This window comes from Carassius auratus, unplaced genomic scaffold (assembly GCF_003368295.1).
Source record: "Carassius auratus strain Wakin unplaced genomic scaffold, ASM336829v1 scaf_tig00031547, whole genome shotgun sequence".
NCBI classification, from domain to species: domain Eukaryota; kingdom Metazoa; phylum Chordata; class Actinopteri; order Cypriniformes; family Cyprinidae; genus Carassius; species Carassius auratus.
In genome coordinates this window covers 268,177-340,265 of record NW_020525932.1, presented here as the reverse complement: position 1 = coordinate 340,265, position 72,089 = coordinate 268,177, and the positions used below count along the sequence as shown (strand labels likewise).

At 38.2% G+C, this 72,089-nt stretch overlaps 4 protein-coding genes and 1 pseudogene across 4 annotated transcripts; 3 read left to right on the top strand and 2 right to left on the bottom strand.

Moving 5' to 3' along the window:
• Positions 1–7,379: 7,379 nt before the first annotated feature.
• On the bottom strand, positions 7,380–10,981 carry LOC113080532 (H-2 class I histocompatibility antigen, Q10 alpha chain-like; the record flags this gene model as incomplete). The annotated part of the gene is made up of 4 exons (XM_026252685.1): positions 10,977–10,981; positions 8,118–8,416; positions 7,743–8,030; positions 7,380–7,668 (listed from the first exon to the last, which is right to left on the bottom strand). Coding segments are annotated over exons 1-4 (881 nt in total), but the record flags the coding sequence as incomplete, so codon positions are not given.
• Positions 10,982–24,297: 13,316 nt separating this feature from the next.
• LOC113080537 (coiled-coil domain-containing protein 134-like) lies at positions 24,298–30,211 on the top strand. Its single transcript, XM_026252691.1, has 7 exons — positions 24,298–24,452; positions 25,325–25,429; positions 25,512–25,633; positions 26,483–26,567; positions 28,063–28,244; positions 28,326–28,397; positions 29,358–30,211. The coding sequence occupies exons 2-7, from the start codon at positions 25,330–25,332 to the stop codon at positions 29,481–29,483; spliced, it is 687 nt and encodes a 228-aa protein (XP_026108476.1). The 5' UTR covers positions 24,298–24,452; positions 25,325–25,329; the 3' UTR covers positions 29,484–30,211.
• A 1,660-nt stretch (positions 30,212–31,871) lies between these two features.
• LOC113080524 (zinc-binding protein A33-like) lies at positions 31,872–36,183 on the top strand (annotated as a pseudogene).
• Positions 36,184–39,215: 3,032 nt separating this feature from the next.
• LOC113080525 (nuclear factor 7, brain-like) lies at positions 39,216–47,863 on the top strand. The gene is made up of 6 exons (XM_026252678.1): positions 39,216–39,748; positions 42,434–42,529; positions 42,763–42,993; positions 43,068–43,090; positions 43,161–43,282; positions 45,247–47,863. Exons 1-6 carry the CDS (start codon positions 39,350–39,352, stop codon positions 45,729–45,731), a joined length of 1,356 nt encoding a protein of 451 aa, XP_026108463.1. The 5' UTR covers positions 39,216–39,349; the 3' UTR covers positions 45,732–47,863.
• A 3,633-nt stretch (positions 47,864–51,496) lies between these two features.
• On the bottom strand, positions 51,497–58,969 carry LOC113080526 (clotting factor B-like). Its single transcript, XM_026252680.1, has 3 exons — positions 58,779–58,969; positions 52,212–52,431; positions 51,497–52,181 (listed from the first exon to the last, which is right to left on the bottom strand). The coding sequence occupies exons 1-3, from the start codon at positions 58,953–58,955 to the stop codon at positions 52,054–52,056; spliced, it is 525 nt and encodes a 174-aa protein (XP_026108465.1). The 5' UTR covers positions 58,956–58,969; the 3' UTR covers positions 51,497–52,053.
• Between the last annotated feature and the right edge of the window lie 13,120 nt (positions 58,970–72,089).

Sequence of the window (72,089 nt, the reverse complement as noted above, 5' to 3'; positions counted from 1 at the left end):
AGTGATTTTAAAACATAGAAAATGGTAGATATTCCAAACCTTCAATCAATCTAGAATAGTTTGGGATCCAAAAGCTAAAATGAAGGGTCTTTTAGGTGGTCACCTAAACGTAAGAAGTATTCAATTGAAAAGTGATCAAGTTCATCATCTCTTACTAAACTCAAATTTAGATTTCCTTTGTTTTTATCAGAAACTTGGCTTCACGAAAATTTTTCTACTGCAGTAGTTCAGGTGCTTGGTTTTAATGTTTTTAGAAAGGATAGAGAAGGTTCCAAGGGTGGTGGAGTAATGATATATGTAAATGATAATATTCAATGTAAAGAAATAGAGTGGGTGAATAGCCATTAATTGGAATGCATTGGTTTAAACATTGTCTTATCACCACAAATGTTGTTTACTCTCATGGCAATTTATAGTACTCCTTCTTCTAACTGTAGTTTCTATGAAAATTTTGAGACTCTATTGAAAGAATGTAATTTTCACAAGGAGGTAATTATCATGGGTGATATTAACAGTAATTGGGAAGATAAATCTTATAGGAAAAATCTTAAGCATATGAACTGATAGTTAGTGGACCTACTCAAACTGATTCTACAAAAATGCAAATTTACCTAATATTTACTAATAGACCTAAGCAAATTTTGAAATCCTGTAATATGTTAACTGGCCTGCCTGACCATAATAGGATTCTGGTTACTAGGCAGCTAACTAAGAAGAGGTTTAGCTCACTTGTTAAGAAATGTGAATCCTTTGGGATACCAAAGAATAAACAAGACAATTTTAAAGGTGCCATTCAGCAGATAGAATGGGATAATGTATTATTGGGTATTGACTATAAGGAAGATAATGACATTTTTACAAAAAGATTAGAAAATATTATTACTGATTATACCTGTAAATTGAATCATAGAAAGAAAAAAATATGGTCCCATAGATAAAGGTAGATATTCTGAATTTGATGAAAAAAGGTATTATGCTTTAAAAATCTCACTGAAATCTAAATTGAATAATGATGGTAAAGATTTTACGAATGCATGAGGCAATCGTAGAATCATTTGTAAACAGTAAAAAAATTAACAGGTAAGAAAATTCGGTCTGGCTTTATATTGTCCTTAATACTTGGTACTTACATAGTAACTAGATGTGTATGTAGTATGTAAGCACAGTGTAAGTACGGATTGGTACATAGTATCGACAGCTGTTATATTAATATTTCTGTAACTACACATACGTAATAACCCTCAGGATGGTTTATGTAAGTACAAATGTGTTCCAGTATTCAAAAGTGGAGATCCCCTATCTATTGATAATTATAGGCCAATTCGTATTTTTCCCACTGTTTCTGAGGTTATGGAGAAAATAGTTGCAAAACAGATTAGCAGTTACTTGAGTTGTAGTTCAATTGCATTGCATCCAATGCAGTTTGGTTTTAAAGAAAAAATAATCTTTTTTTAATTTTTCATTACATACAATTAACTGGATAGAGTCACATCTAAAAGATAGATCTCAGTATTTTAGAATACAAAATCACCAATCCAATAACAAGAACATCAACTGGTGTTCAGCAAGGTTCTGTCTTGGGTCCATTGCTTTTTTGCTCTATATGCAGTATAAATTATTTACATATTGTATGTCCTGGCATTCATATACAAATGTATGCAGACGATACAGTAAAATTCTATGGTTAATGTGTCAGCATGGTTAAAAGACAATTGCTTACAACTAAACATGTCCAAAACAGTGTGTGTATGTTTTTCTCCAAGTCTAACAGCATTTATTAAATAGCTGGATGCTTAGGTGTCAGGGGTGAGGCTGTAGGTAGTCCCTCAATATAAATGTCTGTGAATACTTATTTTAAACTTACATTTAAAGCTCATGTTAAAAAGGTTTGTAAGCAGGTTCAATTAAATCTATATAATTCTAAGTTTATTAGCGATTATATGTCATTAGAGGCAGCCTATGGTTACTTCTGGGTAAGTTGGGGGAGTTCCACTAAGTGAAAATAACTGTAGATTTGATTTAAACATTTACATTACATTACATTTACATTTATCCATAGCAGACGCTTTTATCCAAAGCGACTTACAGATGAAGACAGTGGAAGCAATCAAAAACAACAAAAAGAGCAATGATATATAAGTGCTATAACAAGTCTCAGTTAGGTTAACACAGTACACGTAGCATGGGATTTTTTATAATATAATAAATAAAAGAAAACAGATAGATAAAAAAATAAAAGAATAGAGCAAGCTAGTTAGAGGTCTTTACACATACACACACATACATATACAATTGCATAATAAATTAAAAGAAAATAGAATACAAAAAGATTAGAAAGGTAGAAAGATTTTTTAAAGAATAGAATTAGAATAGTGAGTGTTAAAGTTAGAGGGTCAAATAAAGATGGAAGAGATTCTTGAAGATGGCTAAGGACTCAGCTGCTCGGATTGAGTTGGGGAGTTCATTCCACCAGAAGGAAAAATTTTATTTAAAAGTCCGTAAAAGTGACTTTGTGCTTCTTTGGGATGGCACAATCAAGCGACGTTCACTTGCAGAACGCAAGCTTCTAGAGGGCACATAAGTCTGAAGTAAGAAATTTATGTAAATGGGTGCAGAGCCAGTCGTAGTTTTGTAGGCAAACATCAATGCCTTGAATTTTATGCGAGCAGCTGTTGGAAGCCAGTGCAAATTGATAAACAGAGGTGTGACGTGTATTCTTTTTGGGTCATTAAAAATTAATTTTGCTGCCGCGTTCTATATTAATTGTAAAGGTTTGATAGAATTGGCTGGAAGACCTGCCAAGAGAGCATTGCAATAGTCCAGCTACCGTCGGATCATCAGGATGGAATGAGAGGTAGAGTTGAGTGTCATCACCATAGCAGTGGTATGAAAAGCCATGTTTCTGAATGACAGAACCTAATGATGCCATGTAGACAGAGAAGAGAAGTGGTCCAAGAACTGAGCCCTGAGGCACCCCAGTAGTTAGATGTTGAGACTTGGACACCTCACCTCTCCAAGATACTTTGAAGGACCTATCTGATAGGTAAGATTTAAACCATTGAAGTGTGGTTCCTGAGATGCCATTTGCCAGTAGGGTTGATAGAAGGATCTGGTGATTAACCGTGTCAAAAGCAGCGGACAGATCAAGCAGGATAAGTACTGAAGATTTGGATTCTGCTCTTGCCAGTCTTAGAGCTTCAACAACTGAGAGCAAGGCCGTCTCAGTTGAATGCCCACTTCTGAAGCCAGATTGGTTGCTGTGAAGGAGATTGTTGTGTGTGAGAAATGTAGAGACTTGTTTGAACACAGCTCATTCAAGTGTTTTTGCAATAAAAGGAAGAAGGGAAACTGGTCTGTAGTTCTCTAAAAGAGATGGGTTGAGGTTGGGTTTCTTAAGTAGTGGAGTTATACGTGCCTGTCTAAATGATGAGGAAAAACACCAGTGTGGAGGGAAGTGTTGATGATGTGAGTGAGTGTAGGTACAACTTAAAAACATAAAAACTTTAAACATAGCATGATATTCTTCTTATTGCAATTATTTGCACCTCAGCATTTTAATACATGTCTATTAAAATTTTACTACAAATTATTAAATAGATGCCACCTAGAAAAGGCCTCCCTACACCTACACAATACATTATATTAAACTTTTTAATTATTACCTTCATTTATATTAAAAATAAATGCTTTTCTGATGTGATCTGAAATTTGAAAAGGGAGAAAAAAAGTCACCCAAAAGGCAGATTCAAACCTGGGTCGATCGCCTCAAAAGTAGTATGACAAACACTTTATCATCTGCACCACTGAATCTGATGTCTGTTGATAGTCATTTGTACTCACACATTGGTGGGTGGAGTTTATGTAAATAGCCTAAATAGATACTCTCATTTTTTTTCTTTCTAATTCCCAACAGTTAAACAGTTGGCCACAGAAAAAACAGTTGGCTGCAGCACCCTCAGCACCAATAGGACCGTCTTGAGAGCCAGAGGCTTATGCAGTGCTGATGGTCTCAAACTGATGGCCTGCCAAACCTTCTAGGACAACTTTTAAGTCCCAAAAAGGGATTCATACAGAGCAGAGAGACCTAAGCTGTCTCGAGGAAACCAGGATACCAACGAGGCGAAATCCCTAAACCCTCGATCCACTGAGACGGCCTTATGTGAAGACTTTGCTGCCATAAGACCCAATCTACAGCATAAACATATTAACTAGTTTCTCTGGTTTGAACTGACTCTAACAGTCCTGAAGTGTAGAAACACAGATGTGTCCACATGGTGCGAGACTCTAAATCCACTCCTAGAAGAGTCTTCTGCTGACTCGACAACAATACACTCTTCTTCTGCTCGTACTCCAAGACTCCTCAAATGATCGAGAAGCACGACTCAATGAGAATCTGGACACTCCTTATATACAAAACAAATATCATTTGTTTAACCTGACTTCCAGACACAGCCTTAGATGAAATCAACTGAAGATAAAAGAAATTAAATCTCTCAAGATCTGATTAAACATCTCCACAAACAGCTTCACCAGCTTCACTCATTACTAACCAGACTGACTTTATTTCTGTCAGATGAGAATTACAGAGGTTTAGATGTTGATGAGTTATTGGAAATAATTTTTTTCTTACAGTTTTGAGATAGTTGACAGCCATTCTAGACCTTCATTAGTAAAGTAGTGAATTAATGATAGCAGTTGTGGTGTTTTCAGAGCGGAGATCTCACTGTTTGAGGTTTGGAGACATGTGGGACTCAGTAGAGCAGAGATCATATCTGAACCCAAAATAGACTGATGATGAATTCTCACACATTCAGATGCCGCTTCCTTTTTCTTCTGCTGCATAAATTACCCATATTGCTGATATGGTGACCAGTGAATATGGTTTGGTCAGGCTAGTCTGTGTGGAAACTTTTAAACTGTGTTTCAGCTAAGGAGGTGTTAGGATCTACTCTTATATCTACTAATGTGCTCACATACTGCAGATTCATTTAATCGAAATTTTAATTGAACTGAATTCAAGGGAAGGCTAGAAACTGTAACACTGAAACACAGCAGAAAACATGTGATACCTCCACTCTGAAAACACCACAACTGCGATCATTAATTCACTGCTTTACTAATGAAGGTCTAGAATGGCTCTCATCTCAATATTAGTTGAAATAAAGTCAGTAGTTAGTTAGTAGTTATTCTGGTTAGTAATGAGTGAAGCTGTTTGTGGAGATGTTTAATCAGATCTTGAGAGATTTAATGACTTTTATCTTCAGTTGATTTCATCTAAGGCTGTGTCTGGAAGTCAGGTTAAACAAATGATATTTGTCTTGTATATAAGGAGTGTCGAGATTCCCATGGAGTCGTGCTTCTCGATCATTTGAGGAGTCTTGGAGTACGAGCAGAAGAAGAGTGTATTGTTGTCAAGTCAGCAGAAGACTCTTCTAGGAGTGGATTTAGAGTCTCGCACCATGTGGACACATCTGTGTTTCTACACTTCAGGACTGTTTGAGTCAGTTCAAACCAGAGAAACTAGTTCACACAGGTTTATGCTGTAGATTGGGTCTTATAGCAGCAATGTATTCACATAAGGCCGTCCCAGTCGATTAAGGGTTTAGTTATTTAGCCTCATTGGTATCCTGGTTTCCTGGTTTTTACAGGGAGACAGCTTAGGCCTTCCAAAAGAGGATGATATTCACTTCATCATGCCTGGAGCTGATCCGTGCTGGTCGCCGAGGAAATACATTAACCTGCCGATCGCCGGATCGGCTTTCACTGTGGACGAAGTGGAGTCCAGCTCAGGGTCATCACATGTGGTTACCCGCTGGCCGCACCATTCCCGAGCCGGCCTCCACTCACTTTAGTCCACCGTGTGTGATGCTGTTTAGTTGTGAAAGTGAAACCACTTTGTTTGGTCTTCCAAAAGAGGACTAGAAATCAGTGGTTAAGATGTATTTACAACACTGTTCCAGAATCGTCCAACCCAAATATTAAAATGTGTGCAGTGTATTTTATGGAGGATGAGGAGTTTCCTGATCTGCCTGCGGTTTGTCTGGTCATGCTGGGATACGGCATCACAGTAAGGGGTGTAAGGGTGTAACATTTCCGTCACACGCTTGAGGTACTCGGTCAATCACAATCAGGCTTGGGAGGGTTACTTTTAAAATGTATTCAGTTACAGTTACTAATTACTTCATAAAAAAAGTATTCAGTAACGTAATCCAAGTACCACAATATGAAAGTAATGTAACTGATTACTTTTGGATTACTTCTGGATTACTTCAAGGTCAAATATTATTTTTTAAAAACAACAACATTTATTAATTAAGAATTTCACAGCCCTGAATTAATATATATGTAAAGGACTATACAGACATTTAGTGCATGGTATTGGTATTACAGATTATTTTGTTTTATTTTGAAGAAAATATAATAAGAAATAATTTTAAGGAAATGTTTCTTCAACAGGAAAATAGAGAATATAAATTCATTTTTTCCAAGCAAATATAATAAGAAAAAATTTTAGACAATGGAAAATTTTTCTTCAAAAGCAAAATAGAGAATACAAATATTTTTTTTTTCTCTTTGCAAATATAAAACTAATTTTTATAAGTGCAAATGCTTCTTTAGGTTGGATGTCGAATCCTTCGATGAAGAAAGTGTTTTCTTTGCTGGAAGGCACAGTTTGCACTGTACAATGTTGTTTGCATTTTCTTCTTTTTAAACAAAATAGCAGCGGAATTTCCAGGAAATGAACACGTTTTTGCCCTCGGGCAGCATATCGTTTAGCAGTAGTGATTCAATCCGCATCTGAGGAGATTGCAGACAGCTGTTATTTGCGCATGCACCAGGGGTGGCACACGTGACTCGCGTGAGTCATTAATCAAGCTGCGCTTAATATAGTGTTATTATGCCAAAATACTGATTTATTTAGTTTTAAATGAAACCATTGTAATCCTGAAAGTATTAACGGATTACAGTTACTGGATTTTTGTATCCTGATTACGTAACGCCGTTACATGTATTCTGTTACTCCCCAACCCTGATCACAATGCACTGGATAGCTGGCCAATCAGAGCACACCTCACTTTTCAGAACGATGAGATTTGTAGAAATTGACACGTTTCAAAAAGGCAAGCTATACATGAGCCTGTGGCTCAGTGGTAGAGCATTGTGTTAACAGCGCAAAAGGTTGTGGGTTCAATTCCCAGGGCACACACATACTGGTGAAAATATATATATACCCTGAATACACTAGAAGTTGCTTTGGTTAAAAGCGTCTATTAAGTGCATATATGATTTTATTTTTAAACACATTGTATTACACCAAATATACAAAATAATGTTCTTTATAGCAGCATCATATGGCCCCTTTAATTATTTTAGTTTGCCTACCCCATCTGACGATAATTGTTTCTTTGAGGGTTCTGTGACCAACAAGACAATCTAAATCATATTTTTCATCCTCTTGGATAATCACACTCTTCTTCATCTGGAAGGTCCCATCATGGTTTGGTCTGATTCCTGTGGATTCAACCTCATCTTCAGGCAGAGGTGAGCGATATTTTCTGATGGTCAAGAATGTGTCTTTGGGGTAGAAACCGGTGGCCAGACAGGTGAGTCTCCGCTTGGTTTTGTCTCTGAAAGACCTTTTTGCAAACACATGAACATCTGGAGGAGCTGAAAACACAGTAAACTATCAGTAAGTTGCATCTGCAGCAGATCATCAAACAAATACAAACTGATCTACTTACAGACGTTTCTGAGCTCCTCATCGCCATAGTCTCTGAATTTGTTGAGCCAGTCCACACACTCTTTCTCCAGGTATCCTTTGGTGTATTGGTTTAGGATCGGCACACTGTCCCATTTTCTCTTGGTTGGTAGAGCTGCATCAACAGGAGCGACCCACTGAGACTCTTTATCATCAAAAGACAGAAAGTTTACTCCATCATAGCTGTACTCATCAATGCCTCTGGAAAACTTCACTTCATCTCCCTCCTGTTCAACTTCACAACCGTGTCTCCACTGAAGAACATGAAGATCTGAAATGGAGACAGAATGTCTGTGAGATGAATATATAAATGAAATGATAGTGTATCTGCGGGTTAATCTGTGTGAATGTTTCTCACCTGATTCATTGTGTCTCATGCGTTTCATCAGAATATCAACATTCACATTAAACCACTGTTCTTTGCTCTTTCTGGACTGGGTGCCTTTCTCCCAGTAATCCTCCTGCATTTTCTCTTTCATCCAGGTCTGTTTGGGAATCTTCCTCTGTTCTTTACTATTGTAAGAGTCGATCTGTCTGTCATCTAGCAGACCCATAGCACTGAACTGATAGATGCCCGGCAGATCCACAGGTTTGGACAGAGCCGTGTAAATGTAATACAGCGAGTGTTTCTCTGCAAGGAAAAGCAATACAGCTAAACTAAACTACTTTCATGTGTCATGATCTTCACAGTTAAAATTAAACTGTGAAATTAACTAAATCAACACAGATTTACCTCGTTTGAACAATGACACTGCTGTTTTTTAATCTGAAAGGCAATATGAGCTAAAAATAATGTGATTGGTGAAAACCAAAAGCAACTTTTAAGATTTGTTTTTGAAATGGTTTCTTTACAAAAAGTTTCTATTTTTTTCTTTCTTTTTTTTTTTTTAGGTTTGAACATTGCCTTAACTTTCAGTTAATGTTTTCTTGAAGGTTACCCACAACCTCTTCAATGTTAACTAAATATCTACTCTAAATTATGCACTATGGTGTGACCACTACATGGCTGTATAGCAGGTAGTTGCCCCAAACATTTTTTTTAAACATAATTACTTGTATTAGATTCTGCATTTGGTTATATACATTATTTAATTATAAAGACTAATTTTTGTAAAAGTTAACATTTAAAGGTTAATCTGAAGTGTCAGTTTTTGCTTTATTATTGCGGCCAAATTTGAACATAGGGAACATATTTTGTAACTCATACTAGCTACATATAATAATTTGAATAGTTATATGAAAATAATCTGAATAAATATTGACTCGTGACCATGGAGATATTCCAAAATATATTACTGAGTGTTCACCTAGCTACCATAAATGAACATAGTGGTCTGTGGTCTGTGGTGGATTCATTTGAAAAACTTCACATTGCTGTCATCTATTAATAGATACAGATTCTATTAGCTTTAATTGCATGGTAAAAATGATTTACATTGCTATAGCAATGGTAGCGCTCTAACCCTGTGCTGTTGAGCATTATCACATTTAGAGTCGACAGAGAATCAAGTAGTGTTTAAATAGGTGAGAGTGAGCGAACAAAACCACAATGATTTATGATTTTTGTTTTCGTTTTATACTACAAACCGATTCCAAAAAAGTTGGGACACTGTACAAATTGTGAGTAAAAAAGGAATGGAATAATTTACAAATCTCATAAACTTATATTTTACTCACAAAAGAATATTGAGAAAATATCTAATTGTGAAAGTGAGACATTTTGAAATGTCTTGCCAAATTTTGGCTCATTTTGGATTTCATGAGAGCTACACATTCTAAAAAAGTTGGGACAGGTAGCAATAAGAGGACGCAAAAGTTAAATGTACATATAAGGAACAGCTGGAGGAACAATTTGTAACTTATTAGGTCAATTGGCAACATGATTAGGTATAAAAAGAGCCTCTCAGAGTGGCAGTGTCTATCAGAAGTCAAGATGGGCAGAGGATCACCAATTCCCCAAATACTGCGGCGAAAAATAGTGGAGCAATATCAGAAAGGAGTTTTTCAGAGAAAAATTGCAAAGAGTTTGAAGTTATCATCATCTACAGAGCATAATATCATCCAAAGATTCAGAGAATCTGGAACAATCTCTGTGTGTAAGGGTCAAGGCCGGAAAACTATACTGGATGCCCGTGATCTTCAGGCTCTTAGACAGCACTGCATCACATACAGGAATGATACTGTAATGGAGATCACAACATGGGCTCAGGAATACTTCCAGAAAACATTGTCGGTGAACACAATCCACCGTGCCATTTGCTGTTGCAAGCTAAAACTCTACAGGTCACAAAAGAAGCCATATCTAAACTTGATCCAGAAGCGCAGGCGTTTTCTCTGGGCCAAGGCTCATTTAAAATGGACTGTGGCAAAGAGGAAAACTGTTCTGTGGTCAGACAAATCAAAATTTGAAGTTCTTTTTGGAAAACTGGGATGCCATGTCATCCGGACTAAAGAGGACAAGGATAACCCAAGTTGTTATCAGCGCTCAGTTCAGAAGCCTGTATCTCTGATGGTATGGGGTTATGGGGGTATGGGGTATGTATCTCATGAGTGCCTGTGGCATGGGCAGCTTACATGGGCCATCAATGCTGAAAGGTAAATCCAAGTTCTAGAACAACATATGCTCCCATCCAGACTTCATCTCTTTCAGGCAAGACCTTGCATTTTCCAACATTCTGCATCAATAACAACATCATGACTGCGTAGAAGAAGGATCCGGGTACTGAAGTGACCAGCCTGCAGTCCAGATCTTTCATCCATAGAAAACATTTGCCGCATCGAGGAAGATGCATTCCACATCATTGCATTCTGTTTTTATTCACAATTTGTACAGTGTCCCAACTTTTTTTGGAATCGGGTTTGTACTTAACCTTGTCTTAACAGGCTTTTTTCAGCTATAAAGTTGGATTTATCTGATAATTCTACATTTTATTAAATGCTGTAGGCTTCAACTAATTGCAGAGTTCTGTATAGCTCATTACACACACACACACACACACACACACACAGGGCTGGGGAGCAATGAAATACATCTAACGGTGTTACGTATTTACAGTACCACTGCTCCCTACACGCAGAATACGCAGTCTGCGTAGGGCACCAACTCCCAGGGGGGCACCATCCCAGTTGCTCAAAAAAAACCAACTTTATTTTATGTGTCTGTTAACATATACGTATAGGTTAATTCCCAAAACCGCACGCGCTCGCTCGCTCTCACCTCATGTTTGCGGCTGTCTGCAAATGATCATGGACAACTATGCCAAGGAAAAGACAACAGTAATCTGGTGCCGAGATAAGGAAAAGAAAAAAAGCCCAAGATGAGGTCCGTGCGTCACTTTTAGGTACTTTTATAATCCTGTTAAACTTTTCTGAATTTTGAAAACATTAAATTAATAACTCGTTTTATGTCTGTGATAATATCACTGCCGCATCTGCCATAATATTCTCTGAGTTTCCATGTTCCCTTCCGAAAATTAACCATAATTTTACCAAGGCTCTTGTAGCAATGGTAACTACAAATTAACCATGGCTTTGCTACTTCAAATCACTTAAAATAATAATTTACAAAGTAATCATATAATGTTTTTGTGGTGATAAAAACTAATTTAAGTGAACAACCTTTTAAAATGCCATAAAATGCATTATATAAAAACAACGAGGCAATAATGATTGGTTAATTAAAAATAATTGAATAACACTGTTAAAATACATAATGTAATACAAAATAAACAATTTATGTACATTACATAGGCAATTATTACAAATGCCTTGAAAGGGCGCCAAATGTCTGATAATTGCTTTTGAAACACTTACAGGATAATCAAATCCTTAATTAATATTGACCAAACAATTAATTAAAATATCCACTTAATCTTTCACTTTTGGCCACCTTTTTGCGATAGAAATGTTAGCCTCTATAATTTCTTCAACAAATACATGTGAGCATCACAACCCTTACAAAAACTAATACTTGTTTTTATTGAAGTAATTTTTTTTGTATGTGTGTCATTTCTGAATGCTTGAGACAATCAGACAACTGTATTAGTAAAATCATAAACATAAGGCGACTGTCTAGCTACAATTGTAATTTGTAAATAATGCAATTTCGAGTAAGCAAGGTTTGGGGTTAATCAACCTAAGGTTCGGGGTTTAGTTCACGGTAAATTAACCGCAATACTGTACATCTCTGTTCATTTAGTAACTCTAGTGAGCGTGCATACATTCTCATCATGACACAAACATTCTCCTAGAATTCTCCTAAACTCACACTTTGCATTCAATCAACAGATCCATATGAATCATGCATGAAATAAAAGTTTATAAAGTCAAACGATAGCTAAATGTGCTTAACAGATGAACTTAAAGTCTTAATTAATTTTGAAATGTTCAATAATAGATCATCTTTGACTCTGTAATGCACGTTCAATATCCGATTTGTGTAATTCTTTTGAGTCAGTCTTTTAAAATAATAATTTCTTTGTTTAACGAAACCAGTGCGGAAACCAATGGTTCACAATCTGGACAGATCTGAAGTGCAGGGCTCATAAAATCGCTAGAAATCGTCCCGGGGCTATTGTGTAGGCTATTTCAGTCGGGCTCCAAAATATATCTTCACCCTGCCCGATGGGCTAGCTTGAATAGTGATGTAAGATTCCTAACTTGATTTGCGTTGTTCACTCGCTTAAAGGGTTGAAATGGATCGTAGTTGATAGTTTGCACTTGTTTCTAAATCTTGCCGATTCAAACGTTTTAAACCATTCACGCATTCGAAGCTTGCGTGCACTCATTCAAAGCATGTGCTGAGAGCAGCATTTCAGACAATGTGCTTACACAGAATTGAATCCTCTTTCGCGTATCCTTGCTTCTGAATGAACACATACACACAAAATTATCTAAAAATAATGGTCTCTGCAAGTATTCTCGTAAAAACAGTCGTTTATGTCTTAAGTGAACGTTTACAGTGGAGAAACAAATCTCTTGTGCATTATTATATCGAATCTGTGCACTTGGTCTTAAAGGGACAGTACCCTTTAAATACCTGCTGTCAGAGAGGGACATATGCGTCTCATTCACAAAGGTAAAATCGGACCATTCTGTTTACTTTTTTTTACAATATTAAATTTTTTTAATTATACAATCTAAATATCATGTATTTAACATCTTTTTTGATTAGTAATTAAAATGGTTTCCTCTGATTATTTTTTTTTGTTTAAACTTAAATATTTCTTAGTTTTTGTTTTAAATTGACAAGATATTTGTATTATTTAACATTTCATTTCCACAAACAAGCATTTTTTCTTTTGTCTGATAATAAAAGGACACATATTAATTTATAATTAGTCTTAAATCAAATTTTGTATATAAATAAATAACTTGTAAGAAAATTGTATGGTGTAATCTGTATAGTGAATGTTATTGCATCATAAGTTTATTGAATCGTTACATCCCGGTATGCTACTAGTTTTTGCTAATCATGCTGATTTTTCCACAGTAAAGTTCAGCCAATGTCTTTTTTTTCTTTTTTTTTGGCCTAGTTAAATTCATTTTGGGCTACCAAAACCTGAAGAATGCCTGCCTAATCTAATGTATAACTTGGACAACTGTGCCAGATGTTTGGATACTTGTATTATGTGTTTGGTGTGTCCGGATTCATTTTGAAGCTTTGAGTGCAGCATGAAACAGCACAGAATCCCATTCATTGTAATCAAATTGAATTTATATTGATTGGAAGATTTAAATGACATTACTTGTTTTGTTGTTCATAGAAATTCTGTGGAAATCTGATGTTCATAAAAATAAAAATAAAATGCAAAGAAAACACAAATCATATGGCTGGTATGTCGGAAAGCATAAAAACAAGACATCAGGTTAATATGTTGCTTTGTGGAACAAAGCTTAAGTATTTCAAAAAGTATTCTAAAGTATTTAGATTAAGTTACTAAACCTGAGTAATCTAACGAAATACGTTACTGATTACTTTTTAAAGCTTGTATTTTGTAATCTGTAGTGAAATACATTTTAAAAGTAAAAGAAAGAAAGAAAGAACGGAAAAAAAAAACATCTGCAACGTTTTAATTGGAAGATTCGTTAGCCAGTAACGTTATATTATATATATATAGCATAGCATATAGAGAGAAAAAAAAAAAAACATATATATATATATATATATATATATATATATATATATATATATAAATCCAGCAACTTTAAATCATTTACCTGTTTGAAGTGAAGGTGGAGCCCCATAAAGCAGAAAAACACAAAGCAAAGCAAAGATCTTCGTCGCCACACTCGTTTCCATTACTTAAAGTCTTTAAGTATGTGTATTTTTTCCCCAATTTTTATATCTCTGACAGCAAGAGCTCACAGCAACAGAAAACTATTTACAGAAAATAGCGGTAGATGTTTAAACCAATGAGAAAACAGAACGATGACATCATCCGTATCTGGGGGGAAATGGAGAGGTTTAACAAACGAAGTGTTTTATTCAGTCAGGCATTGTTTAATGAATTAATACATTCTATATATATATATATATATATATATATATATATATATATATATATATATAAATTCTTTCACAGAACGATAATATGGTAGATGCCGGTTTTATAATTTTCTCAAAATGTTCTCAAAGGGGTTAATGTAATCATCAGATAATCATTAGTACAATTAAATCAATATTAGCAGACATTAATTATAATTAATGAGAAACGAAACCAAGCACTTGAGTAATATGATTTTTTTTTAAACAGCCTGTCTTTACAGTAAAATACTCATATTTATTTATGTATTGCTTGTAAAACCGCTTTTCCTGTAAAAAATAAAAATAAAAAATAAAAAATAAAAGTCAATATATACTGGAGAGCACTGAAAAAAATGATTAATTGAATTTACTCAATTTTTGTGTTTAAAATGGTTGCAATCAATTTATTTTATCTACATTGAAATAAACTAATTTTTCTGAAAATTAATCATCTAAATTAGTTTATTTAAATATAGCTAAAATAAATTGATTGCAACTACTTACCATAATTTTTTTTAGTAAATTAAATTAATAATTTTTTGTTATTATTGTTACTTAACTAAAAATAAAAACAAAATTGTTACTTCAGATGAAATATATGTAAGGTGAAATAAAGAATAAGACAAGCTATTTATTTTCTGTTAAATCTATCTTACTATCACTCTCTGTTGTTTAAAGTGATAAAATATAACTTAATTCCCACCATATTTCTGATTTTATACTATCAAGCTAAAATGATTAATTGCATAGTTAGCTTTTATCCTTAAACTGCGAGTACAGTGCATTAGCATTTGTTAGCTAGTTAGCTTGTCATTCACGTTGTAAGTCAGAATCATTCATCAGTCACGGAGACTAATGGCTTCTTCTCCTGCTGTTGTTGTTTGCACCTCTTGCCACATGTACAGTTTATCTATCTCTGTCGGTGATGAGGGATTCACATGTGATAAATAGTTAGGCTGACAGACAAGATTTCAGAATTAGAGACACGCATCCAAACTTTAATTGAGGACAGTAAGAATGTTAGGGCTCTAGATACGGCTTTGGATGCGTCTAGCTCAGGGATTCCTGTACATTGTTCGGTTCCAGCAACAGAGCCCCTGCAGCAGGGCAACTGGGTGACGGTGAGGCAGCGTAGTCGTGGGTCAAAACACCGCTCTTCTGTTCCGATCAAAACATTAAACAGGTTCTCCCCACTCAGTGATGCACCCACTGAGAAACCTGATGAAAGTGCTATAGTTTACTCAATACAGTGGCTAAATTAATGACTTTATGAACTACTTTACTTCTAAAATTGATACTATTAGAGATAAAATTGTAACCATTCAGTCGTCAGATACAGTATCACATCAGACAGTGCGCTATAGGGAAAATGGTATATGTGAGGATTTCCAGTCAGGATTTAGACCGTATCATAGTACTGAGACTGCTCTCCTTAAAGTTACAAATGATCTGCTCTTTTGGAAAGTTGGGAAGTCGTAGCCTAGTGGTTAAAAAGTTTGACTCCTAACCCTAGAGTTGTGGGTTTAAGTCTCGAGCTGACTTAGGTGTCCTTGAGCAAGGCACCGAACCCCCAAACTGCTCCCTGGGCAAAATAATAGCAGTACAATGTGACTAACCAGAATAATCAAGGTTTTTAGTATATTTTTTATTGCTACGTGGCAAACAAGTTACCAGTAGGTTCAGTAGATTCTCAGAAAACAAATGAGACCCAGCATTCATGATATGCACGCTCTTAAGGCTGTGCAATTGGGCAATTAGTTGAATTAGTTGAAAGGGGTGTGTTCAAAAAAATAGCAGTGTGGCATTCAATCACTGAGGTCATCAATTTTGTGAAGAAACAGGTGTGAATCAGGTGGCCCCTATTTAAGGATGAAGCCAACACTTGTTGAACATGCATTTGAAAGCTGAGGAAAATGGGTCGTTCAAGACATTGTTCAGAAGAACAGCGTACTTTGATTAAAAAGTTGATTAGAGAGGGGAAAACCTATAAAGAGGTGCAAAAAATGATAGGCTGTTCAGCTAAAATGATCTCCAATGCCTTAAAATGGAGAGCAAAACCAGAGAGACGTGGAAGAAAACGGAAGACAACCATCAAAATGGATAGAAGAATAACCAGAATGGCAAAGGCTCAGCCAATGATCACCTCCAGGATGATCAAAGACAGTCTGGAGTTACCTGTAAGTACTGTGACAGTTAGAAGACGTCTGTGTGAAGCTAATCTATTTTCAAGAATCCCCCGCAAAGTCCCTCTGTTAAAAAAAAGGCATGTGCAGAAGAGGTTACAATTTGCCAAAGAACACATCAACTGGCCTAAAGAGAAATGGAGGAACATTTTGTGGACTGATGAGAGTAAAATTGTTCTTTTTGGGTCCAAGGGCCACAGGCAGTTTGTGAGACGACCCCCAAACTCTGAATTCAAGCCACAGTACACAGTGAAGACAGTGAAGCATGGAGGTGCAAGCATCATGATATGGGCATGTTTCTCCTACTATGGTGTTGGGCCTATTTATCGCATACCAGGGATCATGGATCAGTTTGCATATGTTAAAATACTTGAAGAGGTCATGTTGCCCTATGCTGAAGAGGACATGCCCTTGAAATGGTTGTTTCAACAAGACAATGACCCAAAACACACTAGTAAACGGGCAAAGTCTTGGTTCCAAACCAACAAATTTAATGTTATGGAGTGGCCAGCCCAATCTCCAGACCTTAATCCAATTGAGAACTTGTGGGGTGATATCAAAAATGCTGTTTCTGAAGCAAAACCAAGAAATGTGAATGAATTGTGGAATGTTGTTAAAGAATCATGGAGTGGAATAACAGCTGAGAGGTGCCACAAGTTGGTTGACTCCATGCCACACAGATGTCAAGGAGTTTTAAAAAACTGTGGTCATACAACTAAATATTAGTTTAGTGATTCACAGGATTGCTAAATCCCAGAAAAAAAATGTTTGTACAAAATAGTTTTGAGTTTGTACAGTCAAAGGTAGACACTGCTATTTTTTTGAACACACCCCTTTCAACTAATTGCCCAATTGCACAGCCTTAAGAGCGTGCATATCATGAATGCTGGGTCTTGTTTGTTTTCTGACAATCTACTGAACCTACTGGTAACTTGTTTGCCACGTAGCAATAAAAAATATACTAAAAACCTTGATTATTCTGGTTAGTCACATTGTACTGCTATTATTTTGAACAAGACTGTAAATGATGAACACTGCTCCTGGTGTGTGTTCACGGTGTGTGTGTGTGTGTGTGTGTGTTCACTGCTCCGTGTGCGTGTTCACAGTGTGTGTGTGTGTTCACTGATCTGTGTGTGTGCACTTTGGATGGGTTAAATGCAGAGCTCGAATTCTGAGTATGGGTCACCATACTTGGCTGAATGTCACATCACTTTTGTCTGATCAACGTTATAATAAAAGGTGTATACATATTGGAAATGTGTTTGAGAGTTGGAGACAGCTTAAAACAGACAAAGGTTTTAAAACATGCCGAATTGGCTGATTTTCTCCTTGCCAGCAAAAGAATTAGATAAAAGCTAGTTAGCTGATGTGTATCCTGAGGTGGTTTATAATTTGCAGACAATACAAATATTGCTAACGTATATGCATTAGCTGATCAACCTACAGTGATTTTTACAACCTACAGGTGTGCTCGTTCCGGTTGGTGTCCTCAATCTGGCAACCGGTGTGTACCAAGCCTGAGGAATCCTACATACAGCAATCCTGTGTCAATCCTACATAGAGGTTTACACGGAGAACCCGAGACCTGAGGATCCGTACAGATTCGGGGCTATATTTTAAATGGTCAGCCGGGTCCGGTTCGGGTCCCAATCCATTACTTCAGGTCCCGGGTCTGTTTAACATTGTGTGAAATATCCAAGTCGATCGGACTCGGAGAACACCCAGCCGTTATCAGTCAGCCAGTGCTGTGCGTGTGTTGTTTTGTAATTTTCAACTTGTAAAATTAAGATAAAAAAGTGTGAGTCAGTAATTTGAAATAAGGTGGGAAATAAAAAACCCCGAAAACAATGCAATTACTTTACCTTTGATGAAAGGAGGTGACAAAAAATGACACAAGTTATTAGGAGACATGTTGTAGACTTTCTGTGATTTACAATGCACAAACAAGAAGCAATAATATCTGCAGAATGGGGAAGGGTTGACCATTCACAAAACACAAATATTTTAATAAGAGTGTTTTACTTCAACTTCAGTCATCAAATGTAACACTGGCTAGGCAAAGCTGTCGGCTATTTGTGAAAATTGGATGTGTTTGCTAGATAACTTGTGCCTGTGATGGTAAAAAGCTAATTCTGGTTGGCCACCTATACTGTATAGAGTACCAACTGGGCGGCAACGTCATCAAAACGCAAAGAATTATGGGTATGTTTGACCAGTTAACATGGTCTGGCATAGGAGGCTAGTGTTGTGGCATGAAAATAATGAAAAATGAGCGTGAAAAACAGAATATAATCCTACAAAATGCAGCGGGCTAAAGAAAACATTGTCGGAGCATACCACCTAAAACTAAATCCTAATTCAAAGATGGGATATGACGAGAAAATAAAGAGAATCAAAGGACTCGATCCTTACGAGCAGAGCGACTGGTCAAGGTAACACCCTCCAGCCCAAAAGAAGGGCATGTGAAAAGGCTGTGTTGTGGTGCTTTTACAGACAGCATGAAGAGCTTGATGACATGTTTGCTTGCGATAATCAAAACTGTCCTATACAACATACACTACCGTTCATTTATATCACTATACAGTGGTTTCGTTTAGACTGCGTGGGACTCAGCAGCACCAGCCAGAGAAGAGTCATGTGTCTGTGACTTATCACCCACAACCTACCTCATACATCTCCAGTTTCTCATCATTTCTATCGACTCTTTATGTGAATGTATTCATCTAAATGTATTTACATGTTAAATATGTGAAGAAACTGAAATTAAGTTGGTTGTTACTACTATTTAAGTTATGTAATTGTGTTTGCAACCAAAGAAACACTGATTTTGCACAATTCTTCCTTAATAAAGATAAAGGAGGCAGAATTACATTCAATCTTTGTGTATTTTATTTACAGACATGGCTAAAAAAAGAGTGTGAGAAGAGACATTACAAAATCTTTTGGAAAACAAAAAAACATTTATATATTAGATGTGAGCATGGAGTATAATTCTAACATGACGCCTTCACAACAATACTTGGACACATATTGGTCAAAGCACAGCACACAACCACAATTATTATCCAGCAAAGTCTTCAGCTCAGTCTCATGACCGGTGTGGACAGTGTCCGGTGATGGGGTGGATTCTCAGGACCTTCCATCTCAGGTGCAGGTGTAGTGTCTGACAGTAACAATATAAAGAAATCGTGTCATATCACAACCTCTATTCCTAAGGAATCCAGATTATCTATACACAGGGGGCAACATACACTACCGTTCAAAAGTTTGGGGTCAGTAAGATTTTTAAATGTTTTTAAAAGAAGCATCTTCTGCTCACCAAGGCTGCATTCATTTGATAAATAATAATAATAATAATAAAAACAGTAATATTGTGAAATATTATGACAATTTAAAATGACTTTTCTATATTTAATATATTTTAAACTAATTTATTCCTGTAATCAAAGCAGGATCACACTCCAACATTTCATAGGCAGGTTTGCCTGCAAACACAGTCACCAAATAAACTGCAATGTAACCCTAGATGTACAACATTTAAAACTGATTAACGTTATGCTTTAGTACATTGGTAACTAGCTCATTTTCTAGCCATGTCATGCTAGTTAACATTTACAGAGAGTTATTGTAACTTACCTTTGTGAAAATGCTTTGAACTCACCATCATGTGTGGTGGAGTGTTATCGAAGGTAATCTTGGCCTCCTTACCGCTGCTATCCATGCCATTCGTCGCCTTTTTGTCATCTCTGAAACATGGCTTGCACTATTATTTTTCCATGCTGGAAAGCAATAAAAGCATATTCCGTTCTTAAGCTTTATGTCACTTCTATCGTGAGAACGACTATTGCAGTTTATAGGTAGACAGCATCTTGAACACTGCGTTCTTCCCTCTATGCAAACAAGTCTGGCGCCTAATGTTTGTGCCGCGGATTCCCAAAATACTTTGCGTTCACCACTGGGAATACGTCATGATGACGACACATTAGTGATCTCTATACAGCACTGTTGTTCTGTGAGGCACATTTCTTTCTTTTGTATGCCCTAACATTTAGCTTAATAACAATTCAACTCACTTGACTTCAAAGAAATACAGATTATATGAACCATGAGGCAGAAATGTTAAGCAAACTCATAAGTTAGATACCTGCTGTATACTACAATGATGAAAACACTAACAGATGTGATTCAGAAATATATTCTTTAGAAATCTATAGAGGAAATAGATATAGATGGAATCGTAAGTAATGAAAGGACTGAAATTGCAAACCAATTTAGTAGATTTTTTATCCAATCAGCTGAGGAATTGGCTGACAATTTTCAACCAGTACAATTAAAACACATACAGAGAGACCAAATAACAACTTTTTGTATAAAAGAGGTAGACCAGAGAGAAACTCCTGTTTTTAGACAGTTACGGCAATCTAAGGGCAATGATAACTTTGGCTTGGATACAGCTTTTATAAAAAAAAAAACACAGTTCTCTCCTCTTAATGCCAGTTGTACATGTAGTAAATTTATCCATAAGATCAAATGAATTCCCTCAGCAATGGAAAACGGCTGTTATAACTCCAGTCTTTAGGTCTGGAGCATTTGACCAGGTCTCGAATTATAGACTGATTTTAATTTTACCTGCACTCAAAGGTTCTTGAAAAAACAGTTGCCAAACAACTTGTCGATTATCTTGAAAGTAATCATCTTCTACATGCCAAACTGTTTGGGTTTAGACCACGGTACTCAACAGAGTTGGCAAACTGTTACCTCACTGAAATGATAAAACAGTCATTAGATGAAGGTAATGTAGTGGGAGCAGTATTTCTGGACTTGAAAAAGCCTTTGATACTGTGAACCACGAAATTATTTTAAATAAATTAGAAAATTGTCACATGATGCAATAACTTGGTTCAGATCATATCCAGAAAACAGGCAGCAGTGTGTTAAAACAAATACCACCCAGTCATCTATTCAAACTTGTCGAATCGGAATACCACAAGGTTCAATCTTAGGCCCTTTACTTTTTAGTTTATATATAAATGATCTTCCAGACAGTTGCAAAAGGGTTAAATGCCAAATGTATGCAAATGACACAATTATATATGTCTCTGCAAAAACCCTTTAGATTGCAGCTGAGATGATTTCAAAAGAACTGGGCCTGGTTCCCCAAAACGTTCTTATCGCTAAGTAGTTCTTAACCTATTCCTTAACCTCTCTCTTAACGTTATGTACGCTAAGTATATCTTCTGTAAGTCACACTTTCGTAAGGTTGGTCTGGACCATTCGTAAGCTCTCTCTTAGCGTTATTTGAGCTCAAGATGCTAGTCACCGCTACTGTGCAGCAGACTTTAGAAATCAGCGCAGTACACGTCAAAATATGGTATGTTGACAATGTTGTAGCTAAACAATGATTTTATGTCATGGACATTTTAAGACTCATAATAAAATCTATTCGCAATGGATACAGGCAAATTTATGAAGTTGACTTTATGTGGTATCAGAACTAATATGGTGGTAATTAGCCTAGGCTATTTCGTAATGTAATTAAAGCGAATTGGCAATCACTTTTGATAATTAAAATCTGGCAAACAATTTGGCTCTAAATGGCTAAGATCTATAAATGGGTAGTCATGGTTGTGTCCAGTTCCAACGTGTCCTTGTATTGAATCAGAGACTGAGCCGGACGCGGAGCCGTTTAGTCCATGTCAATTTTTTTATTCGCCAAAACTTAAGCCCTTCTGACATTTTACCTGACGTGGCTATATAAAAAAAAAATTAGCCTCCCAAGACTAACAATAACGCGGCGAAAATGCTTTAAGCCCTGAAGTCCAGCTGCTTGCAGCACTACGTGTTTTTTTTTTTTTTTTCTTTGCTACAGATAGCTTCATCGAGGTTGAGGCAGAGGGCTACGGCCTAATCAAGACCTCGGTGTGGAGGTGCATCCACACTGTCACCAACGCCCTTCTGCGCCATGCCGGGGATTACATCCTGGTGGATGGCACATATCCCTATCGCCAATTCATCAGTGATTGATCAGGCGTAGGCTACTCATCGCGAAAGGTTATAGTGGACCACAGGGGTGTGATCTCTGACCTGGTGGCAAGGTCCAGCAAAACTTCAAGTTCCTCTGACGAGAAGCTGAGTGCCCTTTTTTACGTTGCTTCCCCAGCATATTCTCTATCTAACTCTCTCTCTCTCTCGCTTCATTGTAGATAGGTTGCTTTTTATTGAAAACATAAACCAATTGCAATCAATATCGCATTAAACAGAAGTAACTGCAGCTGCTTGCCAATCAATTCTGATTGTAAAGTACCTTACCATTAATATAAAATTGTATAACATAATTTTTAGAAGTCGTTAAACCCATGTCAAGAAGCGGCACAACGGGATAAGGAGGGTGGAAGATTAGCGAGGTATACCCGGTTCGTGTGACCATACTGACAATTAGAAAATTAAATTTATAGTCTATATTTTACTGTTAACTTAAACTTTGTTAAAATAAATGTTACTGTAATAATATGAGGAATGTTTCATGTGCATAGAACGTGTTGTCTTTCTTAACGCTGTATTGCACCTTCACGTGAAGTGGAAAATCGATTCCTGAGCAATCGATGCCAACTAATTCAGCACCTTCACTCGGGACAGCGCTCTTGTTACGTCTGACGTAAGAGGCAGCGTGATAAGAAGCTTCCTAAGGGACACTTCGGGGAACACACTTAGGAACATAAACAACTTTGGTAAGATATATCTTTCGAGGACTTCTTAGCGCGCTAAGAATGAGCGTTATCTGGGAACCAGGCCCAGTTTTCATCTGTCAAGTCTAAAGAATATATTGTTTTATTATTTTTTTTTTTATTAAACTTCAAAAAACACAGTCAAAGTACAGTTACAGCAACAATAATACACATGAAAACATAAAACAAAAACAGAATATAAAGAAAGAATAAGCATTCAAAATACACATATAGCCAGGGGGGTGGGCTAAACATTACATAAATATATTAAAGGATTTACAAATGGAAACTGTCTTAATTGCTTTCTTATTACGTGAATAAAAAATCGTCTTCACATTAACAAGAAAATTATTTACTGGGTAATATCTATGTAAAATTTTAAAAGATACTTCCTTTACTTTATTTACCAATAGGTATTTGTTTGGCAAGGTCCAAATGTCCTTTCATATTAAACCTTTAACTAATCTGTTCCAATAAAATATACAGTTAGGAGAAGAAACAATATATTTTTCAAGTAAGGAACGAATAGTTTTGTTAACATTAATATTTCTAGGGCCAAAACAAAGTTTTCCAATATGAGTATCAAATAAATCAAAGGTAGAGGGGGTGTAATACTATTTTGGGTATTAGCTCTGAATAATGCCAAAACTCCTGTCGGAATTGCATCCATGACAATAGAAAACTCCTTTGGTGTTACAGGAATTCCATGGACAGCTAAAAACTCAGAATAAGTGAGTAACATGCCTTCTTGATTTAATAATTGACTGACTCGTATTATGCCTGCTGAAAACCAATTTTCAAAAAATAAAGATTTATTTTTATATAATATATTGTAATTGTTCCAAATCAGGTACCTATGGGGAGAAAAGTTATGCTTAGAAACCAAGCCAGCAACATTTGTTTATGAAAGCAGGATAAGCTTCAAGGAATTTTATAAATTTTGTAACGTCAAATCAAGAGAAATCTAAGACCACCTAGTTTGGAAAAAACAAAATTAGGTATAAAATTCCACAGAGAATTTGGATTCAAGTCTAAAGAGTAATTCTATTGACACTCGATGGCGGTGACGTCAGTGCGCGTGCGTCGCTCTAAGCGCTCCGTGCGGAAACCGGCGGCGCGCGTGGCAGCAGCGGACTGGAGGACACGCGCGGCATGTGAATGACCCGAACCGACGCGCCGCTCGCATCGCCACACGAGAGCTCGCATCCAACGGACGATCGACGCGTTTTCAACCGATGCTCGCGCGACTGACGGTGAAGGTGAGTGAGCGAGCGCTCGAGATCTTTTCATACTCGCTGTTAAATAATAACATCTGGCCTCAGTCTGTTATAGAGAAAGAGATGATAGAACCATACACCAGAGTAATACAAGAGTAACACCCTAGTGTCTGACAGCGCTGACTGAACACCAGACAGATAATAATAATGATGATTATTATATTCCCGTCAGTCACTGAATCACGATCTTCAACCGTTTTCTGTAAATCATATCTGTGATGTCAGATGATGAGGACTGTCAGGACGAACCAGCTGAACGGGTTAACCCACGCAGACAGCAGGAAGTAATGTCTTCAGACCGGAAACCATCTGTAGATGTGTTCAGAGGTGGTTTTGGGCTCTAGATCAGGATGTTCGTCTGGTCCGAGTCTCAGGACCGGAAGTAGAACATCCCTCTGAAGCGGTCATCAAATATGAATCATAAATCTGTCAGATCCCTCAGGGTTTATGATGAGGCTGGAGCTGACTTCATCTATTATTTACATCGGCTCAGTTTGGTCTTTATCAAGTCACATTGAATCTGAACTGAGGCTCTTGTTTTGTGTCTGAAGAGATGTTTATCAGCTGAATTCAGAGCTCATCTTTCACTGATTTTAGTCTGAATTATTAATTCTGCTCCTGTTTTTATAACACACATCGTTTCAGAATCGATTAAAACAGAAGCTGGTTGTAATGTTTTTGTGCTAGAGCATTTAATACTGGTTTGTCAGAAGTGTCTCTTTAATTCAGTCATCAATCCGATATATTTAGTGGAAGCTAAAATTCTGTGATTTATTTGAATGTTCACAAGCAGCCACATGATTGGTCTAATTGTCTTCTTCTTTTCCCTGGTGTGTGTGTGTGTGTGTCTCCAGAGGTCATGTTGAGTGTGTGTGTTCTGCTGCTGCTGGTGGCTCCGGCGGCCCTCGGCTCCGACTCGGACACACAGAGACCCCGACACGACTCCAACCTGGAGATCTGTATCCTCCTCAGACACGAGTGTGTGTGTGTGTGTGTGTGTGTGTGAATGAGTGTTTGTGGTTCTCCTTAACGAATCCTCAGATAAGCGTCTGTTCGAGACCAAGAGGAAGGATCAGCTGAACGCGCTGAAGAACCTGGTGGAGCTCAGCGACGTCAACCAGCAGTACAAGATCATCGACATCATGCTGAAGGGCCTCTTCAAGGTCTGTGTGTGTGTGTGATGGAGCTCGTCTGGACGGGTCTGATCTGTGTGTGTGTGTGTGTGTGTGTGTGTGATGGAGCTCGTCTGATTGGGTCTGATCTGTGTGTGTGTGTGTGTGTGATGGAGCTCGTCTGGACGGGTCTGATCTGTGTGTGTGTGTGTGTGTGTGTGTGTGTGTGATGGAGCTCGTCTGGACGGGTCTGATCTGTGTGTGTGTGTGTGTGTGTGTGTGTGTGATGGAGCTCGTCTGATTGGGTCTGATCTGTGTGTGTGTGTGTGTGTGTGTGTGTGATGGAGCTCGTCTGGACGGGTCTGATCTGTGTGTGTGTGTGTGTGATGGAGCTCGTCTGATTGGGTCTGATCCGTGTGTGTGTGTGTGTGTGTGTGTAATGGAGCTAGTATGGATGGGTCTGATCCGTGTGTGTGTGTGTGTGTGTGATGGAGCTCTTCTGATTGGGTCTGATCCGTGTGTGTGTGTGTGTGTAATGGAGCTCTTCTGATTGGGTCTGATCCGTGTGTGTGTGTGTGTAATGGAGCTCGTATGGATGGGTCTGATCCGTGTGTGTGTGTGTGATGGAGCTCTTCTGATTGGGTCTGATCCGTGTGTGTGTGTGTAATGGAGCTCGTATGGATGGGTCTGATCCGTGTGTGTGTGTGTGTGTGATGGAGCTCTTCTGATTGGGTCTGATCCGTGTGTGTGTGTGTGATGGAGCTCGTATGGATGGGTCTGATCCGTGTGTGTGTGTGATGGAGCTCGTATGGATGGGTCTGATCTCCGTGTGTGTGTGTGTGTGTGTGATGGAGCTCGTCTGACTGGGTCTGATCCGTGTGTGTGTGTGTGTGTGTTCAGGTCCTGGAGGACTCCAGAGCCGTTCTTAAAGCCGCTAACGTGCAGCCGGACGATCCGTTTCCACTCGACGACAAAATAAAAGAAGGTCAGAGACTCCAGAAGCACATATCACACATCTGAGTGCGTTTGTGTGTGTGCGCATGTGTGTGTGTGTGAGTGCGTGCATTTGTGCGTGCGTGCATTTGTGCGTTCATGTGCATGTGCGCATTTATGTGTCGTGCATGTGCGTGTGTGTGTTTGTTCGTGTGTGTGTGTTCATGTGCGAGTGCATGCATGTGTGTGTGCGTTCATGTGTGTGAGCTTTCATGTGCGTGTGCATGTGTGTGTGTGTTCGTGTGTGTGTGTGTGCGTGCGTGTGCGTGCATGTGCGTGTGCGTTCATGTGCATGTGCGTGTGCGTTCATGTGCGTGTGCGTGCATGTGCGTGCGTGTGCATGCATGTGCGTTCATGTGCGTGTGCGTTCATGTGCGTGTGCGTTCATGTGCGTGTGCATGCATGTGCGTGTGCGTGCATGTGCATGTGCGTGCGTGTGCATGCATGTGCGTTCATGTGCGTGTGCGTTCATGTGCGTGTGCGTTCATGTGCGTGTGCGTGCATGTGCGTGCGTGTGCGTGCGTGTGCATGCATGTGCGTTCATGTGCGTGTGCGTTCATGTGCGTATGCGTTCATGTGCGTGTGCGTGCATGTGCGTGTGCGTTCATGTGCGTGTGCGTTCATGTGCATGTGCGTGCGTGTGCGTTCATGTGCGTGTGCGTTCATGTGCGTGTGCGTTCATGTGCGTGTGCGTTCATGTGCGTGTGCATGCATGTGCGTGTGCGTTCATGTGCGTGTGCGTTCATGTGCGTGTGCATTCATGTGTGTGTGTGTGTGTTCGTGTGTGTGCTTTCATGTGCGTATGCATCCATGTGTGTGCGTGCATGTGTATGTGTGTGAGTGAGTGTTTGGTAATGTGGCAGTAGGCTTCCGTACAGAACTCAGCTGCACATGCACTCGACGACAAAATAAAAGAACGTCAGAGACTCCAGAAGCACATATCACACATCTGAGTGCGTTTGTGTGTGTGCGCATGTGTGTGTGTGTGAGTGCGTGCATTTGTGCGTGCGTGCATGTGCGTGCATGTGCGTGCATGTGCGTGTGCGTGCATGTGCGTGTGCGTGTGCGTTCATGTGCGTGTGCGTTCATGTGCGTGTGCGTGCATGTGCGTGTGCGTGCGTGTGCGTTCATGTGCGTGTGCGTGCGTGTGCGTTCATGTGCGTGTGCATGCATGTGCGTTCATGTGCGTGTGTGCATGCATGTGCGTGTGCGTTCATGTGCGTGTGCGTTCATGTGTGTGTGCATTCATGTGTGTGTGTGTGTGTTCGTGTGTGTGCTTTCATGTGCGTATGCATCCATGTGTGTGCGTGCATGTGTATGTGTGTGAGTGAGTGTTTGGTAATGTGGCAGTAGGCTTCCGTACAGAACTCAGCTGATGTTTATTTCTGTAGCGCTGTATACCGCAGCAGCTTGAGAGAAACAGAAGCTCCTCAGTGTCACAGACGTCTTCATCAGGAGCTGATGTGTCAGTGTTGTTGTTCCTCCAGCGTACTCTCACGTGGTGGAGAACACGGCGTTCTTCGGTGACGTGGCCCTGCGCTTCCCGAGGATCGTCCATCACTACTTCGATCAGAACGTGGACTGGAGTCGCCTGCTGCGCTGGGGTCTGCGCTTCTGCAACCAGACGGGGGTCTTCAGCGGAGGAGCCCATCAGCACGTGCTCACACTGGTCAGACTGAGGCATCATGGGATTGACATCACACTCAGAGCACTGACACATGAGCTTTAACTCTGTGTGTGTTTGCTGCAGATGTCACAGGAGCTGGGGATCACGGAGAAATCTGCAGACTTCGTCAACCCGTACCGCACAGAACGAGACGACGTGAGTCACACACACACACACACACAACCCGTACCGCACCGAACGAGACGACGTGAGTCACACACACACACACACACACAACCCGTACCGCACCGAACGAGATGACGTGAGTCTCACACACACACACACACACACACACACACACAACCCGTACTGCACCGAACGAGATGATGTGAGTCACACAAACACACACACACACAACCCGTACCGCACCGAACGAGACGACGTGAGTCACACACACACACACACACACACACACAACCCGTACCGCACCGAACGAGATGACGTGAGTCACACACACACACACACACACACACAACCCGTACCACACCAAACGAGACGACGTGAGTCACACACACACACACACAACCCGTACCGCACCGAACGAGTCGACGTGAGTCACACACACACACACACACACACACACACACAACCCGTACCGCACCGAACGAGACGACGTGAGTCACACACACACACACACACACACCCACACACAACCCGTACTGCACCGAACGAGACGACGTGAGTCACACACACACACACACACACACACACACAACCCGTACCGCACTGAACGAGACGACGTGAGTCACACACACACACACACACACACACACACACCCACACACAACCCGTACCGCACCGAACGAGACGATGTGAGTCACACACACACACACACACACACACAACCCGTACCGCACTGAACGAGACGACGTGAGTCACACACACACATCACGTACCGCACCGAACGAGATGACGTGAGTCACACACATACACACAACAAGTCATATCTACACTGTCACCTATCATCCTTGTAAATATCCTGAATGATTTACTAAATCAGTGTAATCCTTGGTCTGTAGTGTGTAGATGGAGCCATTATAACAGGTGTTGCTCTGGATTATTCTGTCTGTTTGGCTTGATCTGTGAGGTTTGATGAGGTGGATGTGTGTGTCTCAGGTGCTGCACACGGCCGAGGCCTTCCAGAAGATTCTCCGCGAGGAAGAGAAGAGGAGGAGGAAGGAGGAGAAGAGGAAAGAGATCAGGAAAGGGCCTCGGATCTCTCGCTCTCGCACCGAGTTATAGATCTGCCTTCAGATCAGCTGTTTACACTCAATCAGGGAGCCTGTGCTGAATGTGCCACGGGCCTCCACGTTTACAGGCTTCAGAACGAGTCTCTGATTCACAACACTTGAATCTGTTTTACTCCGTTTGATTCGGGAGGACCTTCACTAGATCCTCTGCTGGTAATGTGTGTGTGTGTTTAGTGCTAGATTAGAGTGAGGGGGAGGAGTCAGGGTGGTGGGAGGAGCCATGGTGGGCGGGGATTGGGAAGTGGGCGTGGTCAAAGTGGTTTGTGTCCTAGATGAAGGTATTTTGAACACTGATATTTCAGTATTTAACAAACACTTGATACGTTTTGATAATATTAAATCAAAAATGGTTACGGCTCCCACATATATGAAATTCAGTTGTGTAGATTCAATATAAACGCTTTATTTGGGGGTACTTTATAATCTAATAAGATAATTGTGGGTTAATTAATGTATTTCTGCTTTCTTTAAGAACTTGTTCATTAAACGTGTGTATCGTGTGTGTGCAGAGCTGCACTGCCATGAGAGAAACTCTGTAATGACGGATCTAAATTCAGTGTGAATGCGGTTCTGATCCACTTCAGTTTCTCCAGATGCTGAAGTGAGACGATCATCCTTCATTGAGGCTTTATGGATCTGTTCATGTGACTGTTATTGAGATCTGTAGGGCATCAGTGGGAGATTATTATTGACAGAATTAATAAAGTCTATTTAACAAACTGAGAATATTGAGTTGTGTGTTTTTCGTAGGCTGTATTTAGTGTTTATAGCTCATACATGTAGGTTGATCATCAGTTCATTACGATCATTAGTGCTCTAATGGGAATGAGTCTCTTTTCCTCTGATCCATCAGTTCCTCCTAGTTGTACTGCTGTTTGTAGTCAGTTTTATCCTATTACTGTCATTCAGCTTCAAGAGCTAGTGGAGCACCTTAAACCTTCTGTTGATGTTATTCCTCCATGTTTTAACTTGCTGTTTAGAAACTGCCATTATACCTGATCTGCTTGTTAAAACATGCGACACTTCACCTCTTGCTTACGAAACAAAACTACTAGACTCTACGGTGTTTGGTGATTTTAGACCCATCTCCAGTTTATCTTGTATTACGAAGATTTTGGAGAAAACAATCCTTCAACAATTGGGAATAAAGTGAGATGATCCGCTGCTGAACCTGAATGAGTGTTGATCGTCGGAGGCTCGTCAGTATGAACAGAGATGCTGGAAGGGACTTGTTTTCACCTCAGTTATTCTGCTGATATCTTCAGATCTCCTGTAAACTGCTCTTTGAAGCTCATTTCTTTGGTGCCAATAGTCAAAGAGCATTTGTTGATTACAAATCTGTAAACTTGTTTCTGTTTTTATGCTTTTAACTGTTTTTCTTACCATTATTTATATCTGTTGTCCATTAGAATAAATATATTTTTGATTGTGGAAGATCAGCTCCTCCCACATTCCAATTCATCAGTGAAGCTCCTCCCACAGCGATCACATCCTCAGTAAAGCTCCTCCCACAGCAGTTCATGCTGGCACATTCCCATTAGTTCAAGTGCAGATGAGCATCAAATCACCAGGAGGAGCTGAACTGAGTTTATTAAAGAGAACAGAGAGAAGATGAGAGATAACCTGGTAGAAATTTGACAACCTGTAGATCATAGACTATCATGTTCATCACGATTATTCACTCAACGTCACTTTGCTGTGCACCATGGTCTTGAGAATTTGCACACATTTTTAAGCATTGCAGTTTCTAAACAAGTGACTTTAAACTTGAAATGCAAACACCAGCTTCTCAAACATGATGAGTAACCGTGTGTCTGTGCTCTGTTCACCTTTGTTTCTTATTTCGTCATGTCACATCCATCATTTATTATTTGTAATTTATGTAGAATTGGGATTTATTAAACATCTTGTAATCTAGGTGTGTTTTAGGGATTCATGCACTGAATATGCTGTACAATTTTTGTGTTTGTACTCTTCGACAGATTCATTATACTGGTATTTGCAGCTTTTTTTTTTTTTTTACAGCATATTATGCATTGATTATTATGTTGATGAAATATACAGTCTCATTTATTCTGGTTTTCTTAACCTTCAGGTAGGCCTATTGCTTACTTATAATGTGACCAATTTCAGTTAAATAAATGTTAAATTCAGTTTTAGTTCAATTATATTTACTAAGCTACATGTCTTAGCTTTTACTAAGTGAGATACGCAAATGATTATAGTTTGACGTCACTAAAGGGAAATATCCTGAATTATTAATAAAGTCGTGCAGTTGTCAGGTTACTGGTGTGCATTTAAACGTGCAGACATCTGACACACACGCGCGCGCGCACACGTGACCCGAAGCTCCGCCCTCTTACGTCACGCAGCAGGAAGAGTTGGACTCATTTCTGTTGGACTGACTCTCGATGTCTCTTTAAAGGCTCACCAGGACCTGCGATGCGTAAAGAAACATGTTTTCAAGAAGGGTTTTGAACAAACAGCAGATCTGTATGATTCATTTTTGACCGCATCATTCAAAAAGTGATAGTAAATCTCAACAACAACCAAAATGGCCTCAACAGCTGAGTATGATTATATGTGTCCCGTGTGTCATGACATCTTCAAGACTCCTGTTATTTTATCATGCAGTCACAGTTTCTGTAAAGAGTGTCTTCAGCAGTTCTGGAGGAGCACGGAAACTCAGAAGTGTCCCGTGTGCAGGAGAGACTCGAAACACGATCCTCCAGTTAACCTTGCGTTAAAAAACCTGTGCGAGTCCTTCTTAAAGAAGAGGAATGAGGTTAGTTCATCAGGATCTGAGGAGATCTGCAGTTTACACAGTGAGAAACTCAAACTCTTCTGTCTGGAGGACAAACAGCCGGTGTGTGTGGTGTGCTTTACTTCACAACAACATGACAATCACAAATTCAGACCCATCGGAGAAGTGGTTTCATCACTGAGGGTAAAACAGATTTATATTTGATGATTAAATCTGGACATAAATCCATTAATTTTGCTCATATTATGTGAACACATTACAGAAATATCTGGTGTCTTATGTATAATTTTTAATTTATGCTCTAGGATGAGCTCAATACAACACTGAATTCATTACAGGAGGAACTTCAACACAAAGAAATCATTAAAGGAAAGTTTGAAAAAAACACTTCAATACATCAACGTGAGATTTGATATTTCTACTTTTTTTTTTTTAGAATAGATGCAGCATTGTGTCTGACATGATTACATGTGCCTGTATTGACTGTTTACTCCTTGGAGTTTATTAAATTAACTATCAGACGTGCATTTAAAATCTTTTTATTCTCTGAAAATTATCATACAGAGTGTCGTGGAAAAGTTAATTTCAGTAATTCAACTCCAATTGTGAAACTCGTGTATTAAATAAATTCAATGCACACAGACTGAAGTACTTTAAGTCTTTGGTTCTTTTCATTGTGATGATTTGCTCATATTTAACAAAAACACAGCAATTTATGATCTCAACAAATTTGTTGAGCAAAGGTGGTGAAAGAAGCTGGCTGTACACAGAGTGCTGTATCCAAGCATGTTAACAGAATGTTGAGTGGACGGAAAAAGTGTGGAAGAAAAAGATGCACAACCAACTGAGAGAACTGCAGAACACCAAATACTTAAACTACTTTAGTCTGTATGTAATTAATTTCATATATGAGTTTCACAATTTGATTTGAATTACTGAAATAAATGAACATATATATATATATATATATATATATATATATATGATTTCTGTGAATGTCTTTGAATTTTTGGTCGTAGTTAACTATCCCATATTTATCCACTCCCTCATTCATGCTTCTCCAGTTGAGTCTCTGAGACGATTGAAGTGAATGTGTTTGATTTCAGTCTCAAGCTGATCACACAGAGCGTCAGATTAAACAGCAGTTTCAGACGCTTCATCAGTTTCTCAGAGATGAAGAAGAAGCTACAATCACTGCACTGAGAGAGGAAGAGGAGCAGAAGAAGAAGATGATGAAGGAGAAGCTGGAGGAGATCAACACACACATCTCAGCTCTTTCACACTCAATCAAAGACACGGAGGAGATGATGAACACTAGTGACGTCTGCTTTCTGAAGGTCTGATTTCAGATCATACACTGATTGATTGATTGATTGATTTATGATTGATTGAGTTGTTGATGATCAATGGTGTGTTTGTTCTGCAGAAGTTTCCAGTCTCGATGGAAAGGTGAGTGATCTTCTCTCTCTCTGCTTCTGATCCAAAGCCACTTCAGTTCTGATCCTGAATGTTCTTCCAGAGTCCAGATCTCATCAAAACCGGATCCACAGACTCCTTCTGGAGCTCTGATTCATGTGCCACGATACTTGGGAAACCTGCCCTTCAGAGTCTGGAAGAAGATGCAGGACATCGTCCAGAACAGTGAGTCTGACTGCAGAAGATCTAAACCATAGTCTTGAAGTAGTTGGCCCATGCATTTTATCTTTTGAACTTCATAAAATGCAATGGAAGTTTCTGTTAAGAGTGAGCATCGGTGCTGCCTAGTCGTTCCATTGCACACAATGGATTTTGTGATTGAGACAGCTGTTGAAGTGACCTACTCCCTGATCAGTGCTTGAAATAGTGATATTGAAAACTGGTCAAAACACACCCATAGAAAGGAAGCTTAAATAAGATTTAAAGGCTTCTGGGTGTTTAGGTTTAAAGCGTCCAATTTTTGACAGTTAGAGATTGAAAGGTTTTAGCTCAGTTGAGTATTCTGTAAATATAAGTCTTGGCAAGAGCGGATTTAATAACGTAGGGGCCCCAGGCAAAATATAGGAATGGGGCCCTATACATTTGCACACATTTAACTGGATCAACCTTGAGGTTCCCATCTCTGCAAGTTGTGTCCAGTGTTTCTACATTTTTCATGTACATGTTATCATGGCTTTCTGTCATGTTGTAGACCACAAAAGTGCATGTAACACAATAAAAGGAACACGTCTGATGTGTTTGAACTGTAGATTCATAATAATCTGTGATGATTGTTGATTGTGTCTCATCAGCTCCTGTGATTCTGGATCCAAACACGGCTCATCCAGATCTCGTCGTGTCTGATGATCTGACCAGTGTGAAATGGAGCTGGAACAAACAACCTCTTCCTGATAATCCAGAGAGGTTTGAATATTATCCCTGTGTCCTGGGTTCAGAGGGGTTTAACTCAGGAACACACTGCTGGGACGTGGAGGTTAAAGAGAGCTCAGACTGGAGCCTCGGAGTCACTACAGCATCAAACCGGAGGAAGGGACGTGATTTCTATAAGACTTGTGTCTGGAGTGTGTGGTACGATCAGTACAGTCTGTCTGAGCAGCCTGTCTTTGGCTTTCGTGTGAAACAGGATCTTGAGCGTGTGAGAGTGTATCTGGACTATGACAGAGGAACGGTCTCATTCTCTGATCCTCTAACTAACACACATCTACACACATTCACAAACACCTTCACTCACACACTCTTCCCATTCTTCAGTTGTTATACTATTTTCACTCTTAAGATTTTACCGTTCAATAGTTAGTAAACGTTACTCCTGTAGATCGGGATGTTTACTATATTTAATCCATATCACACGAGTAAGAGACTGTTGATCTGAATATCAGTACTTCTGTGATTGGGCTGTGATGTTCACATGACTGATATCAGACAACAGTACCAGCTGTGTGTAATGACGGGTTCACACTGTGGGTTTTTCAGAGTCATTGGATCACTGTTCTTCTCACACTGCACGACTGTCTGGGGTATTATGTAGTTGCTGTTGTGTGCACAATTCATTACAGATCAGAGATTACACATTATGCAACTTTTCAATAGGAAGGATCGGCAACAAATCTTCCTTGTCTATAAACTATTTCACAACCAAGCAGATGCAGGAATTAAGACAGGAAATAGCACAAGATCACAAGACAGACTTTTACACCCGAGAATGGATTTATTCCTATCAAAAATGGTAGCCTGCAAAAAGCTTGCAATCTAATTTGTCTGTACTCTGATTTGCAGTGAAAAAATATAAGATAAAGAAGAAGAATGGTTGCTTGCAGAGGCCCTGTATACTGATGTTTAGTTGCAGATCTATGACTCCTCCCACTGAACGTTCCCTTGCCCTGTATCATGCTCTCTCATTGGCTGTAGGTCTGTAATGACTCCTCCCACTGAACTTTCCCATGCCCTTTACCATGCTCTCTCATTGGCTGTAGGTTGTCGCTGATGACATTTCCAGTCAAAACACTTTTCACACTAGAGAAGTGCGAGTCACAGACAGGACCAGATATTTAGCGTGCCAAACATCTCATGGTCATCAGTGATGTGTTGGTGCTTTTCAGATAGTGTTTTTGATAACACACTATGTGCGATTGCCAGTCATGTGAACTAGCCCGGATCTGTCTCCAATTTTGGGCATTTGTTGGCGATTTCCACAAAACTGTCAGCAGGTGAAAATTAGGACTAAAATCGTGCAGTGTGAGCTCAGCAAGTTACAAATTAACCTACTTTTGATGTAAAGGGGCACTGCACTAACACTACCAAATATTTTTACATTGCCACCATTTAGCATAGTTCAAACTGTGCATTTTAGGATGGAGAACATTGTGATTAAACTGCTCTACGATACAAAACCATTCTAAACAGTGCATATATGTGTGCATCTCTTTTTGTCAAATAAAATCTATCACAATAAATCATATTTATTTTATAAGTTTCTTTTATCTGTATTTATTAATTGATCCCTATAGTTTCTGACCATTATTTGCATAGATTTACATTGTCATTTTGCAGACGCCTTTATGGAAAGATTGGGGTATACATAAAGGGATTCTTCTTAAAGAGGCAAACAGACACAGGAAGTGCTTGTAATACCAAGTTTTAGAGATTGTTATAATAAGTACAAGCTAGAAAGAGAAGTAATAAATAAAGAGAGAGAGAAAAAAAAATAGGATGAAGTCAAGTAACAAAACAGACGAATTCTCCATCATTCCACCAGCCAGGAATGGTGAAGGAGAATGTTCTGGAAAGTGATTTTGAGCCTCTCTGTGATGGTAGCGAGAGGCGTTGCTCACCAGTGGATCTCAGACTTCTGGAGGGGATGTAGATTCATAATAGTGAGTGGAAGTAAGTGGGAGCTGAGCCTGTGATTGTTCTATATGCAAGCATCAATGTCTCGAACTTGATGCGGGACACAACCGGTAGCCAGTGCAAGGAGATAAAGAGAGGTGTCAAATGGGCTCTTTTGGGTTTGTTGTAAACCTGTTGTGCCGCTTTATTCTGAATTATCTGTAGAGGTTTGTGCTTGATGGAAATCCAGCCTAGAAATGCAGTAGTCCAGCCTAGAAATGACAAGGGCCTGGACAATAAGTTGTGCAGCATGCTCCGTTAGAAAGGCCCTGATCTTTCTGATGTTGTCAAAGCAAACCTGCAAGTTCAAGCAGTCTTTACAATGTAGTCTTTGAAGGTCAGCCGGTCATGAAAGGTTACACTGAGATTTATGAAGTTGATGGGATAATTGTAGAAGAGCCTAGCTGGATGGAGAACTCATACTGTAGACTTGGAGTGGCAGGGAAGACAAGAAGCTCAGTCTTTACCAGATTGAGCTGTAGGTGGTATTCTTTCATCAATGCCGAGATGTCCACCAGGCAGCCTGAGATCCATGCAGCTGTGTGTCATCAGCTTAACAATGGTAGCCATGTGCCTGTATGATGGGACCCAGTGATGTAGTGTATATTGAAAAAAGGAGGGGTCCAAGAACTGATCCCTGAGGAACCCCAGTGACCAGTTGATGTGCTTTGGATACCTTCCCTCTCCAAGCCACCCTGAAAGACCTATCAGTAAGATATGATTCAGACCAGCGAAGTGTAATCCCTCTGATGTCCAGCGATGCAAGAGCAGACAGGAGGATCTGATGATTGACAGTGTTAAAAACAGCAGATAGATCCAGCAGAATAAGAACTGATGATTTGGAATCATCTTTTGCAATCCTCAGGGCTTCTGTGACTAACAATAGTGCAGTCATCAAGTAGAAGGGCCGCTTTTTAAGCTTATTTCATATTGATTGATTATATTCTGAAGCAAAGTATAAAAAACATAAATGAGGTATTTGAAAAAGAACTGATCAAAATTAGATAACACTCACAAATACCTCCAAATTATTGGTGTTAATCTGGCATCTGGTGCTAATTTCCTTTATTACAGTGGGTATTAAAAAGACTCAGCCCCTTTAAAATGATCACATTTTGTTGCTTTGCAGCCTGAAAATTTATCCGGTTACTTAGTGCAACTTACAACACCCAAGTGAAAGTTATATATATATATATATATATATATATAAAGGAATCATTGAGTTGGAAAAAGGATTACCCCCTGCTAAAAGTGACTTTAAAAGTCAGGTGTAACTGATCACCTTCTCGATGGCACACAAAGTAATTTGACTTTCAGCTCTGATCAGCTGTAGTTATTTTGATCATATCAGCATGACCAGAGCTTTCCTGGAGCTTTTCAGTCCTTGGTTTTGCAGTAGTCACGACTGAGCTTTGTTTGCCCAAACACAACTTGAAGACTCTTGAAGCCACATGGAAAAAGGTGTTATGGTCATGAGACTAAAATATAAATATTTGACTTAAACACCAAACTATATGTCTGGCAGAAATCAAATACAGCTCAGATTCCAAATAACACCATTCCTCCAGTAAAGCACGGAGGTGGCAAAATGTGTATGGACTGTTTCCCTGCAGCAGGGACTAGAGGCTAGAGCACTTGTAAGGATAGAGGGAAACCTGTATGGATGGGGCAAAATACCATCAAATTTCTGAGGAAAATCTTCTGCCCTCTGCTTTATATTCCCTAATTTTAAGTTGCTTTGGATAAAAGCATCTGCAAAATGACTAAATGTGTATGCTCTCTGTATGGGCTCTCTGTATGAGACACTCAGGCAAGGACAGCCTCGATGTCTCTTTCCCATCCATGATCAGATTCCAGTCTGACTGCAGCAGTGAGGGATGTGATGGACGGCTGAGACAGTTAAAGGTAGGCATGTGGTCAGCAGCTTCATCAGAATAAAACAGAAAAAAAAAAAGCAGAACTGGCACAGCTGTGTTGAGATGGCAGTAGGATGTGGGTTCACTGCCCTTTTTCACTCATTTTAATGCATGTCACATGACAAAAATTACATTTAGCTTGTTTTACTAAAATGTCATTTTCAAAGAAAAAAAAAGAAACTATATATTCATATATATAGGAGCTAGTGCTAGAAGCTAACGTTTTAATACCCTGAGTTCAGATGGGTTGAGGACACTCAAACACCTGCTTGTTTCAACTGCTCCTATTATTTTCCTGTCAAAGAACTGTATTTGTTTGTCAGTATTTTTTTTTCTACCAATATGTGTAAAACTATAGGTAACTTGAATCGACCCAAAATATGTAGGTTATATCACAAAATGGTCAGGTGTGTCTTCAACTAGACCACAAAATGTGTAACTTTAATCAATATCAAGATATTTCCAGAGAGATGAATTAAAGCTGACATCTTATCTAATGTTTGCGCATGTCACGTCATCGTAGTTCGACATGTAACGGCAGCCAATCGCTGCGTTGCTGATCATGGTTTCCAGTATCGATATATCTGCCCTTTCCCAGATGAACAGGCATTAATATCTCACAGTCACAACTCATTCCAGATGTTTTAATCAAATCAAAAGCAAATCGCCATAGGTCGTTCATCACGATTAGATCTGTCTTCTGTCGAATCATCTCTGTTGTATTAAGCGAGGTACACAGAAGGAGCCTTGTGCTTTGATTCTCTTCTTCCCGAAAGTGAAAGTAAAGCTCAGATCGCTGGAGCGCGAACAGTGAAAATGGCGTCACTGAATGTATCAGCTGAAGAGCTTTCTTGTCCTGTGTGCTGTGAAATCTTCAAGGCTCCTGTTATTTTATCATGCAGTCACAGTTTCTGTAAAGAGTGTCTTCATCAGTTCTGGACAACCAAGAAAACCCAGGAGTGTCCCGTCTGCAGGAGAGACTCGAAACATGATCCTCCAGTTAACCTTGCGTTAAAAAACCTGTGTGAGTCGTTCCTGAAGGAGAGAAACGACTGCCTTTCATCAGAGTCTGAGGAGATCTGCAGTTTACACAGTGAGAAACTCAAACTCTTCTGTCAGGAGGACAAACAGCCGGTGTGTTTAGTGTGTATTAACTCACAGAAACACGACAATCACACATTCAGACCCATCGGAGAAGCGGTTTCCTCGTATAAGGTAAGACAATGTCTCTTGCTTCATATGTAAAGAACAATTATAATTCATAAACACGTATATTACATTCAGGAACTCAAAGTTTCACTCTTCCCTTTTCTCAACTTCATATGCAGAGTTGGGGAAAGTTACTTTTAAAAGTAATGCATTACAATATTGTGTTACTTCCTAAAAAAGTAATTAATCGCGTTACTATTTTTCTCTTTTCGGTAATAAAAAAAAGAAAAAAAATGTTATTCTTAAGTCATTTTTGCTTAGTATTATAGTTTAATGTGATCAAGGTCAGCAGCTACGCCATTGGTTAATAACATGAGATTAAATGCATAAAATATATTTGTAGGGGTGCACGATATATCGGCCGATCCAGCTTGGATTTGCAGCTTGTCAATTAAACAACGGCTCCGTGTAGTAACAGCTCTATGTGAAATCATGCACCTGATGGTATTAACCGCTGATTAGAGAACCGGCTTCACTGATGAGATGCGCATTAATGATCGGCCGATATATATCGTGCACCCCTAGATATTTGTGTTGTTTAACATGTAATTATTTCAGGTTTGCCTTCTATTCTGATTTTGCATTTGACTGCTTTGAGGAAACCTCATGAATATGTGAATAAATGCATGCTGACATTTGCTCTAGATCTACAGTAAGATCATGTTTACACTGCGTACACAACCCTGATTTCTCTCAACATGAGGACACGAGTCAGTCAATACACTGGAAAACAAAGTAACTGCCATAAAAAAAAAAAAAAAATATCGGATCACTTTGCTTGTGAGTTATTAATAACGCATTACTTGAGTCATGTAACGCAAGTATTGCGTTACTTGAAAAAAGTAATCTGATTCCGTAAATCGCGTTACTTGTTATGCGTTAACCCCAACACTGTTCATATAACATATTGTGATGTGAAAAAGTATTTGGCCTTATTTCTTATATTTTTGTGTCTCATACTAAACCATTTAAGATTTTCAAATAAAATACAACATTAAACAAAGTATAGCTTTTCAATTAATCGAAAAAATGGTTAGATTTTGGTATCCAACGATTATGAATATACAATAAGCGAGATAAAACGATTATTGCCCCCCATTCGGCCAACACTTTTGCAGCGCTGCGCTTTTGTTCCTCCATAAAACGAAATATCCTGTGCAAATCAGTAAAATCATGTAACGTGACTTTTGCAAAATGGGACGTGCTTGATTTATCGAAGTATATTTATTAATGTTTTTAAAAGCGTGAAAGAAAACTTGCGCTGAACAGAACACGGAAGTGTAAAGTCATCTTTTAGCTCAAGGTGCGCGCCTACACACTCAAATACATGCAAAAATATGTCAAAATGCTGCGCTTAGTGATTATTCATGTATTCCTTCGTCGAACATGTAAAAATGAAAGCAAAAGTTGAGAATGAACATACGCATAACAGTATTTTATCCATGCAGCTCTTAAAGTGACAGCAGGCTATGTGTTATTTTTTAAATTTGATCATTAATTTCTGCAGTAGTCTGTACTATGCTACACAAACTTTTTCATATAAACTACAATAAAAACAAAACTAGAGCCAAACTAAAACTGAAATGAGACCTTTATAATAAATAGTATAGTGAATAAATGAAATAATCATACTGCTTGAGACTTGCCATTAAAAAATAAGGACAGTTTGTTTAATTTGTATCTTTTCTATTGTATTTGTCCTTTGCTTTTTTTTTATTACTGACAGTTTAAATATTTTCATTTTTTTTTTTATTCTGCTGGTCTATACAATGTAGATGTCATAGCAACCTTATTTACAGAAAATAGAGTTTTGTTGTTTATCCTGTCACCTCCTTTATCAGCAATAGCTGCAGCTGAGTGTTTGCGATAACTGGAGATCAGTCTTTCACAGCACTAGTGGGCCCACTTTTCAACTGCCTGACTTTGACAAGGCCACTCCAAAACTTTTACTAGTGTGCTTTGAATCATTGACTTGCTGGATAATCCAGTTGCATTTGAGCTTCAGTTTAAAGACTGAAGATTGGATTTTTGGTTGCACTTTATTTTACAGTACGTGTACTTACATGTACTTATAGTGTACTTACAGTGTATTTATCTAAGAAAGTTCTGGTAACACAAGGTAACTACATGGGGTAGGGTTAGGTTTAGGGGTAGGTTCAGGGTTAGTACCTAGTTATTACATAGTTATTGTAATTACTATAATAAGTACACAGTATGTACATGAGGAACAGGACTGTAAAATAAAGTGCTACCGGATTTTCTCTTATAGGCTTTTCTGGAAGAAAGCAAAAAATCCAGTTGGTTTAATGTTGTTCTTGGCTCTTCTATGATTCCTAGGATGAGCCATTCCTGGGAAGACTTTCTGAGTTTTTTTATTTTCCTTTTGGAGATTTGAAGATAATTGCTCTTGCTGTGGTTCTGTGAGCCCAAGAGCCTTTGAAATAGCTTTCTAATCCCTCACAGATGGATTAATTTCAATCACCTTCACAAACTGTCGCCTACTTTGTGTACACTTAGGTTTCTTGCTTTATGTTAGATTTTAATTTCCGACTCAATTTAGTATGAGATGTACACAAAAACAGTATAAATCAGGATGGGGCAAATACTCTTTCACTGCATTATATGATCGTTGTATCATCTTGTCTTCACTGTCAATCTGGTGTTTTTAATCTATTTATTTCTCAATTTTAGGAGGAGCTCAATATATCACTGAAGTCCTTACAAGAGAATCTGAAACATCGTGAAGAAACGAAAGAAGAGTTTGAGAAAACAGTTGAACACATCAAGGTGAGGAAACCGAATCTAGAGTCATTTTCAATACAGCTGTAGATCACTAGATAGAGTTATTATCTGATTATTTAATATAATTGACTCCAGTTGATTATTTGTGTAAATGATGAGCAGAGATCTGCTTCTGGATCGTTATATGTCTGTGTCTGAGTCTCTCTCAGATCAGAATGATGTGATTGTGTTGATGTGTGTTGATGGAGACGATTGAAGTGAATGTGATTTGATTTCAGTCTCAAGCTGAGCACACAGAGCGTCAGATTAAACAGCAGTTTGAGAAGCTTCATCAGTTTCTCAGAGACGAAGAAGAAGCTACAATCACTGCACTGAGAGAGGAAGAGGAGCAGAAGAAGCAGATGATGAAGGAGAAGCTGGAGGAGATCAACACACACATCTCAGCTCTTTCACACTCAATCAAAGACATGGAGGAGATGATGAACACTAGTGACGTCTGCTTTCTGAAGGTCTGATTTCAGATCATTGATTGATTGATTGATTGATTGAGTTCTTGATAATAAATTGTATGTTTGTTCTGCAGAAGTTTCCAGTCTCGATGGAAAGGTGAGTGATCTCTTCTCTCTCTGCTTCTGATCCAAAGTCACTTCAGTTCTGATCCTGAATGTTCTTCCAGAGTCCAGATCTCATCACAGCCGGATCCACAGACTCCTTCTGGAGCTCTGATTCATGTGCCACGATACTTGGGAAACCTGCTCTTCAGAGTCTGGAAGAAGATGCAGGACATCGTCCAGAACAGTGAGTCTGACTGGAGAAGATCCGAGCTCACACACATTCAGTTGTTCATGACTATACGATATCTACCACAAAACAATTGAAGTATTCGTTGTATTAAACAAGCAGACCTCATGAGTGGAAGAGTACAGGCAGATAACTTGAAAACTGCGTACAATATTCCAAAATATTTCTTAATAAAATATTAGAGAAGATCTTAAGAACTTTTAAGGAATTGCACTTAGGAACATTCACGGACATCTTTGAATTTGTTGTTGTAATAACTTTTTTAAATTAAGGATATTTACATGAATCCTGACATTTTGAAAGGGTTTCTAGAAGAAGTGCTTCATGTCTGTTGATTTTTCCAGTGAAGAAACACAATGATGAGGGTCGGCTCTGATAATGATGTGTTTACCAGAAGAACCTGCTTCAATTACTCACCACAAACCACAGAGATGTTAATATATCCTAAAATATGAAAATGACATTGTTAATGACCAAGTCAAACAGACACAACAGACAGTGAAAAGAATTTTAAAACAAAGACACACAGTAAAGGCGGGCGTACACGGTGCGTTTTTTGCTGTCCCACGAGTTCGCATGCGATTTTTTTCAATCGTGTGGAAATCGCGTATGCTGGTATGGTCGCGGCTCGTATCATTTGCGATGAATTACGAGCCAAGCAGAGTGGCTTACGAGCACTTCCCGACCTCCCGATCATTTTTAAACATGTCTAAAAAGTTTGTGAGCTATCGGTTTGAATTTGTGACATTGGTACGGTTGAATGAGCCGATTTGTTGATTTATCTGAAGTTGACCAATCACGAACTAGGAAAACCACAGAAGAAGAAAGACGAAGACGGCAGCGCCACGGTGAATGTGGACTATTGACCAGGAGGATAAACTCGATGAAGTCTGAGAGGAACAGCGAGCGCTGTATGAGGTTTCTAGCAACGTCTCTCTCTCTCTCTCACACACACGCATATGTAGTTTACGGGGACTCTCCATAGACGTAACGGTATTCTATACTGTATATCCCCATACACCACCTCTATCCATCAAAGAAATTGCATGTTTACAATTTATATTAAACACCGTAGGCTATAGTATTTTTTAAAGCCATTTGGTTTACGAGGGCACATGAATTGTCCTCACCAACCATGTATACATTGTAATACCTATTTCAGATATTTATAAACCAAGAACACACACAGGGTGACCAAACGTCCCGGTTTTCTATTGCTGAAAAATAACCTGTACGTGTGTAGGAAACAGTCACGGCTCGTATCAATATTTTATATGCAGTTATGAGAGAGGGAGAGCAGTTATATTAGGCGCGTTCCACTTGAAGCAGCACTGCTCAGAATGATCACCTGTATAACATTAAAGTACCGCGAGAGCGATTCGAATGCATGTGATATGTGTGCTCTCTATCGCTCTCGCGGTACTTTAATGTCATACAGTGATCCTTCTGTGCGTGCAGCGGTGCTTCAAGTCGAACGCGTCTATCAATTTCGTGCGATTGCTTCTGGAATTCGCGGGTTGTAAAATCATGTTGTAAAATCGTGTCGTATATCATCTCGTCCGTACGATTTTCAGATAAACTCACTCGTGCCGTGTGCGTGGACATACGGTCTTCCGACCATCCGAATTCGCACCGTGTACGCCCGCCTTAAGAGCCATTTTAATGAAAATTTCAGATGATGCTGAAGATAATTCGTTTCATAAACAGAAGTTTTACAGTTTTTTTTCATGGTACACAAAGGTTTTAATCACACATTTAATGTTTGTAGTTGATGCCACTAGTAATAACAGTTCTGTCAGAGACGATCTATTTACTGTAACAACACTGATAGTGGTCAGAGGAAAATATGATGTGTTTAATCAACAAGACGAGTGTCATAACTCATAATAATCTGTTGGGTTCAACTCTTGATCATTAAATGAACATCAGAATAAAAGCATCTGTTGATTGTGTCTCATCAGCTCCTGTGATTCTGGATCCAAACACAGCTCATCCAGATCTCATCGTGTCTGATGATCTGACCAGTGTGAAATACAGCGGGAACAAACAACCTCTTCCTGATAACCCAGAGAGGTTTGACATCTATGACTGTGTCCTGGCTTCAGAGGGGTTTAGCTCAGGAACACACTGCTGGGACGTGGAGGTTAAAGAGAGTTCATGCTGGAGTCTCGGAGTCACTACAGCATCAAACCGGAGGAAAGGAGGTGATTTCTATAACAATGATGTCTGGAGTGTGCGATATGGACAGTTTGAGCAGGATCTTGAGCGTGTGAGAGTGTATCTGGACTATGACAGAGGAACGGTGTCATTCTCTGATCCTTTAACTAACACACATCTACACACATTCACAAACACCTTCACTCACACACTCTTCCCATTCTTCTATTGTGATTCCTTTCAGTCCTGTTCTTCCTCTCTGAGGATCCTGCCGTTTAGTTATTATTAAATGTTACTCCTGTAGGTTTGGATCATCCTGCTTTCATCTTTAACAGTCATCATGTTTCCAATATTTAATCTAAATCACAGTGCTGATGATCTGAATATCAATACAGATGTGACTGGGCCGTGATGATCACAACACATCAATAAATAAAATAAAAAAATATAAAATTTGATACAAATAATTACATTTTCATTTATATTCCACTTTACATGATTAGACTGATCATTTTAGCATTTTTTTTTTTTTCTGGCAAATTGCCATTTACCTAATTATTTAAATGAAGCGTGTCTATTTTTTATTGTTAATTATTTATACATGTAATTATTTCAGAACAAATTATAATAATCTCTCGAAGTGTCTTCTTTTTTTTTTTATTAATGTGTGATTGTGATTTCAGCACCATTTTTATTATGAAATCAAAAATGTTTGAGTATGATAAAGTTTTATGTCACATGTAGGATACATGCCTGAGCCTACTCTTCCCTCCACCAGCCGCCTGAGGGATTCCTCTCCCAAAGTTTGACTCCTGTCACACCTGAATCTCTTTCTCCACCATCACTCAGTTACTCTAGACCAAGGTTCCTCTAATCTTGTCCTGGAGGGCCAACACGCTGCAGAGTTTAGCTCCAACCTTGATCAGACTCTCCTACCTGTGATTTCTAATGATCCTGAAGACATTGATTGGCATGTGCAGTTGTGTTTGATTAGAGTTAGAGCTAAACTCTGCAGGAAAGTGGATCTCGTGGGCCAGATTTAAGGATCACTGCTCTAGACCGTCTGGTTCATTCATTTTTTGCAAAGTCTTGCCAATACCTGAATTGCAATTATGAGCGGTTTACTTTGTATTTTGGACCTACCTTGTGTTTCAACTCCTGCCTATTTATTCTGTGCTCATGTTTCTCGTTTGTGTTCGGGGTTTACTGTTTGGACAATATCATTTATTTGGTTCGGACAACCCCCTGGATGCACAGTGTGGGTGGCCTGAGGACCCCCTTGAAACCAAAATCATTGAGGCCTCAACTGCACCCTTCAGTCTGAACTTGCCAGATGGGATGAGGAGATGTCTCTAGATCATTTTATTCAACTCTCAGTAAAGATCTTATCCCTACTTGCACTGCTCTTGCCTCCTCTAATCTCACGGTCCCCCCTCTAGCACCCGAAGCTATGTAACTAGACTGCACTTGCCTCGCATTTGAGAGGCATTGCCACTTTTTGCCTGGGATTGTATTTACTGTGGGGAAGGAGAACACTTCCTGGCTTCTTTCTCCCACCGACAATCTGAGCCAGCACTGTGGATTTTCTCAGAAATTGCCTTATTTTTTTGTGCTATAACTGTAATAAAACCACTCTGAAATTACCTGCAGCACTAGAGTAAATTATTGATGAAGCGAGAAAAGTAGAAGTGAGAGCAAGAAGTTAAAGGACGCTCCAGCAACATTTAAATCCAAAGTGTGGACTTACTTTGGATTTTATAACAGTGTGGACGGGGCAAAGCTAGAAAAGGACTACGCAATATGCAAGAACTGCTTTGCAAAAGTCCGCTACACGGGAAACACGATCAACATGCACAGCCACCTCACGCGGCATCACCCGGAGCTCTGTGAGAAAGCTGTGGTTGGTGCTGGCTCAAAGCCGACACACCCCGGCGTAAACACCCTTTTCCTTGCAAAGCTACCACCTTGTTATGCTAGGGCAAAGTCAATCACAAATGTGATCGCTGTTTACATGTGTAAATGGATCCGTCCGTACAGCGAGGTGGAGAATGAAGTGTTCCGCTTTTTAATGAATATCTTAACGGTCACTGTACATTTTATAAACGAAGATTGGGAAATTAAGTCATATGTCCTGCAAACCCGAGCAATGCACGAAACGCACACTGGGACACACATTGCTGATGTACTGAAAGCCGCAGTGGGGGAGTGGAATCTTGATGCTAAGAAGCCAGTGGTTGTCACCGACAATACATCAAACATGCGTGTAGCAATATCCTTAACAGGATACCAACATGTTAGATGTTTTGCTCATGTTTTAAATCTTGCATCCCAATGTGCGCTGAAAATAGCTGCTGTTGCCAAGGTACTTGTCAAAGTTAGGAGGATCTCAACATTCTTTCATCGAAGCACAACTGGAGCAGAAGCACTGAAAAGCATGCTTTATTTGCTTTAAAATAAAGAACAATAATTATATACACTTTATTAATAAATTATATTTTGCCTTTTTTTTCTTTTTTTCTTTCCTTTTTACTTAAGGTGAGAAAGAATGTGACTGACTGTGCTCTGACAGAGAATGACATCTCAAGTGCTGAAGAGATGGTGGAAGCATTTAGACTAATGCTTGTGGCAACAAATATAATGTGTGAGGAAAAGAATCCCACCATTTCAGTGGTTGCTCCTCTTCATGCCCAACTGCTGCGAGACACAACCAGCACTGAAGAAGATTCCCCTCTGGTTCGAGAGATTAAGGGAGTCATCAATCAAGACCTTTCAAAGAGATATCAGTCAGAGGTGGAAAAAGATCTCCTACGCATGTCCTCAGCCCTGGACCCTAGATTCAAATCCCTTTTATTTCTGTCACCTGAAGAAGTGCAAGACACTTATGCAAAACTACAGTCAACTGCAGGAGATATAATCAGTGCCCAAAGAAGTTCAGTCACTCCTGAACAGCCGTAACAATCAGATATGAAAAATCTGTCTGCTTGATAGTGTCCAGTTCTCCATAGTTACAAGCAACTGGTCGATTTCACAAGACACATCCAGATTCTTAGTCAAGTCAAGTCAAGTCACCTTTATTTATATAGCGCTTTAAACAAAATACATTGCGTCAAAGCAACTGAACAACATTCATTGGGAAAACAGTGTCTCAATAACGCAAAATGATATTTAAAGGCAGTTAAATCATTGAATTCAGTGATGTCATCTCTGTTCAGTTAAATAGTGTCAGTGCATTTATTTGCAATCAAGTCAACGATATCACTGTAGATGAAGTGACCCCAACTAAGCAAGCCAGAGGCGACAGCGGCAAGGAACCAAAACTCCATCGGTGACAGAATGGAGAAAAACACCTTGGGAGAAACCAGGCTCAGTTGGGGTCCAGTTCTCCTCTGACCAGACGAAACCAGTAGTTCAATTCCAGGCTGCAGCAAAGTCAGATTGTGCAGAAGAATCATCTGTTTCCTGTGGTCTTGTCCTGGTGCTCCTCTGAGACAAGGTCTTTACAGGGGATCTGTATCTGGGGCTCTAGTTGTCCTGGTCTCCGCTGTCTTTCAGGGCAGTAGAGGTCCTTTCTAGGTGCTGATCCACCATCTGGTCTGGATACGTACTGGATCCGGGAGACTGCAGTGACCCTCTGATCTGGATACAGACTGGATCTGGTGGCTACGGTGACCTCGGAACAAGAGAGAAACAGACAAATATTAGCGTAGATGCCATTCTTCTAATGATGTAGCAAGTACATCAGGTGTTCTGGGAAGTGTTTCCGGTTCCGGTTTACCTAATTAATGCAGCCTAAAAATCCTTTAACGGATTTGGATATTAAAAGCATATTAGTATGTTATGTGTAAGCCAGGTTAAAGAGATGGGTCTTTAATCTAGATTTAAACTGCAAGAGTGTGTCTGCCTCCCGAACAATGTTAGGTAGGTTATTCCAGAGTTTAGGCGCCAAGTAGGAAAAGGATCTGCCGCCCGCAGTTGATTTTGATATTCTAGGTATTATCAAATTGCCTGAGTTTTGAGAACGCAGCGGACGTAGAGGATTATAATGTAAAAGGAGCTCATTCAAATACTGAGGTGCTAAACCATTCAGGGCTTTATAAGTAATAAGCAATATTTTAAAATCTATACGATGTTTGATAGGGAGCCAGTGCAGCATTGACAGGACCGGGCTAATATGGTCATACTTCCTGGTTCTAGTAAGAACTCTTGCTGCTGCATTTTGGACTATCTGTAGTTTGTTTACTAAGCGTACAGAACAACCACCCAGTAAAGCATTACAATAATCTAACCTTGAAGTATGCATTTGACATTGAGAGCATAGGCCGTAATTTAGATATATTTTTGAGATGGAAAAATGCAGTTTTACAAATGCTAGAAACGTGGCTTTCTAAGGAAAGATTGCGATCAAGTAGCACACCTAGGTTCCTAACTGATGACGAAGAATTGACAGAGCAGCCATCAAGTCTTAGACAGTGTTCTAGGTTATTACAAGCAGAGTTTTTAGGTCCTATAATTAACACCTCTGTTTTTTCGGAATTTAGCAGTAAGAAATTACTCGTCGTCCAGTTTTTTATATCGACTATGCATTCCATTCGTTTTTCAAATTGGTGTGTTTCACCGGGCCGCGAAGAAATATAGAGCTGAGTATCATCAGCAAAACAGTAAAAGCTAACACCATGTTTCCTGATGAATCTCCCAAGGGTAACATATAAAGTGTGAAGAATAGCGGCCCTAGTACTGAGCCTTGAGGTACTCCATACTGCACTTGTGATTGATATGATACATCTTCATTCACTGCTACGAACTGATGGCGGTCATATAAGCATGATTTAAACCATGCTAATGCACTTCCAATGATGACAACAAAGTGTTCAAGTCTATGCAAAAGAATGTTGTGGTCAATTGTGTCAAACGCAGCACTAAGATCCAATAAAACTAATAGAGATATACACCCATGATCAGATGATGAGAGCAGATCATTTGTAACTCTAAGGAGAGCAGTCTCAGTACTATGATACAGTCTAAATCCTGACTGGAAATCCTCACATATACCATTTTTCTCTAAGAAGGAATATAATTGTGAGGATACCACCTTTTCTAGTATCTTTGACAGAAAAGGGAGATTCGAGGTTGGTCTATAATTAACTAGTTCTTTGGGGTCAAGTTGTGGTTTTTTGATGAGAGGCTTAATAACAGCCAGTTATTAAGCCAGCAATGAGGAATTAATAATAGTCAGAAGAGGATCTATGACTTCTGGAAGCACCTCTTTTAGGAACTTAGATGGTATAGGGTCTAACATACATGTTGTTGGTTTAGATGATTTAACAAGTTTATACAATTCTTCCTCTCATATAGTAGTGAATGAGTGAAACTGTTCCTCAGGGGGTCTATAGTGCACTGTCTGATGTGATACTGTAGCTGACGGCTGAATGGTTGCAATTTAATCTCTAATAGTATCGATTTTAGAAGTAAAGTAGTTCATAAAGTCATTTCTGCTGTGGTGTTGGCAAATGTCAACACTTGTTGAGGCTTTATTTTTCGTTAATTTAGCCACTGTATTGAATAAATACCTGGGGTTACGTTTGTTTTCTTCTAAAAGAGAAGAAACGTAATCGGATCTAGCAGTTTAATGCTTTTCTGTAGGATAGGTTACTTTTCCGCCAAGCAATACGAAATACCTCTAGTTTTGTTTTCCTCCAGCTGTGCTCCATTTTTCGGGCTGCTCTCTTTAGGGTGCGAGTATGCTCATTATACCATGGTGTCAAACGGTTTTCCTTAACCTTCCTTAAGCGTAAAGGAGCAACCTTATTTAAAGTGCTAGAAAAGAGAGAGTCCATAGTTTCTGTTACATCATCAAGTTGTTCTGAGGTTTTGCTAAGGAATTTGGATACATCAGGAAGGTAACTTAAAAAGCAATCTTTTGTGGTAGAAGTGATGGTTCTTCCATCAAACGGTTTATAATCTATATATATATATATATATATTTAACTTTGAAACCTTTATTTTTTTTTCATTTATAAAATTTGTATTCAAAGAATCTTGAAAGAAAATGCTTCATTATACAAAAATATTAAGACAGTATGAAGAGAGAGAGACAGTGAGAGAAAATTCCCCAAATCAGTTCCATCTTTTGTATTTTGCTTGCTACATGATTCAAATGGAAGCATGTAAATATCAACATGATTTTCTCCACACTGTAAAATAATTGTTAAAAAAAATGAATGACAGATACCAAACAAAAGATGTACAATGTAAAATACCCCAATTAAAAAGCTTCTTCAATAATAATCTAAATCCTGATCATTGATCATTATTCTGATCAAAATATTTGTTCATTTATTATGATCAAAATATTTTTTTTCATTTATTATTATGATCAAATACCTTCACCGTGAAAAGTAAATCTCTTGCAATTAACAGTTAGCTAGCAATAGCTCACATGCATCAGCTACTGTAACTACAGAATCACCAACTACACAATTACTGCCTTCAAATAAAGTTACATGCAGAATATTCTCAATGTGTCTTGCTTTTCTCTAGGACCATGAGAGCATTTACAGCACAACTGTCCTCTTCATCAAACAAACCTGAGAATTACTGTTCAATCACTCTCTTTAGGAAGCGGGAAAGAGGGAGAAAGGAATGAGAGAAAGGTTGAATAAGAGGAGTTTGGGCACACTTCTGAAGTTGGAGTTGGATGTTGCAGTTGCAGTTGTATTTGTAGTCGTAGTTGCAGTTGTATTTGTAGTTGTAATTACAGTTGCAGTTGTATTTGTAGTCGTCGTCATAGTCGAATATTCAATGTCAGTGTTGAATTGAACAAATCCAGGCGTGTTGCTGCCCGTGTAAGACTTGATCCAGTCCTGATACTCAGATACTCTGGAGTACACACCAGGATATTTGGGGTCAGCACATCCTTCACCAAAACTCGCAACGCCAGACTGAATCCACAGGGAGCCGTTCTTGCTGACCATTGGACCTCCAGAGTCTCCCTGTATTGACAAACAAGTATTTTGTTTAAATTGATGCTATAAAAAAGGGGTCTGGTGTCATGATTGAGTACGTTTACATGGACAACAATAATCCAAAATTAACACGATTAAGACAATACTCTGATTAAGAATCTACCATATAAACTGAGATTTTTGATTACTTTAATCTGGCTGAAGTCATACTCGAAGTAAACACAAATCAAATTAAGACGTGGAGTGTTCCTATAAAGTTGCACTATTGAAGTGTAGTATATACATTTCCACACCTTAATCACACTATTACCATCATGTAGAACTATTTGCCACATTTTGCGGCAGGATACACACACGGCAGCCATAAACCGTTTGACCGTAAAACAAAAGACCAAGACTTCAAGCAAGAAGGCATGTTTTTACTGGTCGTTGTCTGTTTTAATGTATAGCATGACATGTAATTAACTACACTTGAAGCTGTCGTAAAATTAAAAAAGAAACACACAAAACTGTATAGTACTGAAGATTAACTGTATGTTGATATGTGAAATTGACCCTTTGCAAGAACTCTCCCTCCTTAATTACTGTTGCTATGTCCGACAGGCCATGCCGCTCTCACACACCCCTTATGAAAAAAAGGTTTATACAAGTGTGCTATTCGTATGATTCTTTTAAACAAAAAATAGGAAAGTATGCTTTTAGCTTACTTTATTTACTTCTCAGAAATGGGCTTTATGTTCTTCTCAGAAATATACTCAAAATGAAATATAAGTATACTTGATTTATACTTAAAGGGGGGGGTGAAATGCTCGTTTTCACTCAATATCCTGTTAATCTTGAGTACATATAGAGTAGTACTGCATCCTTCATAAATCCAAAAAGTCTTTAGTTTTATTATATTCGTAAGAGAAAGATAGTCTGTACCGATTTTTCCCGGAAAAACACGAGCCGCTGGAGGCGTGACGTGTGGGCGGAGCTAAAGAATCACGAGCGCGAATAGGCTTTTGCGTTGAGAGCATGTGGAAGCTGTGACATTACCGTGAGGGAAAACCCATCATCCAAAACAAACCATGACTTACAGTCATATTCAGCGTATATTTATGATCCAGAACCAGATCCAGAGGCTGAAACTGAACGAAAGCAGCAGCAGCAACGACTCGCTCCGAGCGGGGCTCGAACCCGGGTCTCCAGCATGGGAGGGGACGCACTAACAAGGAGGCAGAGATATTTGAAGCAGTTTTACTCACCGCATGCGGTTCCAACACACGATCGTGACCCTTTTTCCTTGGGATTGCATCATCCTTAAGAAATAAACGATACGCAAATCCGTCGTCAAACTGGGCCTTTTGAACAAGCATCTTCGAAATCCCAGTGGAAAAACACTTGCACAATTCCGCTGATGCTCTGTAAAAATAAACTCAATCCACTGGTCCCTTAATGCTGTTTTATTTTTATTTTTTTTGGGTAATCTGTGCAGGGTTGTCTTGCCCTGCCTTGTGCTCTCAGTGCTCTGCTATACGGGAGCGCGCGCTCTTCCGGGAGAAGTGCCCTAGGACCCATATAAGGAAATTCCGCTCCATCTAACGTCACACAGAGCCATACTCGAAAAAAACTTTCCGAAACTTTTGACAAACCGGAAGGAGTATTTTGGGAACAAAAATACTCCTTCAAACGTACAACTTAATTTTTGAAACTTTGTCCATGTTTAGCATGGGAATCCAACTCTTTAACAGTGTAAAAAACTCAGTATGCATGAAATAGCATTTCACCCCCCCTTTAAAAAAGTCTAAATATATTTGAACTATACTTGTGCTCCTAGAATCAGTGTTTTCATTATTATATGGCAGAGGGCGCTAGAACACATCTTCTGTACAAAATTTCCCAAAATTATACACCAGATACTAGCACATGTATCATGATCATCTGACATGAAACAGCATCAAAACTGTAATGTTATGGAATAAAATGTCGACTGATGAAGAGGTAATAATTAAGTCAAGCTTTGGGGTGTTCAACTTCATCTACATTTTGATTATCATTCTGAATTCAATTCATTGTTTTTTTTTTATGTAACTTACCCTCTTTAGAGAGTTTAAAAAAGAATGCATGAAGCTAGAATTTTTTTTTCTGTTTACAAGCAGATACCCTGTTCTTTCTTTGAATGTTTTGTATGTTCAGATATCATACAACAAAATTAAAACCTAAATAGGGACATACTAGTATACTTAAAGTATGATGTAAAGTTCACTTAAAGAAAACTTATGAGTATACCTGCAGTATAAAACTACTAAACTAGTAGTTTACTGAGACTATACTTCAAAAGTGAACAAAGTATCTAATTAGTAAACTATCAGTGTACCTATAAGTTCACTTTTAATATAATTGCAGTACAAACTACAAACATAGAGGTAAACTCAAAGTTTGCCACTGTTATACTTAAAGTATAATTAAAAGTATAGCTTTATATATTAGAAAGTGGGCATGAGGCCATATCTCCCCAACGGTATGACGTTTTGAGACCAAACTTGGTGTGTGTTTTATAACAAACATGACCAGAGGCTATCTGCAGTGTTTTGGCACAGTGCCACCTAGTGGTCAGGAGATATGAAAATGCATAATTTTGCTTATGATTTATGAAAGGTTTGACCAAAAATCACAAAACTGGTCTCTTTAGATTCAGTGTGCCATGCCTAGTCGAACACAATTTTTCCATGTCAACCATTTTTTATTTTGTCATAAAATGCTATAATTTACGAACACATTAATGTATAATTATGAAACTCGGTAGGCAACTTTGACACTATGCTGAGAACACTGATACCAATTATGCCAAACTGCATCTGAGGTTTGTATCTCTGCAAAGGTTTGACATATTTACACCAAACTTTGTATGTGCCATTGTCAACTCACACTTAACACGCACATCAGTTTGGTAACAGCGCCTACTGGCAAAGAGTAATAAACCATTCATCAACCTTTAATTATGAAATTTGCAAAAATTCTAATAAATTTTGATTGCATTAGGTTATTGTTATGAAACTGGTCTTAAAATATTAATTTGGTCGTTTGGACAACAAACACATTCATTCTTTTGTAGGAAATCTGAACTCCCTGTCCACCATTTTGATTTAAGTTAATATTCTAGTTTTTCTAACTCCTCCTCAACTGTTCGTCCGATTTTCACCAAAATCGAGACAGATCATCTTTAGACTGTGCTGAAAAAAAGTTTTTCATGTCGATTGACAAAACCGTTTTCGTACAGCACCATTACAAATTTTAGGCTCAGTGCCAAAATGTTTTTAATGAATATCTGCAATGCAATAAGACTGGTCTCAAAATATTAGACAGCATAGACAGTACCATGCCGTGGGTTTTCAGTCAGGGCCTTTAGTAAGCAACTGTAAACTACATTTCCTTACACAACTGCTAATATGCCAAATGCATATAATTCACATATTATGCCGCACACAGGCTATCAACGACAATGACAGCTGATCAACAATTTCAACAGTAGACTAGATAGGGGTGGTTTAAATTTGGAGTTAATTTCCCTACATCGATCAGTAGAAGTATACCACAAATACATGATTCACTACGAACATTCATGTCACTCTGAAATGATGATGCACTCACAGCAGCAGAATTGTACAAATTCTGGACATCCACACACAAGCCACTAGGGCTGTGCAAAAAAATCGTAGACGATTTTCATGCGCATCTCATCAATAAAGGCACTCCTGTACTTAGTAGTATATCTCCAGCACGTGCGTTCAGGTCAGGATTGCCAGGTTTTCAAAACAAAACCTGTCCAATTGCGTTTCATTCCGGGTGATAAAATAAAACATCTTTTGGAGGGGTTCCCTTGGTAAAATTCGCATTTTAGGGGCTAAATATCACATTATTGGGATTGGGGTCACTTCAACCCATGGACATGAAAAACAACTGCATACTTGGCAACACTGGTTGGCATTTACTACACAAAGCCATAGTTCACTGACAATCTAAACAAAATAAATGTAAAATCGCAGGCGATTCTTTGTCGATTTTGAAAGCAACTTTGTGTAGCTTGTCTGTGAACTACAGCTCTGTGCAGTAAATGCCGCTCCACCTGAACCAGTTTTGCCAAATCCGTGGTTGTTTTTCATGTCCACGGGTCGAAGAAACCCCAATCCCAATAACGTGATATTTAGCCCCTAAAATGCGAATTTTACCAAGGCATGCATTACAATGGCAACCCTGATCTGAACGCATGTGCTGGAGATATACTACCAATTACAGGAGCGCCTTAATTGATGAGATGCACATGAAAATCGCATTCGTTTCTTTCCACAGCCCTACAAACCACAGCATTATCAAACAACACATACACCTCCATAACAATGTGAATGAATCAATACTCGTCAAATAATAAAGCACTCGTCACTTGTAAATAAAGCCTGTGTGTCTTTCATTCAGTGTCCCTTTACTCGTATTAAAAAAATAAACATAGCCAAATAACTTATTGTGCTTGGTGCTAGCTGTTAGCCAGTCATAGATGCAATTTATCTTTGAAATGGTGCACAAAACCGTTGTTAACAAATTCAGATTCAGTAGTTTATCTTTCAGTTATTCCTCTTTCGTTTGCAAAAGTGTGCCTTGAAAAAGGCAGATCGGCAGTATGTGTAGAGGCGCCGGTGACAGCGGCTTGGAAATGACCAATTAAAGGCTGGACGCAGTGTTGACAGATTGGGCTACTTTAACACTGTTGCCACGGGTTGTTTTTTATGTCTGCTGGTTGAAGAGACCTCGGTGCGTGATATTTATCCCTTGGTATGTGAATTTTATCAGGAGAACCCAGCCAAAATGTGTATTTTTAACTGGGGACACATCGAAAATTGATTGGGTGGTTTTGTTGAGAAAACCTAGCAACCCTAACTGGGGTAAGCACTGGGGACGTAGCTGGTCCCAGAGGGCGTGATGTCCTGGAACATCAACATTTGATTGGCTGATGATTCTATCACTAATGCTCGTTACAAATCAGATTTGCTGTCTTTGAACTAAAGGGAAGCACTATCTATATAGCAGGCCCTGTATTTATTGTCTAAGTGCTGGCCACAGACTTTTTTTTATGTAGGTGGTCCAGTTCAACCTCAGTGAAACTAATCATAGGCCATTTTGTGGACATTACACAAATGAAAATGATACTTAAATAATAATAATAATAATAAAAAAAATGGCCCAACACTGAACATAGAAGCTGAACTTCCTGTCCGCCATTTTGATTTATGTTGTAAACATATTTTTTCAAACTCCTCATCAACCTTTCGTTCGATTTTCAACAAACTTGAGTCAGATGATCTTCAGACTGTCCTTACAAAATGTTATGGATTTCGTGTCGATAGACAAAACCGTTTTCATATACCACAGCAACAAATTTGAGACATGATCCCAAAATTGCACTTGTAGTTATATCTCTGCAATGCGTTGAAATATTGACACCAAACTTTGTGTATGTCATTGTCAACTTACACAGAACACACCATATAGATTTGATAAGAGCACCACTTATTGGTCACTCTTGATAAGCCAATAAATCATGCTACTAGAGGTTGTATTTTTTATTTTTCAGCCATTTCAATTACAATCATCCTATAATTGCTTTTTATTACTGTTGCATTTGGTCTGATGCTCCATTCCATGCTTAACTCCTCAACTTGCCGCTGGACTGCTTGGTCCCATAATTGCTGCTTGCAGCTATATTTCACTATAGGTTTTCCCAAACAGATTTGGAAAACCAGTCTGTGTGTATTCTGTATTTTTGTCTCATCTTTTTTTCCGCGTCACTCTAAAGTGTCACTCTAAAGTCTTGCTTGATTTCATGTGAGAAAGTGTTTTTTTTTTTTTTTTTTTCATCAAGGGTTGCCAGAGATTATTTGTGCAGCTAATCAATGTTGTGTTGTGTAGTATGAGTACTGCTAAATCAAGAAGTTGACGGATGACTAGAAAACGTGTTGTGTAGTATTGTATGAGCATCATGACGGTTCATGTAGTCTCGTAGTCCTGTAGTTTGAGCTTGGCCAATCTAGCAAGTGGTACCAAGTGGGTAATCAGTCTTATTTTTCATATTCAGATTAGTCCTATCTATGTTTTTATGTAACTGATGTTAAAAGTTATGAACAGTCTTACAAAAAAAAAAATCAATGACTAAGCTGTTTGAGCAACAGGTATTGTGTCAGGAATCAGGAATGCAAGTTCATGACCAGTGCAGTAAAGACAGGGTTTAATTAAGAATTTAGACTGACAGTATAAAGTTTGCAGGTGACAAAACTGGTGAGTAGTGTGTTGTAAATCAATTTGGATTAAAAAGGGTTTCAAATGAATAACTAATGTCTTACCTGACATGAATCTTTTCCTCCCTGATTTATCAATCCAGCACAAATCATATTGCTTGTGATGCTTATGTTGACCCCTCCATAAGCATTATCACAGGCACTGTTACTCACAACTGGTATCATCACCTGCTGCAGTGTGTTAGGAAGCTGAGTGCCTGTGACACAGATCAGAGGACACATTGTATGGTTTTTAAAAACATTTCTTGGTAAACTTTCAAGGTTTATAGTAATATTTGCATTAAGTTAACTGGTAAGCAAATGCTCACTTACCATTAGATTGCAGGTAACCCCATCCAGTGACCCAGCTCTCTGTCCCTCCACCAAACACACTCCCAGCCGCTGCCAGACAGACCGGCTTAATGTAATCAGAGAAAGTCACAGAGGAGGAGAGCTGGATCAGTGCTATATCATTGTCAGCATTAGATATGTTAAAGTTAGGATGGTTGATGATTTGACTCGCTGTCCTGTTTGTCTCATCAGGGTTTGAGCCGGATTGGTTCAGACGACCGAAGTACATAATGTAAGATGCATTGAACCTGTAAATAGAGAGAGTCTGCTTTAATCCCACTATTATCAATCTACAAGTATATCTTAATCTTTATTTATTCATTAAACTTCATACTCCTGGAAGCAGTGTGCTGCAGATAACACCCAGTCTTTATTGATGAGAGTCCCGCCACAGTTATGTCCGAACCCAACCTCATGAATGCTGACCTGCCACGGCCAAGCCCCTGCTGTCGCATCCTCCCCTCCAACAATCCTGTTACTGAGAGGGGCTCGACCACATACTGATGATAGAAAGAGATTTCTTCTTAAATTGCCTCTCAGACACAGAAAACACATCTGTGAGCTTTGTTATCTTTATGACAACTTACCATCTAACTGGCAGAGCAAACCTGTGTGGAAAGACAAAGATAAAAGGCTAAATAAACAGAAAGTCATTCAGACAGAGCTGATAAACGGGTTTGTGTAGTTCACCTGTTGTTACATCAGTGCTGGTGAATAATAGCATGAAAACAAGAAAAACAAGAAAAAAAAAACATCCTTTTACCTCTATAATGTTTATGGACTTTTGCCAAAATACATGTAAAATGATTTTATATTCATGAGCTGAATAATTTAACTAACCTAAATCGGTTTAGTTTAACATGCTGTGTGTTTGTGAATGAGATACTTCTGTTTCTCTATAGGTTTATTTCTTAGTTTTATGCCCATAAACATGTAGTGAGCGGTACTGAATAGAAAATAATTGTGTGCATGCCTTTGTGTGTGTTTTCAAACAATGTGTGAGTAGTGAGTAGTCAAGAATTTTACAGTATATTACAATGTTTTACCATATTGTACAGTTTTTTCATTTTTTGTTTGAACACTGTTTATTATTTATAATTATCAATATTTTACACATTTTGGGATAATGGTCAAGTCATTAAATCTATAACTAAAAAAAAATCAACTGCATCCTGATTTTTGACATCCTGGAATTTACATGAACTTAACTCATTCATTAAAATACATAAACTAAGTATTTATAAAACATTCATCCAAATGCTGTATTGAAGGATTAAATGTGTTGCCAGTTTAAGAGATGATTATTGTGGTGCATCGCTTAGAATGCATGAGACGTAGCTTCATCAGTTTCTTTATTCCACTCTTGTAAAAGGTGGATAGATGTGTGGTTTGTTTGTTGCACGCACAAATCCACCAAATCAACAAGAATTAGCAAAACACTGATCTCTCACTGACTGTAACTTCACTCAAACTAAATGTCCTCTAATGCGTTAGTCTTTTGAAGTCATATTTAAGCAGTCTGTTAGCCACCTCTGCTGGACTGGTTTGTACAATCCTTTACAACAAATGCAGAATTTGTGTTTATCTACAAAACTTCAAGCTTTTAACCACAAGAATTCAGTTTTTACAGTCATGAGAAATAACATTTGCCAAGAGTATTAAAAAAAATGACCTTAGGTATTAAATGGCTTGAAATTGAAAAAACTGAAACAAAATTTATTAAATGGACACTAATTTTACGTCAGTTTTTCTGTAAGCTCTCACCTGTTATGTAGAGAAGTGTGATGACAGAAACACTCAAAGCGCTGTTGAACTTCATCCTTCTGCTCTGCTCTCTGATCTCACTGTTTCTTGACCGTCAGCTTTCTGATGAGATGAAAAACAAGAACCGCAACATTTATCAAGAGTTCCCTGTCTCCACCCCAACACTACATCAGAAAAAAAATCTCATCCTGAGTTTATCTTATCATAGGCATCTTTTGTGGATGAGAGTGGGATGTTATTACCACTTTTTACTGAAGTCGATGTCCTCCCCACAACTTTTTGAAAGACTTGAAAAAACAGCATACAGAAGCATGAACAATCTCCAATTGTATGAATCTCCAATCCATCATTCTTCATCATTTAATTCACACATGCATTATGAAATACATACAAGGCATGTACATTCAATCCATCTCCATATTTAGCACCAGTAAACGGAGATGTGTATTAAACCTGCTCATAGATGGCAGCCCAATGTTTCTGAAATGTCCTTCACATGAATGGCCCCAAAATCTAGTGTCCAGACCTGCTAGTCCTGATCCTGAGCTCTGCAAGCCACTTTTTTGTGGCTTAACACAAGTGGATGATTTTGTACTCCCAGATCCTTCCAGTTTCAAATCATGGTCAGAGTTACAGTCCACAACAAATGAGTTACTGCTAACATCCTCAAGTAATGCAGAGGTCAGACAGAATCGGCCACAATATCAAAAAGATACTATGTAGTTTGAAGCAATTGATAGCAAAATTCTGGAAGACATAGTGCAGCACCTAAAATCGTCAACCTGCTATCTTGACGCACTTCCCACATCTTTTTTTCATGGTACTCAAATGGTTCAGATCATACTTAGAAGGGAGAGGCTATTATGTGAGTCTAGGAGAGCATAAGTCTAAGTGGACGTCCATGACATGTGGAGTCCCACAAGGGTCAATTCTTGCACCGCTCTTGTTTAGCCTGTATATGCTTCCACTAAGTCAAATAATGAGAAAGAAACAAATTGACTACCACAGCTATGCTGATGATACCCAGATTTACCTAGCCTTATCTCCAAATGACTACAGCCCCATTGACTCCCTCTTCCAATGCATTGATGAAATTAATAGTTGGATGTGCCAGAACTTTCTTCAGTTAAACAAGGAAAATCTGAAGTCATTGCATTTGGAAACAAAGATGAAGTTTTAAAGGTGAATGCATACCTTGACTCTAGGGGTCAAAAAACTAAAAATCAAGTCAGGAATCTTGGTGTGATTCTGGAGACAGACCTTAGTTTCAGTAATCATGTCAAAGCAGTAACTAAATCAGCATACTATAATTTAAAAAACATTGCAATAATTAAATGTTTTGTTTCCAGTCAAGACTTGGGGAAACTTGTTCATGCCTTTATCACCAGCAGGGTGGACTATTGTAATGGGCTCCTCACCGGCCTTCCCAAAAAGACCATTAGACAGCTGCAGCTCATCCAGAACACTGCTGCCAGGATTCTGACTAGAAGCAGAAAATCTGAGCATATCACACCAGTCCTCAGGTCCCTACACTGGCTTCCAGATACATTTAGGATTGATTTTAAAGTAATTTTCCTCGTATATATGTCACTAAATGACCTAGTACCGAAATATATTGCAGATATGTTCACTGAATATAAACCTAACAGAGCACTCAGATCACTAGGATCAACTCAGTTAGAAATACCAAGGGTTCACTTAAAACAAGGGGAGTCCGCCTTTAGTTACTATGCTGCCCGCAGTTGGAATCAGCTTCCAGAAAAGATCAGATGTGCTAAAACACTAGTCACATTTAAATCTAGACTTAAAACTCATCTGTAGGGGTGCTCCGATCACGATCGGCCGATCGTTAATGCGCATCTCGTCAGTAAAGCCGGTTTTCTAATCAGCGGTTAATTCCCTCAGGTGCGTGATTTCACATAGAGCAGCTGTTACTACACAGAGCCGTTGTTAACTGAGAAGATGCGCCAATAAACGCTGAAAATTAACGTGAATTGCGCATCTTCTCTATTAACAACGGCTCTGTGTAGTAACAGCTGCTCTATGTGAAATCACGCACCTGATGGAATTAACCGCTGATTAGAAAACCGGCTTTACTGACGAGATGCGCATAACGATCGGCCGATCGTGATCGGAGCACCCCTACTCATCTGTTTAGCTGTGTCCGAACTGATTACACTATATTTGCACTATGTTTTAATGTAAAATCGTTTTCTAACTGTTTTCAAATTCATTTTTAAGTTAATCATTTTAAAAGTTTTAAAATTGCTTGTTTTATTTTTGTTATTATTTTTCTTCTTGATTATTTTACTTTAAGTCAAGTCAAGTCAACTTTATTTATATAGCGATTTAAACAAAAGACTGCATCAAAGCAATTGAAAAACATTCATTAGGAAAACAGTATGTCAATAATGCAAACTGATAGTTAAAGGGAGTTCATCATTGAATTTAGTGTTGTCATCTCTGTTCAGTTAAATAGTGTCTGTGCATTTATTTGCAATCAAGTCAATGATATCGCTGTAGATGAAGTGACTCCAACTAAGCAAGCCAGAGGCGACAGCGGCAAGGAACCGAAACTCCATCGGTGACAGAATGAAAAAAAAAAAAAAAAAACCTTGGGAGAAACCAGGCTCAGTTGGGGGGCCAGTTCTCCTCTGACCAGACGAAGCCAGTAGTTCAATTCCAGACTGCAGCAAAGTCAGATTGTGCAGAAGAATCATCTGTTTCCTGTGGTCTTGTCCTGGTGCTCCTCTGAGACAAGGTCTTTACAGGGGATCTGTATCTGGGGCTCTAGTTGTCCTGGTCTCCACTGTCTTTCAGGGCAGTAGGGGTCCTTTCTAGGTGCTGATCCACCATCTGGTCTGGATACGTACTGGATCCAGGTGACAGCAGTGACCCTCTGATCTGGATACAGACTGGATCTGGTGGCTACGGTGACCTCGGAATAAGAGAGAAACAGACAAATATTAGCGTAGATGCCATTCTTCTAATGATGTAGCAAATACATGGGAAGAGTTATGGGAAGTGTTTCCGGTTTACCTAATTAATGCAGCCTAAAAATCCTTTAACGGATTTGGATATTAAAAGCATATTAGTATGTTATGTGTAAGCCAGGTTAAAGAGATGGGTCTTTAATCTAGATTTAAACTGCAAGAGTGTGTCTGCCTCCCGAACAATCTTAGGTATGTTATTCCAGAGTTAAAGCGCCAAATAGGAAAAGGATCTGCCGCCCGCAGTTGATTTTAAGATAAGATAAGATAAGAATCACTTTAATCGCCAAATGCATCAGCCGATACACAGGAATTTGATATGGCCATCAGTAACACACAAACTCAACGCGCACACACACACACACACACACACACACACACATATATGCGTATAGCTGCAAAAGCATGCCTAAAACAATCAATCAAATAATAAAACAGTCCAGGACCGGGCTAATATGGTCATACTTCCTGGTTCTAGTAAGAACTCTTGCTGCTGCATTTTGGACTAGCTGTAGTTTGTTTACTAAGTGTGCAGAACAACCACCCAATAAAGCATTACAATAATCTAACCTTGAGGTCATAAATGCATGGATTAAAATTTCTGTATTTGACATTGAGAGCATAGGCCTTAATTTAGATATATTTTTGAGATGGAAAAATGCAGTTTTACAAATGCTAGAAACGTGGCTTTCTAAGGAAAGATTGTGATCAAATAGCACACCTAGGTTCCTAACTGATGACGAAGAATTGACAGAGCAACCATCAAGTCTTAGACAGTGTTCTAGGTTATTACAAGCAGAGTTTTCAGGTTCTATAATTAACACCTTTTTTTTTTCAAAATTTAGCAGTAAGAAATTACTCGTCATCCAGTTTTTAATATTGACTATGCATTCCATTATTTATTCAAATTGGTGTTTCAACGGGCCGCGAAGAAATATAAAGCTGAGTATCATCAGCATAACAGTGAAAGCTAACACCATGTTTCCTGATGATATCTCCCAAGGGTAACATATAAAGCGTGAAGAGTAGCGGCCCTAGTACTGAGCCTTGAGGTACTCCATAGTGCACTTGTGATCGATATGATACATCTTCATTCACTGCTACGAACTGAAGGCAGTCATATAAGTATGATTTAAACCATGCTAATGCACTTCCATTGATGCCAACAAAGTGTTCAAGTCTATGCAAAAGAATGTTGTGGTCAATTGTGTCAAACGCAGCACTAAGATCCAATAAAACTAATAGAGAGATACACCCACGATCAGATGATAAGAGCAGATCATTTGTAACTCTAAGGAGAGCAGTCTCAGTACTATGATACGGTCTAAATTCTGACAGGAAATCCTCACATATACCATTTTTCTCTAAGAAGGAATATAATTGTGAGGATACCACATTTTCTAGTATCTTGGACAGAAAAGGGGATTCGAGATTGGTCTATAATTAACTAGTTCTTTGGGGTCAAGTTGTGGTTTTTTGATGAGAGGTTTAATAACAGCCAGCTTGAAGGTTTTGGGGACATATCCTAATGACAATGAGCAATTAATAATAGTCAGAAGAGGACCTTTGACTTCTGGAAGCACCTCTTTTAGGAGCTTAGATGGTATAGGGTCTAACATACATGTTGTTGGTTTAGATGATTTAACAATTTTATACAATTCTTCCTCTCCTATAGTAGAGAATGAGTGGAACTGCTCCTCAGGGGATCTATAGAGCACTGTCTGATGTGATACTGTAGCTGACGGCTGAATGGTTGCAATTTTATCTCTAATAGTATCGATTTTAGAAGTAAAGTCATAAAGTCATAAAGTCATTACTGCTGTGGTGTTGGGAAATGTCAACACTTGTTGAGGCTTTATTTTTCGTTAATTTAGCCACTGTATTGAATAAATACCTGGGGTTATGTTTGTTGTCTTTTAAAAGAGAAGAAAAGTAATCGAATCTAGCAGTTTTTAATGCTTTTCTGTAGGATAGGTTACTTTCCTACCAAGCAATACGAAATACCTCTAGTTTTGTTTTCCTCCAGCTACGCTCCATTTTTCGGGCTGCGAGTATGCTCATTATACCATAGTGTCAAACTGTTTTCCTTAACCTTCCTTAAAATTAAAGGAGCAACCTTATTTAAAGTGCTAGAAAAGAGAGAGTCCATAGTTTCTGTTACATCATCAAGTTGTTCTGATGTTTTGGATATTCTAAGGAATTTGGATACATCAGGAAGATAACTTAAAAAGCAGTCTTTTGTGGTAGAAGTGATGGTTCTTCGATACTTGTAACAAGAAGTAGAATTTACAATTTTGGCTATATGAAGTTTGCACAGAACTAAATAATGATCTGAGATATCATCACTTGGCTGAATAATTTCAACACTATCAACATCAATTCCATGTGACAGTATTAAATCTAGAGTATGATTTTGACAATGAGTAGGTCCTGAAACGTGTTGTCTAACACCAATAGAGTTCAGAATGTCTATAAATGCTGATCCCAATGCATCTTTTTCATTATCGACATGGATATTAAAATCACCAACTATTAACACTTTATCTGCAGGCAGAACTAACTCGGAACACAGTCAGAATCAGATGACTCTCGGGCTGACACCCCACCAAGCCTGAATGATATCGCTGCAGGTCAGACGCAAGCCAATGAAGTAATGCAGTAGCTCTTTCTAAGGGTATTTTTTCAAAATCCTTTTGCACATTTTATTTATGTTCAGTAGCTCTTTTTTACCTCAAGCAAACCGTCAAACTAATAAAAGGATGTATTATTTTTTTATAAGGTCGTCTGTTGACTGCTGTAGATAAAACCCCTTCAATATAGTTGTTGTTACCTTAGGGGATGAGGGGAATCAAAAAAAGGCTATAATAGAGTACCGGCACTTATTTTGGTCCACTTAAAGCACTGGCAGTCACTGTTCAAAGTCATACGGTTTCGGGCACCACGGTTTCACGCCAATAAATAATCAGAAATATTGATCTTTACTTTCGTCCTGTCTGTTGTCCGTGGATTGACCTATATTTGGTGTTATTTGCCGTATAAAACTTAGACATGCAAAATCAATTTTACAATCGATTCAATGAACACTTGTCAATCAAATCAACAGGATTTTTTTTCACAAAAGTGACAACCCAAGAAAGCAAAGTAAACGCTCTCTCATTTGTAGGTTGCATTGACACATAGCGGTGGATGCAAGTAGAACAGTACCTCATTTTTTTATGCAAAATGCGCACGAAGGCACGGGTTGAAGACCCAGTCAGTGACGTCACAATATGCTTATTTGTTTAAATTCATAGCTACGTCATCACAATCAAAAAAATTAACTTTTTTTTTTTACATTGAAACTTGAAAAAAATAAATAAAATAGACCGACCCATTTTTTTTTATTACTGTTACTGCAAACCAAAATATTTTTAAGTCTGGCCTCAGTATCTCAGAAAATTAGAATAGAACTTATAGACAAGTACAAAGAAAGGATTTTTAGAAATCTTGGCCAACTGAAAATTGTGAACATGGAAAGTATTGGGGCTCCTTTTGCCTGATTGACTGCAGCAATGCGGCGTGGCATGGAGTCGATCAGTCTGTGGCATGCTCAGGTGTTATGAGAGCCCAGGTTGCACTGATAGTGGCCTTCAGCTCTTCTGCATTGTTGGGGCTTGCATATCGCATCTTCTTCTTCACAATACCCCATAGATTTTCTATGGGGTTAAGGTCAGGTGAGTTTGCTGGCCAATTAAGAACAAGGATACCATGGTTCCATACTTCAGCCCCAACATTTTCAATTTATATTCCTTTCCCTAGAAAGTGAAAGAAAGAAAGTGACGTGACATACAGCCAAGTATGGTGACCCGTACTCAGAACGAACACACACACACACGCAGTTGGGGGTTCAGTTCCTTGCTTAATGCCGGCCCGAGACTCAAACCCACAACCTTAGGCTTCCACTAGGCCACGACTTCCCCCGCTTCCCTACCATTCTATATTATATATATATATATATATATATAATCAGAATAAATGAAAGGAACACACCCACCACCATTTCCTTTTATCACAGATAAATATCCTTGAATTACAAAATAAAATGTAGGGTGTACTCTTGTACACGTATCACATCTGGAGTTTCCTCCATCTTATGTAGATATCCATTATATTCCAATCCATTAGCCACCAAGCGTTTAGCATTCCATTGTAATATTACTAACATCCAGATTATTGTGCATCCCATGATTCTTGACTAGGCTGTATTTCTGAAGTTAGACCATATTTATAATTTGTTACTGGAGGAAAGATAGGAAAATAACAGATAATTAAATCTGTTTTTTTTATCTCCATCCTGCCACCAGAGGTCACTTGATGGCCAACAACACATAAGGCTACTATGTTTATGAAATTACAGTGTTTACAAAGTTGAAAATAAGCACTAAAAGAATAAGCACTAGTAAAAAAGTACTTGTACCATGAAAAAGATACTAGTATGGCTTTCTATATACTAGTCCTCATTCATTACATACTAGTACCTATTACATAGACACTACTATTTATTCATTAGAGACTAGTACTTATTATTAGATATTAGTACTTTTCCATTAGATACTAGTACTTATTATTAGATAATAGTAGTTATTTATTAGATACTAGTACTTATTAATTAGGTATTAGTGCTCATTTATTAAAAACTAGTACTCATTCATTAGATACTAGTACAGTACTTATTAAATAATGTAGGTAGTACTTATTTAATAGATACTAGTACACATTTGTTAGATACTAGTACTTATTTAATAGATACTAATACATATTTATTAGATACTAGTACTTATTCAAAATGTTACTAGTATGATTTTTTTATTTTACTAGTAAAAAAAAAATTTCACTGAACTATTAATTACAAAAGTTACTAGTATATAATAAATACGAACTAGTACATAATGAATAACTACTATAAAATAATTACTATGGCATGCCGTTATAACATTTAATAACTATAAACTGCACTAGTATCTAATTTAACATTAGTAATTATTTTTTAGATACTAGTATATTTTCCATTAAGTACTAGTGCTTATTCATTAGGTATCAGTGCTTATTTATTAGGTACTTGTTAGATTATATCATGATCTCTATCAGATATTTTCTGTGAGTTTTCCTCTTTGCAATCCCTTATCCCTTCTTACTCGCTCATCTTAAACAAGCTTGGAGGCTTATCTTTTCTATTGAGATGTAACTATCTGCCTGGGAAATTACCAATTAATCTTTCCACATTTTACCAGCAAGTGTTAATAGCTTGAAAAATTGGTTTCCATCACAATTTTTCTCCACACAGAATGCTTCTCTGGAACAATTGTCTTCTTATCTCTACCTCTATTACCTCTAGGAATAAAACTTTATTTTTATGCAAATGGTTTAAAAATATATATATATTTTGTCATGGATTTGTTTGAGGAAAATGGAAATGTTTTGTCTTACTAAGATTTTATTTTTATTTACAATTTCCCCATTGCATTTAAAGAGTTTCAGCAAGTTGTTAAAGCTATTCCCAATGGGTTAAACATTTGATGAAAAGTCACCCTACTTTTGGAAGTAGCGAAAGGAAACTTCCCGAGTTAATAGTTGATGGTATCAAACTATTTTCTCGTTCCTGTAAGAATAAAAATATCTGATTAATTTTTCAATCCAAACATAAAATTTCTCACAGAGGGAAATTTTTTAGCAATGCACAAATCGCTGATATTCATTGGAAAGAAGCATGGTTAATTCCAAATAAAATGTGTATGCTAAATAAAGTTAAAGAGATAAACTTTAAAATTCTTCACAAAATCTACCAATGCAAAGCTTTATCAAAATTCATGGATATTGACAAATGTGTCAGATATTGAAAAGATGTTATATGTTCTTTCACACACGAAGCAAAATGTTTGAATATGTGGTGAACTTTTACATCGTGCAATGCAAATATTAGATCCATAAACAAAAATTTCCTAAATGCATACCTAAACGTAATTTATTCTTAATCGAGATGGAATCACTAAAGAGATCTTTAAAATTAATTAAAAATAAAAAGAACAATTTTGTTAAAATTTATGGAGAAATTCTTGATATTGTAATGTCCCCACTGTGTTCACTGAATTGTATGTGTACTATGTATAATTAGGAAAAAGGAGGAAATATTTAGTTTTTTTTGTGCTTTTTTTTTTTGTTATGACATGTCAGTTTATCTAAAAGGGGTGATATTCATCTTGTGCAGCATTGCTATCGTATGTTGAGATGTTGGATTTAATGTTTTTGAGTCATTTATTTAAATAAAGGGGAAAAAAAACTATTATAAAAAAGTGCCAAACTTAATTTTAAACGACAAAACATCCATAAAACATCATATCAGACAAAACTAAGGGTTGGTAACACAGACAAACAGCCGTTTCTACTCACTGTTGCTGCATCCGACAGCTGCCTAGTCAGACTTGCCAAGCTTGAAATGAGATTTCAATGACTGAATAAATCAAATATCTAATTTATTTTTAATTTAACACTTTCATCCACAAATCTGTAAAATATAAATTACGATTAATGTGATACCTCCGATGTATTTATTACAATCAAGTCAGATTTAATTTTAATAGGCAAATTTTTATAGAAATTAAAATATAAATAAAACGAAATAATAAATAAATAAATATTTTATAAAAAAAAAAAGTATATAGTGTGTTCAGTCTAAAATTTCGACCCATTTCTCTGCTGCAATACAAACACTACTGTAAGTAACATTACTGACACGATTAACAATGAAATGTAATACTCACTATAGTGGTCCGGTCAGCATTTGGCACAATTGGCATGTGTTCATTTTGTTCCCTGGTCTGTGTTTTGGGAACACAAACATCTGTCTCAGCTATGTTTCTTCATTTTCTCTTTATTGGTAGAAATTCTGAAGGGCTGGGCTATATGGCCAAAAATAGTATCATGATTTTTTTTTTTTTTCATATTTAATAATCAACATACCCAAATAATCAATGTTGTTTCTGTAGTTATTGCATTATATAGTAACTGTGAATTCCTTTGGCAGTGATAACCGTGGTGTGAAATATCTGATGTGGTGACATCAAACAGCAACCTCAACTTTGTCAGACATTACTCTCACTTTCAATTTGACCGTCAGATGAGACCAAAATGAAGGGTGAACCTAAAAAAGGTGGATTTACAGAAACGCCTGTTTGAAAGAGTTTGTTTTAGTGTTGATATGTAGCTCGTTTTCTGCTTATTATTGAACTTGCCAACAAGCAAAGGCTGTGTTTCTTTTTTTTTTTTTTTTTTGCAGGTCTGACAATGTAGATCAGATTTGATCATTATCTATCCTGACAGAACTACTACATTTTCACTTTAGTATTATCATATTTTTCATAGTCCAGAAAAAAAGTATATAAGTAATAGTACACTGTCTGCAATGTTGAAAAGAAAAACTGTATGTAACACGAGATAAATTTAAATCAGTATTGGTGAAAGAGAGGCAACAGCAAGGTGATGCACGTCTAATATGGAGAACGACATTCAGTCATCATTAATGTCTTCTAATCAGAGAGCTGTCTTGGCCATTAATATTTGACTGTGACAGTAAAAAACTGGAACTGTATTCATCTTGTCATTCAAGCTGTTGTCATCAAAATATGACTGTATTAAGTCAGTTAAACGAAAGTGATTGTTCACACGGGTGTTTTGACCATCAAACCCAGTTCGGTAATGCTGGTCAGACTGGAGCTGCATGAGTTTTAATCTGATGGCAGCAAAGGTTTCAAAACTGCTGAGTAAATTAGAAATTAAACAAGACCGCGTCCCAATGTGCATACTGTCCATCCTAAATTCTATGTGATATTTGTAATTTTCAACACTATTTAGGGACGACAGGCTGGATAGTATGCACACTGGGACACAGGGAAAGTGTCCATCACTTGATTTGTTCAAAAACAGATTCATTCCTTGAATGAAACACCATATGCACTGCTGTATAAAATTAATAGCTTATCATTGAATTTGCATGACAAGTTTTACATAATACTCATTATGCATCTAATATATATATATATCAAAAATTATATTTGGTGTCTGAATAATTTTTGGTTTGACTGTTAAAACGACAAAGTAATTAAATCAAGAGCATTGAGTGATTTTCATTTTCATTTTCATTTTCTTGGATTAACATTACAGCACCCAGTAGCTAAATTAGGCGCGGTCACTTTAAGAGACGATGAACGCATCCAATATAATACACATCCCATTTTTT

Coding starts and splice junctions, on each gene's coding strand:
- LOC113080537 (XM_026252691.1), top strand. CDS start 25,330: ATGTTGAGTGTGTGTGTTCTGCTGCTGCTGGTGGCTCCGGCGGCCCTC. Junction 25,430..25,511: donor CGACTCCAACCTGGAGATCT/GTATCCTCCTCA, acceptor ACGAATCCTCAG/ATAAGCGTCTGTTCGAGACC. Junction 28,245..28,325: donor ATCAGCACGTGCTCACACTG/GTCAGACTGAGG, acceptor TGTTTGCTGCAG/ATGTCACAGGAGCTGGGGAT.
- LOC113080525 (XM_026252678.1), top strand. CDS start 39,350: ATGGCGTCACTGAATGTATCAGCTGAAGAGCTTTCTTGTCCTGTGTGC. Junction 42,530..42,762: donor AAACAGTTGAACACATCAAG/GTGAGGAAACCG, acceptor ATTTGATTTCAG/TCTCAAGCTGAGCACACAGA. Junction 43,283..45,246: donor GCAGGACATCGTCCAGAACA/GTGAGTCTGACT, acceptor GTGTCTCATCAG/CTCCTGTGATTCTGGATCCA.
- LOC113080526 (XM_026252680.1), bottom strand. CDS start 58,955: ATGTGTCCTCTGATCTGTGTCACAGGCACTCAGCTTCCTAACACACTG. Junction 52,432..58,778: donor GAGGAAAAGATTCATGTCAG/GTAAGACATTAG, acceptor TTGTCAATACAG/GGAGACTCTGGAGGTCCAAT. Junction 52,182..52,211: donor GACTATGACGACGACTACAA/ATACAACTGCAA, acceptor TTACAACTACAA/ATACAACTGCAACTACGACT.